This window comes from Haemaphysalis longicornis, unplaced genomic scaffold (assembly GCF_048455015.1).
Source record: "Haemaphysalis longicornis isolate Haplotype H1 unplaced genomic scaffold, Haemaphysalis longicornis Haplotype H1 scaffold_62, whole genome shotgun sequence".
NCBI lineage: Eukaryota > Metazoa > Arthropoda > Arachnida > Ixodida > Ixodidae > Haemaphysalis > Haemaphysalis longicornis.
In genome coordinates, this window is record NW_027526410.1 from 1,452,903 (window position 1) to 1,524,991 (window position 72,089).

The 72,089-nt window shown below is 47.4% G+C and overlaps 2 protein-coding genes across 2 annotated transcripts; both read left to right on the forward strand.

Annotated features, from left to right (window-relative positions):
• The first annotated feature begins 5,658 nt into the window (after positions 1-5,658).
• Positions 5,659-34,661, forward strand: LOC144144122 (uncharacterized). The gene is made up of 5 exons (XM_077675510.1): positions 5,659-5,861; positions 16,088-16,236; positions 29,510-29,568; positions 33,733-33,810; positions 34,285-34,661. Exons 1-5 carry the CDS (start codon positions 5,712-5,714, stop codon positions 34,416-34,418), a joined length of 570 nt encoding a protein of 189 aa, XP_077531636.1. The 5' UTR covers positions 5,659-5,711; the 3' UTR covers positions 34,419-34,661.
• An 11,032-nt stretch (positions 34,662-45,693) lies between these two features.
• On the forward strand, positions 45,694-56,466 carry LOC144144114 (uncharacterized). The gene is made up of 5 exons (XM_077675504.1): positions 45,694-46,200; positions 48,724-48,872; positions 51,800-51,858; positions 53,342-53,419; positions 56,239-56,466. Exons 1-5 carry the CDS (start codon positions 46,078-46,080, stop codon positions 56,370-56,372), a joined length of 543 nt encoding a protein of 180 aa, XP_077531630.1. The 5' UTR covers positions 45,694-46,077; the 3' UTR covers positions 56,373-56,466.
• The last annotated feature ends 15,623 nt before the right edge of the window (positions 56,467-72,089 follow it).

The following is a 72,089-nucleotide window of genomic DNA, read 5'->3' on the forward strand; positions in this document are numbered from 1 at the left end:
TTCAACACTATCATGTCGGTGTATGCGGAGAAGCATCGGCTGCTCCTCTGCTGGGTCCCAGGACACGCTGGGATCGCTGGGAACGAGTTGACAGACGAGAGGGCCGGTGCTGCTGCACTCAGGAACACTGTAGACATAACAAGCGTACCATATACAGACCTCAAGCCACACATAAGACAACATCTGCGCAGAACATGGCAAACACACTGGAACGAACAGACAGACAACAAACTACATGTAATAAAGCCACACTTGGGACGGTACACAGCTGACTCACACAACACAAACAGAGAAGTCGCTTTGGCTAGGCTACGGATGGGGAACACGCATGCAACTCACTCGTATCTGCTGACGGGATCTCCTAGACCCCAGTGCGGCAGGTGCGGAGAGGCCCTATCTGTAGTGCACATACTAATAACATGCAAGGCACTTCACACCACACGACGCAAACACTTTCCAGAAATCTACAGACAACAAATCCCACTCCACCCATCGCACTTCTTAAGCGATGAACCAATGTTTGCTATCAAACGTGTTTTTAATTATCTATCAGAAGTTAAATTTCTGAATCTCATATCGTATCATGCATAATCACAACCTGGCCCTCTACACCAGCCATCCTCATTGTCTTTATTTGTTTTTACTTCTGGTGCTATTCACTTCTAGTATTGACTTTAATATGTGGTAGCTAACCATCTTTTTTTTGGCGCTCTTTGCCCCAGTTGGCCTTGCGCCATTAAAATGCAACCATCATCATCAAGAGTTGGTTGGGCACTTTCAAAGGTTCACGTCCAAGAAAATGGCGTGCCGCAAGGTGGCGTGTTGAGTTGCACTCTCTTCATAGTAAAGATAAACTCTCTTGGAAAGGCACTGCCACCAACAATCTATTATTCTATGTATGTAGACGACGTGCAAATATCTTTTAAATCATGTAATATGTCAATATGCGAACGTCAAGTCCAGCTTGGTGTCAAGAAGCTTGCCGGCTGGGCAGACAAGAATGGGTTTTAATTGAATCCTGCAAAAAATTCCCCCGCATTTCCCCGAGGGGGAGAATGTGAAAGTGCGAATGCACGGTTGTCTGCCCGCTTGCGGCGCTTGCGCTCGGCCCCCGCAGCCCACCGCCTCGCCGCCTTCTCTTCCATCTCTTCCATCGGGTTTGTAGTATCACGTGTACACCACGCAGTTATCAAGCCGCTATAACGCCGCTGAGTCGCCAACGCACGCCGCTGACGACGTAGTTTGAATGCGTTAAAGATATAAGGCGCGTCACTAACACTGATATCACCGTCGCGTCCGTGGCTTGGTCGGTAGAGCGTCGCGCTGCGGCCGCAAAGTCCTCGGATCGAAACCTGGCGCCGGATGCTGTTTCTTTTTTAAATATAGAGGAGCACTGCGGACGCCGCCGCCGGGTGGATGGTTTGGGGTCGCTTATAAAGTGCATTCGCACTTAAAAGCTCCTGCGTTGTGTTCTCCAGGAAGCGCTAGATCCTTCCGGACCTAGACATTACTCTTAATGGCGTGTCGCTTCATGTGAACAAGCAGCACAAGTATTTAGGTGTTGTGTTTGACCAGAAACTCACATTTATTCCTGACATCAAGGAACTTAAACATAAAACAATGAATATTCCGAAGGTTCTCTCCCACCAATCGTGTGCTTCCGACGAAGAACTCCTAATACGGCTCTATACTGCTTTGGTTGGGTCTCGTTTGGACTATGGCAGTGTGGTATATGGGTCGGCGAGTAAAACAGCGTTCCGAATTCTTGACCCAGTGCTGCACTTGGGGCTTCGTCTTGCCTCGGGTGATTTTCGCACCAGCCCTGTCGAGAGTCTGTATGTCGAGTGTAATAAATTGAGTCTTCTGAATCAATGAACGTACATGGATTTGCTTTATGCTTTTAAGATTTCATCACTAAATAACCATCCTTTTTATCCTGTTTTTAACGATGCATCAACGTCTCTGCGCTTTGTAAATCGCCCATCCGTTCCTCTGCCGTTTTCACTTAGAGAGATAGCGAGCCTCGGATCTGAGCGCTTCGTTTTTAGATGTGTACAGATCATCCTTTTCAGACATTTTACCTCCTTGGAAAGCTCGTCCTGTGTCCTCCGACCTTTCTTTTATGAAACTTGACAAAACTCGGGTACCGCGAGCTGCAATACTGCAGCACTTTCTGTCTCTGCAGTTTAAATACACATGTGCAGAATTCTATAATGACGCTTCTAAAACCTCCACTACGGTGTCGTGCGCTGCTCATGGTCCAAATTTCAATGCAGCCAGAACTATGAGTGTGCACACAATTTTTTTAGCAGAAGCGTATGGAATTTTACTGATTGTACGACACATTCTTGAAAATCAAATTCCCAATTCCATCATCTATACAGATTCTTTGAGTGTTGTTCGCGCACTGTCCCCAAAAACCACAGAATTAATCTTGTATTTAACACTCATGTCTGTGTATGCACAAAAGCATGCATGAGCTGCTCCTCTGCTGGGTCCCACGAAACGCTGGGATCACTGGGAACGAATTGGCAGACGAGAGGGCCGCTGCTGCTGCATTCAGGAACACTGTAGACATAACAACCGTACCATATACAGACCTCAAGCCACACATAAGACAGCACTTGCGCACAACATAGCCAACACACTGGAACGAACAGACAGACAACAAACTACATGTAATAAAGCCACACTTGGGACGGTACACAGCTCACTCACCCAACAGACACACGGAAGTTGCCTTGGGTAGGCTGCGGATAGGGCACACCCATGCAACGCACTCTTATCTGCTGACGGGATCTTCTAGACCCCAGCGCAGCAGGTGCGGAGAAGCCCTATCCGTAGTGCACATACTAATCACATGCAAGGCACTTTACACAACACGACACAAACACTTCAGAGAACTCTACAGACAACATATCCCCCTACATCCATCGCTGTTTCTTGGTGACGATGCCAAGGTTTCCGTGAAACGTGTGTTTTGAGTATTTGTCAGGCGTCAAGTTTTTAAACCTCATTTCCTATCACGCATAATCAAATCTGGCCCTATACACCAGCCATCATCATTATCTTTAATTGATTTTACTATTTTCGGTTTAAACGTTTTTATACCTACCCTTTGTGTGGTAATCACTTCTGTTCATTAAATAACCTCTTCTCTGGCGCTTTTTGCCCTCGTTTGCCTTGCGCCATTGAACACTAACCATCATCATCATCATCGAAAGAATTACGAACGTGAGTGGTCCCTTTACCGACGAGCGGAGCCAGAACTTGGTGCAGGAACTTCGACAGGCTGTGCAGGGGAGAGGGAGTATAATCAACAAGGAGGCGCATTGGGACGTCCATCTTTTGGATTTTTGGCAGTCCATAAAGTGCAGGTGCGGATCCATTGTGGCTGAGCAGCTTGTAGTAGAGTGCTTTGTGGTTCGGGGAAACGGTGAGGAATACGTCGCCCAGCAGCTTTTGGAATTCTCTTTCCACCTTGAGCGTCGGATCCTTCTTGAGGCATATATACGTGTCACTGTCATCAAGCGGAAAACGCATCTTCTCGTAGTCGGCCCTATCAAGAAGAACGGTAGCATTGCCTTTGTCGGCTGGCAGGGTCGCGATGTCATCGTTTTCACGAAGACTCTTGATTGCATCACGTTCCACGCGTGTCAACGCTGAACGGGCATGTCCCCGCTGAGCAATGTTAAGGACGCCAACCACTCGGGTGCGGGTATCTTCGCGACGAGTGTTTTCGACATGCGTGATAGCGTTCTCCACCGCGCACACTAGTTTCTTCTTGTCCGGTGCAGGTCCTATATTGAAATTCAATGCTAGGCCGAGAACACTTTCCTCGTCGGGGCTTGGCCTGTATGACGAAAAGTTATGCACAGTCGCTTTAGAAGGCGTCTTCGTTGTGAACGACTGCTCGGCGAGAAGGCTGGTCAGCTTATCGTCGTGGACGAGCTCGCATCTCAGACGCTGATGCTCCGTCTTTTGATTAGTGTGCAGTTGGATGCTGGGGAACTCGATGGGGCACTGGTGTTCCAGGCAGCGACGAGCCATTAAGAAATCGTTCTCCAGTGCGCGAATTTTCTCTTTGCAGTCCAGGATCCTGGCTTGCAATAGCAGCCTCTCCGCTTTGCCGTTCCTAATGTACCCTCCCGGCTAGACGGGATTCCGTCATGCTCTAGATTTCATTACACTGCTTGCGTGCCTTTGTCAGACCTTTGTTTTGTGTTTGGAGCAGCTCTAGTTGTAGTGTTAGCTCCTATCTTGCCTCTTTTGCACGATGTGGTCCAGTGCGGTTTGCCTTTTTGTTCTTATGACAAACAATGTAATTTGTATTCCTAATTACCCGCCGTGGTGGCTCAGTGGCTAAGGCGTTGTTCTGCTGAGCACGAGGTCGCGGGTTCGATTCCCGGCCGCGGCGGCCGCTTTTCTGATGGAGGCGAAAAGCAAAAACGCCCGTGTGTACGAGATTTCGGCGCACGTTAAAGATCCCCGGGTGGTCAAATTTAATCCGGAGCCCTCCACTACGGCGTGCCTCATCGCCAGCGTTGCGTCGGCGCGTTAAACCCTACAATCAATCAAATCAATTGTATTCCAAATTCAACGAAAACTGGTGCTTTCGGTTACGTACTTATACTTCCCTTCTTATATGTCTGTTTCTGTTGTGCTTAAAGGAGCCATGAAGAGAAAATACAACTTTGTTTAATTTGAAAGAAAGGATTCAGTACCACACTCAGCTCCATTACAGCCACGAAACATGTTTTTTTTAACGAAAAAAAAAACAAGAAGTATTTAGAAGCTTTCAAATTTTGCGCGACAGTGACGTGTTATAAGCAAGAATGGCGTCATACGGGCCAATAATAAAACATAATTTTCAGTGCTTTAACTGCACGTTAGCATTCAAGTGATGCGGTCAAATGGAACTAGAGGCCCCATTACAGACGTCCAGTCATGTGTCGTCGCGACAGGTCAGCTAGGCGGCCGCCAATCGCACAAACAAGGTTCCATTACGTCATAGAAAAGTTGCGGGAAATAGGCTAGGGGGTCGTGACTGCTCTACACGTTGTCTTTCATATCTCCGTTATTTGTTCGAAGATTGCGATGATATTGATATCATTGTTATAGGGACTAAGGAGTCTTTCTAATAAACCCAACTTGTATTTTGTCTTCATGGCTCCTCTTATGATAACGGGTTTGATCCGTGGCAGAACTTATTTTTCGATCGCATCGCTCTGAGTAAACGCAGAATCGAAAAACATCTCGTGTTGTTTGCCACGTGCGCGCCTGAAATAAAGCGGCACGTGTGGTGTACCGCAAAGCAGTTTTGTTATAGTGTTTTTGTCGATTTTCGTAATGTGGAGGTCATGTGTAACTAAGCCATGGCGACTGTCTGTTAAACTGTGTTGCCCTAAACCCACTTATTCAAGCTGAAAGCTTGCCGTGGCTTATTGTTTTCCCACAGGTGGAGTTCTGCTGCGCCTGCTTTTTGCTGGGTACAGTAGGAGCAGAGAAACTATTTTTATGAAGTCTAATCCTTGATCTGAATCTGTTTTTCGTTTCACGATCTGGTTAGCCTTGGAAACTTTGCTTTGGTGTGCTTTGGATGTAGGTATTTCTAAAAAACAAAACATGCAGCCCAGCCATTCGGCCACCAATTGCGGGGCATATAAGATATGCGCCATACAGATAGAAGCCAGTATTTCTGATCCAGCGACATGGCTCTGCGTGCTAAAGGAAACACCCTTCGCGATATTGGGACGAGTTTCATCGTTTTGGCCAGTACCTACGTCGCTTTTGCAACAGCGTCGGCAACTTACGATAAGGCGTGCAGCGTCACACCTCTGACAGCATTTAACCTCGATAAGGTATCTATCTTTCCGAAACTTCCTGCAGAACTTGGAAAATTTTTTACTCTGTTACTTTGTTCGTGGCAGTCCAGATGGCGGATGGGATTTTTTTGTCTTCTTGAATGTAGAATTGGAGCTGATATTTAATCACGAGAAGCACAATATTGATGTGTGCTGACAGAAACTGTTTATGGCAAGCATATTACAATAGGGAATCGATACAGAGAACACTCACATAGCGAATTCTCAGCCTTAGTGGACTACATACGAAATTTGGCTGGTCAAGCTTTATTTCAGTGACTTATTCTTTTTACAAAGAAACCAAAACTAAAAGAGCTGGGAGTTTTAAGCTGCAGCGAAAAAATCTCTCTGCTCGCGTGAGGTTAAAAGCAAAATAATAAAAAATGGACTCAAAATACGGCCATCTCTTAATTGTTTAAAAAAACTACGGAAAGTTTGGTCGTCCAGCACAAATGGGCGCTTGACTGGTTTCATTTCACGTTCACATTTTCCGGTATATTTACTTTTAAATGCCACGAGGAGACAGGTGAGGTTTACCTGCTTCATAGCAAGTTCGAAGCCAATAATAATGCATTTTTGTGTCTAGGATTCCTGCATTATGATGGAGGCGAAAAGCAAAAACGCCCGTGTATACGCGATTTCGGCGCACGTTAAAGATCCCCAAGTGGTCAAAATTAATACGGAGCCCTCCACTACGGCGCGCCTCATCGCCTGCGTTGCGTCGGCGCTTAAACCCTGCAATCGATCGATTCCTGCACGAGCCCAATTGTAAATTAGTAACTCCATTGCAACAACGAAAATAAGTAACTAAATAATTTGCTGCACTAATACTGCTTCGGTATAACGAGGTTAGATTGACCAGATAAAAACGCTGGCTGCACACGAAACTGTGTATCTAGAGTGTGTAAGAAACACCGTGGCAATCCATCGCAACCGTATGAAAGCAAGACGTGATGTGGACTCAGTGGTTTTCACGTCCACGTTTTGAAGACCGGAAGGAGGGGGGTCGAACAGCGTGGCCCGTTGTGCCTTTGCGGGCGCTCTAGATACTTTGACTGTGATTTTCATGTTCATATAATCTTAAACAGCAAGTAGTGGGAATCGTCGGTGTACGTTTCTTTTCCCCAATTAACGGAACCTATCGGCCTACTGCTATTATGAAAAGACAGTCTTCGGTAAATACAGAGACCGAGCACTGTATGGGATGCAACAAGTGTCGAATTCTACCTGGAAACAACCACTGCAAGCAGCAAAAGTGCACCGCCCGCGCCATACTTTATAAGGCATTTTCTTAGAACGTAGTGTCAAGCAAGGTGTCAGTGTTGTTTATTGTGTGGAATTGTGAAACCGCCCTAAATCTTGCACACTCCCAAGCAGATTACTTTCGGCGTTTCAGATTACTTTCAAGAACCAAGAAATTAAAGTAGACGTCACCCTCGAAGATTGACTTAACCCTAACCCACACTCAAAACCTGTCGCCCAGCTGTCCGTACGTGAAGAGCTGTATAGGCCTATGTGTACTTCCGCTAAGTCTGCCAGAAACATGGCCATTTCTGCAGCGCCTGCTAAATAGTGAGCAATTCGCCGTCCCAACAAATTCTTCAAAAGAAAGCTGTGATTCCTGCGTTCGCAAGAAGTGCCGTACGCAATACTGATGTATGTATGTGTTAAGAAACACCTCACTATGTTGCGACTGGTGCTATTTTTCTGGCCAATTGCATTTGTTCCATGTAGCGTCCCGTTCGCGAGCGACTTCGCGCGGTGTATTACCAGTTCGTTGCCTTTGCGCCCGGCATGTGGCTCGTGACAGTCGTTTTCAGAGGTCTGCTGCTGGTAACTGCGAATACGATCAGCCGTTTGCCTGAAAAATGCCCCTTTTCATGTTCGAGGCCGGTTTGGGAAGATCAATTGGTTTTTAATAGCCAGTTTAGAACTGGGTGCAAAAGGCCCGTTCCTTAGCCACGCTCGTAGGCGTCGCTGCAAGTTATTCTTTGTTCGTATTCGCAACAATATGGTTCGTTGTGCTGCGCAACAATAGGGAGAACCCTTCCGCTGGACGATGGTGGGTGGCAATTTTATAGTAGAAATAGTATGTGTCGTTTGCTGAGGCGGACTTAGCCTTGGATTCAACTTCCGGCAATTGCTCCACATAATCGATACCACGTCGTATCAAGCACAGGGAAAGCTACCACTCATCACTTAGTCCCGTAGACCGGAGAAAAGCAAGCAGGCGGCGAGACACGTCTCTTCGAGTCTCTTACTCGCCTATCCATTTTTAGGAAGCGATATCGACGTGAAACAGGCTGCGCATACGCCGCGAGTTTGTTGCACCAAGTAGTGGCTCAATTGCTCCTTTGGGTGCGGGAGAACCCGTGTTGACGTACCCGCATTAGATATACTTAAGCCGGGCGGAGAAAATATCAACTGTAAGACCCTTGCGTTGAGAAATTGATTTTTCATATGCAAGGTTCAGGTGTACAAATCTTATCAATGGTGTACCGAGGGCGGGAGAATTTTGAATTTATTTTTGCCTCAGAAGCAAACAATGCTTCCCTCGCACTCCTGAATGAAAAAAGTGGTATTGGCACCGCCAACGCAAGCTGTTGTAGATCAGCAGGAGCTATCGTAATACTAACTGCTACTGGTATTCCCAGCTTTGCGCTACCTGCATCTACTGTAACTTGTTTGGCCAAGTTACCGTAGCTTGTTGCTGCATAGTTTGATAGCTATTGCTATCGGGCAGAGTGGGAAATTGTTTTATTAGACTGGTTTTTAACAATTAGGCCAGTTGAAGCAGAGCCAGTTGAAGCCAGTTGAAGCTACCCAACTGCTCACGGCGCACATCCTCGACGCCGCCGAAAAGTCCATTCCCCACGTCTCTGGTGCCCCGCGCAACCAGCGGAGGCCGTGGTGGAATGAGGACTGTAGGCGGGCGCGAGAGGCCCAGAACAAGGCGTGGGGTATCCTTCGTCGGTACCCCACGTCGGGAAACCTCCTCTTGTTCAAACGGGCCAAGGCATTAGGAAAACGTGTGCGCCGTGAGGCAAAACGAGAGAGTTGGCGTACATGCATAACATCAATAAACTCGTACACAGACACACGGAAAGTATGGACACGTATACGCAAACTCAAAGGACAACAGACACACAGCCTGCCCCTCGTCAGTACAACAGGGGACACTCTGGAAGACCAGGCTGACACCCTCGCACAACACTTCCAACACGTGTCCAGTTCCGCACACTACACAAACACTTTCATGAAACACAAACAAACGGCCGAAAAGAAGCCTATACTAGATAACAATAGGTCAACATCTTCTTATAACTCAGAGTTTTCATTGCATGAGCTGAGGGCTGCTTTGAGCACGTGTAAACCCTCAGCTCCAGGCCCAGACAACATCACATACACAATGATACAACACCTGCACGCAGACACTCTTCTAACACTCTTACACCTATATAACAAGATATGGCTTTCGGGGCACATTCCAAACTCTTGGAAGGAGGCTATAGTTGTAGCTTTCCTGAAGGAGGGAAAGGACCCGTCATCCCCCTCAAGTTACCGTCCTATTGCCCTGACGAGCTGCCTGTGCAAGCTCTTCGAGAAGATGATAAATTCGCGGCTCGTGTACTTCCTTGAGTACAACGGTCTTCTCGAGAGCTGCCAGGCAGGCTTCAGGGTGGGGCGATCGACGAACGATCAACTGTTAGCTCTTGACTCGTACATCAAGGATGCCTTCGCGCACAAGCAGTATTCTTTAACTGTGTTTTTCGACCTTGAGAAGGCATACGACACCGCTTGGCGTTATGAAATCCTTAGGGACCTCAAGTCATTCGGTGTTTCGGGTAACATGTTGAACGCTCTTGTCAGTTACTTGTCGGACAGGACGTTCCGAGTAAGAGTCGTTGGTGCACTCTCAAAGGTTCACGTGCAAGAAAATGGCGTGCCACAGGGTGGCGTGTTGAGCTGCACTCTCTTCATAGTAAAAATGAACTCTCTTGGTAAGGCACTGCCACCTACAATCTCTTATTCCATGTATGTAGATGACGTCCAGATATCCTATAAATCATGCAATATGTCAATCTGCGAACGTCAAGTCCAGCCTGGTGTAAAGAAACTTGCCGGCTGGGCAGACAAGAATGGTTTTAAATTGAATCCAGTAAAAAGCTCCTGCGTTGTGTTCTCCAGGAAGCGCGGTGTCCATCCGGACCCAGACATTCATCTTAATGGCGTGTCGCTTCCTGTGAACAAGGAGCACAAGTTCTTAGGTGTTGTGTTTGATCACAAACTCACATTCATTCCCCACATCAAGGAACTTAAAAATAAATGTCTCAAAACAATGAATATACTTAAGGTTCTCTCCCACCAATCCTACGGTTCCGACAAAGAACTCCTGCTTCGCTTGTATACTGCATTGGTTGGGTCTCGTTTAGACTATGGCAGTGTGGTATATGGGTCGGCGACTAAAACAGCGTTGCGAATGCTTGACCCAGTGCTACACTTGGGGCTTCGTCTCGCGTCGGGTGCTTTTCGCACTAGCCCTGTCGAGAGTCTGTATGTCGAGTGTGATAAGTGGAGCCTTTAGAACCAACGAACGTACATGGACTTGCTATATGCTTTTAAAATTTGATCACTGAATAATCATCCTTTTTATCCTGTCTTTAACGATACATCAACATCTCTGCTCTTTGCAAATCGCCCATCCGTTCCTCTGCCCTTTTCACTTAGAGTGAGAGAGCGAGCCTCGGATCTAAGTGCTTCGTTTTTAGATGTGTAAAGGTCATCCTTTTGTAACAGTTTACCGCCTTGGCAAGTTCGCCCGGTGTCGTGCGACCTTTCTTTTATGAGACTTCACAAAAATCGTGTACCACGAGCTGCAATAGTGCAGCACTTTCTGTCTTTGCAGTTTAAATACACATGTGCAGAATTTTATAGTGACGCTTCTAAATCCTCCAGTATGGTGTCGTGCGCTGCTCATGGTCCTAATTTCAATGCAGCCAGAACCATGAGCGTGCACACATCAATTTTTTCAGCAGAAGCGTATGGGATTTTACTGATTGTACGACACATTCTTGAAACTCAAATTCCCAATTCCATCATCTATACAGATTCTTTGAGTGTTGTTCGCGGACTGTCATCGCACAAGCCCCCCAAAAACCACATAGTTAATCTTGTATTCAGCACTATCATGTCCGTGTATGCACAAAAGCATGAGCTGGTCCTCTGCTGGGTCCCAGGACATGCAGGGATCGCTGGGAACGAGTTGGCAGACGAGAGGGCCGGTGCTGCTGCACTCAGGAACACTGTGGACATTACAACGGTACCCTACACAGACCTCAAGCCACACATAAGACAACACCTGCGCAGAACATGGCAAACACACTGGGACGAACAGACAGACAACAAACTACATGTAATAAAGCCACACTTGGGACGGTACACATCTGACTCACACAACAGACACACTGAAGTCGCCTTGGGTAGGCTGCGGATAGGGCACACCCATGCGACGCACTCGTATCTGCTGACGGGATCTTCTAGACCCCAGTGCAGCAGGTGCGGAGAGGCCCTATCCGTAGTGCACATACTAATCACATGCAAGGCACTTCACACAACACGACACAAACACTTCAGAGAACTCTACAGACAACATATTTCCCTACATCCATTGTTTTTCCTAGCTGATGATGCCATTGTTTCCGTGAAACGTGTGTTTGAGTATTTGTCCGACGTCAAGTTTTTAAACCTCATTTCCTATCACGCATCATGAAATCTGGCCCTATACACCAGCCATGCTCATTGTCGTGTTGTGATTTTACTTTTGTTTTTGCTGATTTTACTTAGTGTTTAAGGTTCCACCCCTATCATCGACTATTGTTTTGGCGCTCTTTGCCCCAGTTGGCCTTGCGCCATAAACATCCAACGATCATCAGTTGAAGCAGAGGCGGTGTTTCTGGCTAGAGTATTATTATTATATGGTTGTCGAAAGAACCTGTGGTTGTCTATTACTGGCGGAAGTTAATTTTCATAATACGCCGATATCGCCTTTCGGAATACCATTTTGAGCGTTCACAGAATATTTCAAGTCTCCAATATGGTCATGGTATCTTTTGAAAAGTAAGTTCATTCTTTTTGTTATTAAGCTCGTAAAAATGTAGGGTAACCCGCGCTTTCTTTGTTTTTCTTGCCTTCTTTTAAAATAAAGCAGGGATAAAGGCAATGTTATAGTACTGGAAAACTTCCCAGAAATCAGGGTGTCCAAGTCTTCAGAAATAACAGTCGCCAGGAAATAACGGAAAGTTTGACGATAATGCTTTGAGTTTAACGGCGTAAATCAACTAGGGCAAAGATCGCCGAAGACAAAGGTATTTTATTACACATGTAAATTTGAATACTAATTTATCTTTCAAAACAGAAGTGAAGCAGATTAAGCCTCATAAAAATGGCTGGTGTAAGATGGCCAGGATGATTATGTATTACATTAAAGGAAGGCGGCGGTACCAACTATCGAAGCCTCGGCATCATTAGTACAGAGGGTTGCTAAGACCTCATAAAGAAAAGCCACCGGAAAATTGCCTGAACTAGCCAAAAAAGTCGCCACATTAAAGTGAGTATTTGAAAAAGAGCCAGAACAGTCGCCATTTTTGGCCAGGCGATGCAAGTGACTATTTTTCGATTACCCTCGCGGAAAAACTGCAGAAATTCCGTGAAGCAGAAAATTGTATTACCAATTTTATTTGTTTGCGGTGGTCCGGGAGAGCAACAGTGGTTGACTACTGTCCGCAAAAAGCTAAAATATGCAGGTTTAGGTAAAGCATTGGAAGCATTCCCTGTCTGTTTACATTCCGGTGTCTACTATGTATCATTATAATTCCCACCGCTCTTCATGAGATCTCAAGGTCGCATAAACTAGTGAAGCATTTCACTTTAAAGCGATAGCTTTGCTTGAAGAATTTGGCGCTACTCATACATCAGATGCACGGTATGAAAATGAACAAGGCAAATTTCGATTTGTGATAGCTTGTAAGCAGGGCTGTACACTGGTGTGTTTGAGGGACTGATTTGGTGGGACCTATTCTAGACTTTGCCATAAACCCTTCATCTGCCCAAAAGTTCGTCGTCTTGCGATCATTCAGTTTGTCTCAACGGCTGAAATCCACTAACACGTCATCCTTTTTATGGAAATTGGGGCATCGGAAAGGACCGGAAAGATATAAAATCAATGCTAAAAGGAGCCAGAAAGTGGGCAAGTCGCCACACTGAATTTTTAGTCACCACTGGTCTCCAAAAGACTGTGAATTGCAGCATTTTTTACCGTTCAAGCATATGGGATATTTCTTGTTTTAAATCACATTATCAAACATAATATCGCTAAGTCTATAATTTTCACAGATTCACTTAGCGTCGTGCGTGCGTACTTGCGACAAGATGAATGGGCGTGAAACATGTAGCATAGTAAAACTAACGCTCTAAAATTTTCTGTGAGAGATCAGCACAAACGTTTAGTTCTGCTAGTTCGCTTTCCTTGGCCTTTATCAGCCATAGCGCGCTTTTTTTCATTGCAGTGATGCTATCACAAAAGCGTATATCGTCTGCGTACTCGGTCAGTTCGGCGCGCTTTGTTAGCAACACTGCTTTCACCGTAAGCCACGAAATCCTTATTAGTCTGATCGGCCCATTGTTTAGGCCTAGCAGGAGGCGATGCACGCGCCGTCACTGTGGGAGAATAGCGTAATGTCGATTTTCTGAGAAAGGCGGTTGTTTTTCCCAGACAGCTTTTTTTTTGCGAATGGCAAGTCATGAACCTCAGTGTTCTCGTGTCTTGTGCATTCTTGAAAATTGTCTAGCCTTGTGAGAGTTTTAGAACAGTTTGCTCAGCTCCGATATATTTATTAGTTATCAACCTTCAACGAATCAGTCCAATATCAAGCTGATAATTGGTTGAGCTGACCATTGGCCCCTTAAACATGTACGAGCTATATTGAACAGAGGTCTCTATCTCACACAGCGCCCGTGTTAAGAATCGGCGAGAATTTCTAAATGTTTCGTTTTTTGCTTGACTTGCTTAGTATGTAAACGTGTGCAATACCGGTAATTTAATTCTGGCCATTAGCGTTTTTCGAAAAACGGCATATAATGTACCTTATCTGTTTCTTATCTTCATCATGTTTGGTTGTGTAAACGTGTTCGAGCAAGGCTGCAAGTAGCATTGAGACGAGCATCAGGCATCACAACGTCTTCACCCTCATAAAAACCCTCACAAGAGGGTGTAGGTTTCGGATGCCGTCCAGATTATCACTAATAGCGCTTTCCATTGGGCGAACAGGAGCACTTCTAACTGCACCCAAAGTGCTCTCGCGAGTTCTGGCATCTTCCAGTGGTCGGGAAGGAGCAGGGGCGTTGTGTTGCATTGGTCGATGAGGAGCACTTTTTTGGCGCCGAGAGCAGCCGAGAGCAGTTCTCGGTGCTCCGTCGCCAGCGGCGGAGTAACAGGGAACGCCGAGGAAGTCACACGACCTCTTTTGCGTCACTTCTGGTTTTATCCCCGGGTGGCGGAGAAAAAATGGCGGAATCCAGCAGCCGTGGTAGTCGCTCAGTGCGTACGGTAGCAGCTAAGCGCGGCCGTCTGGACAAGGAATCGCTGCTACTTTTAGATGATGGAAGCACCACAGATTCAAGCGCAAGCTCATAATCGGACAGCAGCAGCAGCGACGATTTGACGACAATTTGACATTGCATGAGTTTATATTCGAGCACCTGTTCACCCCGCCGGAGCAGCGACCGAAGGTAGAGTCGTACCTGGAAAAGACGGTGGACGCTGTTATCGTTCGCAGCTAATTTTTGGGAGACACGATGGTGACCCCTTTATCATGAACATGAACATCCGCTCGGCTTCTTCATTCGTCGCCATGCGGAAGGCAGACACAAAACCACCGGCACGTATCTGGCAAAACTGGCGAGGAATAACTGCGTGCGGACATCGCGAGCGCGCGAAATGCTCCGGGAAGCGAGCGCGAGAAACGTTTGGTCACATGACTCTTGACATCTCGCCCTCCCCCTCTTTTCACTCCTCCCGGAGCAGCGCGAATGTTTCATTCGCGGAACGAAAGCACACGTCCCCGTTACTCCCGTGTGCTGCTCTGGCTGCTCGCTCCACTTGCTCCTGTTCGCCCAATGGAATTCGCCATAATACACGGTGCAGTGCCAGAAAATGACAATGACACCGTGGTGTCATGGACAAATTAAATGAGAATACGAAATATTGTTACGTGGCGATGGAACAGATGAAGCGAGCCATGGTTGACGATGAAGCGATGAATTTAGAAGAAGAGATGGTCTATGTCATTAGGAGACCATGACAGAGCGTCCACACAGGCTCCTCGCTCCACACATTCTGTGGTCATCGTCGTCGGTGGAGGGCCATGGCGACACCGAGATTGCTCGCCACGTCCCGTGGCAACATGAACCAGAACACGTAAAACCCAATATGGATAGTAGGGATTAAATAACGGCCCGCAATTGGTACATTTGGGAAGACACATCTCCAAAATTTGTTACTGTAATAAAGCCGCGCGGCAATTACACTTGCATGCAAAGAAATCCCTCTTTTTATGTGTTTTTGTTCATGTTTTCGGGATCGCTTTTCGTTTGTCCGTGACTACGCCAACACTTTGTACCGACCTCCAGACATCGTACGAAGTAAGCGTTGCCGGTTAGGGCGTGCTGCTGCCACTCTCTCCTACGAAGTGCGGGGCTGTGCACGACAATGTAGGCCTGAGATGTCAGGTTGCGGTGTAGTTAACCTCTGGTTACGTCGCCACAGGCTATCAGCGATGATTCGCAACGCCGGAGACTTGTGGGCTGGGACGGCTTGCAGAATATAGTATGGTACGAATATGATGCATGCGCAAAACAAAATCTTCGTGGTCTGTTGAGAATGACAGCCACTTTCGATCCGCCATAAAGAGGATTATGAAGTAGCATTGCAGCTGGAAGCATATTGTGTGTGGAAGGCAAGTTTACCTAATCATTTTGAAACCTTTTGTACTGCGTACCCAGCTTTGTTACGTATGAAACCTGTTTCGTACCAATTTTGAAAAATGCTATAATGATTTTATCTAGCATTTTACCAAGGCTTTCATGCTCCTATCGGTGTTCGGCATTTTTACCTTGTTTACTCCGAAGGCCTAGAAGTTTCTTATTTTGCTTCTCATGCTTTTCAGATTCTCAGCTGTGGCCTAAATTCTGATGCTTACGCAGTCTGGATTCCACCTAAGGGATGCCCTTATTGCAAACTTGACAGCATTGACAGAGGAATTGCAAACAATTTGGTTTGCTATGACGTGAACAGAGCTCAGTGCAGCCGCATACCGTAAGTATATTATGGCATCGTGTGGAAACCTGTGTTCGTGTAATCGCCTTCTTTCATCCTTCATGACAGTCTTTTTAAAACTTATCTCATATCGAGCGTTACCTCATGCCACCTCGGGAGCAAAGGCGGGGTACTGAGGGCCCCCTTTTGCGAGCCAAGCCCTCACAGCCCTTGTCTGAACAAGGGACGTCTGTGGAGGACACCCTGCTGCCTGTTATGCTTTACCATCAATATTTGCAGCTCTCATGGCGACCGTGTTCACGCTTTACATCCAGGGCCCTTCACACCCATACAATCACAGTTTTAATGTACTTCATTCACATCCATTTGTTTTGTTTTTAGCGAACGCACTGACAGATCATACAGAACAGACATGGCGCTCTTTGTCCACAGACGGCTTTGCGCCATTAAAACACACTAGGCATAAAAAAACAAAACTGGAAACCCCGCACGGGGCACCTTTTCTATGTAAGGCGATGGTAGAGGTGACTACGCAGACCCAGCGCCCCGCACTCACGCTGTGACCAATCGTTGAAAGGAGTTTTAGAGTGAAGGGTAGAAGCCTCGAACGGTGGCCATCAGAGCCCTGGTCAAGCTCCGGCCACAGTGCCGCTGCTTCATTTGTAAGCGGTTTGAGCACGGTACGAACTCTGGGCGCGGTATAACAACCTGCGCGAAATGTGCCGCACAGGACCACCAAACCCACAACTGTGACTCCGAGAGCTTGAGCTAATTCCCGGAAACTGCATCCGGCGTAGTCTCGTACCTGCTAGAAATGTAAGATGAAAAAGGAAAGAATCAATATCAAATAATAACAAATCATCTCCTTCACAGAGGCGCGAAGAGGTCATCTCTTTCCCTCTAGAGTAGGCTGAGGCAACTCGCTAAGGAGAGCGCAGGGAGGCGTCTGGTATCGGTGGCGACGCTGTTCAGCTCAGCTCACTTTGGCACCAGCCCGCCGCGCACTGTATTGCTCTCGGCAGCCCAACCCATCGCCACGTAGCATGCAGGGCCTCCGACAGTTGCGGTGGTCTCTGAGAGCGAGGGCGCTCCTTCCGTCTCCGCTCCGCCACCTGCCACTACACGTGAGGGCACCGAGGAGATGGGCACGAGGGGGAGGGACGCCCAGAAGCTCCCTCCCACCTTCGCCACACCGCTAGCGCCACTCATGGCGCCCTTGACTGATATGAATAATATGTAGGATATGCTATAACGACTTGACATTTGACTTCTGAAGAACATGTCCAACACGTCAGAAACAACCCCCAAATTTTACAGAAGATTACAGAATTCGGTCTCAAAACAGGTCTCTATAAAGTAGTATGATGGCGGATCGTTCACCCTCTCTCTAGATGTACCCCCAAACACCCCTTGTGGCTCCTGAACGGCTCCTTTTGGATACCCCAATCATGGTCGTAGTAGAGTGCCCTCGTCACAACTTCACCTGTGCATATCGTGCTAAGTGAACGCTCACAGTGTAGTGCAGACTTTATATGAACAATCTTCCCCTCCCCTTTTCTCCGTGCCCCACACCAGGGCATATTGGCCTCCTCCTGTAATAAAGTCATCCATTCCATTCCCATTTTTACGAAGGTAATAACTGAATTAGCAGTAGAACCTAAACGCGATCATTTCTATCCGGCAATTAAACATACTTTAGTGTGCATTAGATTTAAGAAACTTGGAATTATTGGAGAATTATCCTAGCAGACAGAAAAGTGGATGCTACAAACCAATTTGCACTGTGGTTTGGCCGCACCTGGTGATTATGCTCGAACGAATTCTGAAGCGGCCCCTTCATGTCATCGTATTAAAACTGCGATAATTATCTAGGGCGCCTACTAAGGTAAGGCTTTCGACGATTGAGTAGTCGCTGAAGTAGTCAAACTTCGTGTAATTTAATTTGCAATGGTTTTTGAAGAATGCAAATTACGAGTTTGAACTGCTCACTGGAATTGTAGGCGTTTCTGCATTCACAGCCGGTGATATTACCGAACGTTTGCAAGTCCAGCGTTAACTAACTAGCAGTACGTGAAACTCGCAAAGTGGTCTTTCATGTCAAATATAGTGACTTGTTTTCCGAGATATCCGCATTGAAAGGCAAGTTATAGAGCTCAATTTATAATGCTCAATTTACATTCGTCCTGATCATGCACTTTCCAACTCTGACTTCGAGGCGCTGGTCGACCAGATACCCGAACCGTACATCCTAACAGGCGACCTTAATGCACACAAGTCTCTTTGGGGCTCCTCCAGAACGGATGCCCGAGGTCGCCTGATAGAGAAATTTCTTACATCTTCAGAAGCATGCCTTTTCAACAAAAAGCAGCCTACATACCATAACTTAGGACATAATACATACTCACAACTCGACTTGGCTATTGGTTCTGCAATTCTCTTTCCATGTCTTGAGTGGGGCGTGGGCACCATTTCCCCACTCTCCTAACATATATAGGTGAACGCCCATGCAGTCCATCTTCCCATAACAGGTTTAATGAATCAAAAGCAAACTGGAGTATATTCACAGAAACATCTAAACTACACCACACAACCATAGAACACCTACACGTGGAGGAAGCATCCCAGCTCATCACGGCACACATCCGCGACGCTGCCGAAAAGTGCATTCCCCACGCCTCCAGCGCTCCGCGCAACCAAAGGAGGCCGTGGTGGAATGAGGACTGTAGGCGGGCGCGAGAGGCCCAGAACAAGGCGTGGGGTGTCCTTCGCCGGTACCACACATCAGATAATCTCATTTCGCTTAAACGGGCCAAGGCTTTTGGGAAGCGAGTGTGCCGTGAGGCGAAAAGGAAGAGTTGGCGCACCTTCCTCACTTCCATCAACTCGTACACTGATACGCAAAAAGTATGGACACGAATACATAAACTAAAAGGACAGCAGACACACAGCCTGCCCCTGGTTAGTACAAGAGCGGACACACTGGAAGACCAAGCTAACACACTCGCACAACACTTCCAACATGTGTCCAGTTCAGCGCACTACACCAACGCTTTCATAAAACACAAAACATCCTGTGAGAAGAAGTCCTTGCGAGACAGTAATAAGTCGACCTCATCTTATAACACCCCCTTCTCACTGCATGAGCTGAAGATTGCACTTAGTACTTGTAAACCTTCAGCTCCAGGCGCAGACAACATTACATACACTATGATTCAACACTTGCACACAGACACACTTGAAACCCTCCTTCACCTCTACAACAAAATATTTCTTTCGGGGAACCTCCCAGGGTCATGGAGGGATGCTATCGTAGTGGCCTTTCTGAAAGAAGGGAAGGACCCCTCCTCTCCCGCAAGTTATCGTCCCATCGCCCTCACAAGCTGCCTGTGTAAGCTGTTCGAGAAGATGATCAATAGGAGACTCGTGTACTTCTTAGAGTACAATGGTCTTCTCGACAGCTGCCAGGCTGGCTTCAGGGCTGGGAGATCCACCAATGATCAACTGGTTGCATTGGAAACATATCTAAAAGATGCCTTTATTCATAAACAGTATTATATAACAGTCTTCTTCGATATGGAGAAGGCCTGTGACACGGCCTGGCGGTACGACATCTTGTGTGACCTCAAGTCGTTTGGTGTTTCCGGCAACATGCTGAACACGCTCAGTAGCTACATGTCGGAAAGGACCTTTCCAGTGAGGGTTGGCAGTGCTTTTTCGAATGTATACGTGCAGGAAAATGGCGTCCCTCAAGGCGGTGTCTTGAGCTGCACACTCTTTATTGTTAAGATGAAGTCATTTCAGAAGGCATTGCCACCAACCATTTCCTGTTCTATATATGTAGATGACGTTCAAATATCTTTTAGGTTCTGTAACTTTTCAGTTTTTGAACGCCAAGTCCAGCTTGGGGTGAACCAACTTGCTGGCTGGGCGGACAAAAACCGTTTTAAACTGAACCCTGGAAAGAGTACTTGTGTTGTGTTCTCCCGCAAGCGCGGGATTAAGGCAGACCTTGAGATTACCCTTCATCGTGCTTCTATCCCTGTAAAAAGGAGCACAAGTTTTTAGGTGTCATATTTGATGAAAAACTCACGTTCATTCCACACATCAAACTACTTAAACATAAATGCCTGAAAACACTAAACATTCTCAAGGTCCTCTCCCACCAGTCCTATGGTGCAGACAAAGAACTCCTTCTTCGCGTTTTTACCGCCTCAGTCGGGTCTCGGCTAGACTACGGTAGTGTTGTGTATGGGTCGGCATCAAAAACAGCACTAAAAATGCTTGACCCAGTTCTCCATTTGGGCCTGCGCCTTGCGTGTGGTGCGTTCCGCACTAGCCCGGCCCAGAGTCTGTATACTGAAAGTAACAAATAGTGCCTGGAACATCAACGAATGTACATAGATTTATTATATGCTTTTAAGGTCTCATCATTCAATAACCATCCTTTTAAACCTGTCCTCAACGATACATGTACAACCCAGCTATTCTCAAATCGTCCATCTGTTCCTTTGCCCTACTCTCCGAGGGTGAGAGAGGAAGTTTCAGGTATTTCCGTTGGGATTTTAGATGTCTGTACATCATCATCATTTTCTGACGTTATACCACCATGGCAACTGCAGCCTGTTTGTTGTGATGTTTCTTTTATGAAAATAGGTAAAAACAGGGTTCCGAAAGCTGCAATTCTGCAGCATTTCTTGTCGCTTCAGGATAAATATAAATGTGCCGAATTTTATAGCGATGCCTCGAAAACGTCAACTACAGTGTCGTGCGCCGCTCATGGTCCCAACTTTATTGCTTGCAGAACCATGAGTGTACACACCACTATTTTCTCTGCACAAGCATATGGCATTTTACTCATCGTTCAGCACATTCTTAAAAAAACAAATTCCTAAGTCCGTCATCTTCACAGACTCTTTGAGCGTTGTGCGTGCATTGTCTTCACACAGACCCAGGAAAAACCACATTGTCAATCTTGTCTTTAATTTCATAATGTCTATATATGCAAATAATTTTCAACTAATCCTGTGCTGGGTTCCAGGCCATGCTGGAATCGCGGGGAATGGGACCGCAGATGAAATGGCCGCCACTGCTGCACTTGCAAACACAGTGGACATAACAACAATACCCTACACTAACCTCAAGCCACACATCCGACAACACCTTCGCAAAACATGGCAACCCGACTGGAATACACAGACAGACAAGTTACACATAATAAAGCCACACTTAGGACAATACACTAGTGACTCACACAAAAGATTCATCGAAGTTGCCCTAGCTAGATTACGGATAGGCCACACACACGCGACACACTCCCATCTGCTCACTGGATCTCCAAGACCCCTGTGTAGCAGGTGTGGGGAGGGCCTATCCGTACTTCACATCCTCATTACATGCTAAGCACTCCAGACAGGACGCAAGCACTTCCCTCAACTCTACAGACAACACATTCCACTACACCCAGCACTCTTTCTAGCGGATGATCCCGTGATTCCTGTGCAACGCACTTTAAAGTTTCCCAGTGACATCAAGTTTTTACATCTCATTTCCTATCACGCGTAGTTTTTTAAAGCCTTATTTCATGCCACGCACCATCACAACCTGGCCTTTTACACCAGCCATCCTCACTGTCTTTTATTGATTTGACTTTTGTTCTTGCTTACTGATTTGAGTGTCTACGTTCTCACCTCTCATATTTAACCACTGTTTAGGCGCTCTTTACCCCAGTTGGCCTTGCGCCATTAACATCCAACCATCATCATTAAAGTTGCCTTGGCAGCAATGCGTGTTATGGCTGACGGACGACTACTACGGGAAGGATTCCATGTGGGGTACCACTAAAGCTTCGCTGTAAGGTGAAGTTTGTTTCATTAAGGCGAGACCTCGCTCATTTTTTAATGAGGTGCTGCAGTGACTAGAGCCATACTTCCCGATGTGATAAGTTCTATTTTTTTGACAAGCATGTCATTATGCCCCAGCACACCGCCGATGGTCAAGCGCATGCAGCGTGTAAATTCATCGGCCTTTTCGAGTAGTTATCGCAAAGCGGGGGACGCAGTAGGTAATGTATTGTTCTCCCTTTGATGGTGGTAATTTTAACAGTGAAGCTGTTTATAAAATCGTAATTTAAAATCGTAATATAAAATCGTAACTACCAAGAAATTTCCAAGCGCCCGCACATGAGCGCGGGCCTCATGGCGAGGGCCCGGCAATTAACAAAGCCAACAAATGTCGAGCGCTCGTGTATGCGTGCCTCGCAACGACCGCTCAGCGTTCTCTGCGCACGTTTGTCAAGCCAAGGACACCCACCCACATCTCTCACCATCGGCACCCACTAACCTGCTGAGGCGGAAGAGGGGGCAATAGCGCTAGCCCTTTCTCAGAGCCCTACCCCAAAAGTCATGTTGTCCGATTGTCAATCTGCTACATGAAACTTTGCCCGAAGGCATATACTAGCCAAAGCTCTCAAGATTCTGCGCAAGCATCCCGACACGTCCGTAAAGGTGGTGTGAGCACCTGCCCACACCGGCTTAGGGTGTATTGAGGTGGCCCACACAGCAGCTCGAAATATAACTGTCCGAGCAGGCCCTTTTGTTACCCCTAACCACGGAGCGCAATCTATTAGGAATAGTGTTTTTACGTACGTGGCTATCATTACGCACTACCGGCTCCTTCGCCAGAAATACCCCACAGCCCAACCCCCACTTTCTACAACGGAAGAACGATTGTGGCGGCTCCTTCAAACTAATATGCTTCCGTGTCGCACATACATTTGTCGTATATACCCTGACCAGTATACATCACCCCTATGCCCCCTTTGTGGAGATGTCAACGCCATCTGCATCAATATGTGGGCGTGCCCCCCCCCCCCCAAACACTTTACTCTAATACCACTGTTGATGAATTGGAGGCGGTGTTGGGCTGCTCTGATCCTCGGGTCCAAAAAGCCCTGGGGAACGCGCTGACGAAGTCACCACTGGGTTACGCCCAGTGGCCACCGAGCCGTAAATTGCATACTGCATCCTCGTGCTACTCCCATTTAAGGAGAATGGCCAAGATTGCGGAGACCGCCCGACAGCTAAAAAAACCAAGGAAATGCCGAGCGCTTGTGTGTGCGTGCCTCACAGCGGCTGCCCAGCGTCCACAGCGCAGGTTTGTCAAGCCAAGTATACCCACCTAGGGAGATTGGTCAAGATCGGCAAAAAGACAACAACTCAAGCGTTCGCCGTAATCGTGGCAACAGTTGGTCGGAACGAGGAAGACACGTCAAAGCGTACGTCTCTTCAACGTGATGTTCAGTGACTACCACTTCCAAAAAATGAAACAAGCTATAGCAACAATGATCCAGTAAATCTCGTTGTGGCAGCATAGAAGCAGCAAATCGGCTTCAATCCTGGTCAGCAACCTTCGTGATGGTCGTGAAGGTTGCGTACAGCTTCGCTACCTTCAAGCCTTACGCGTTAGCGTGAGCTTCCTTCATCTTTTTAAAGTGATGGAACGCTCCATCGCTGCAACCCAGTGATATAGCTTTCTGTCGTCTGACTGAACAGAAATATGCATATAAGGGAACCGCTGAGTGCCGGTGGAATACCTGTTTTACTTCACAAAGCTTGCGGCAGATGATGTTCCCGAACGCGAAATCTGCCACCTCATTACGAGGTCGAGAACTGCGGTGAACCGTATGATTGAGGCTTTTGGTGATGAAGGTGGACGGGTGGAAGATGCAGACGTCGTTGTCTTTGTGGCCGATCAGCGGCTTGTAGTGTCACTTAAGTGATGTCCCCCTCACTCTCTGTTGTGACGTCCTTTTGGTAGACGAGACTTTTGTAATGAACGGAAGTGTTTAGCATTATGAAGCAGGTGGTTGGAGCCCGCAGGTGGGTGCTAAGCCCGACCTCTGATTTTCTACTCCAGTTGTACTCGGCCGTTAGCGTGCCCGGGACGCCTTCTGGGACTGCAAAAGTGATGGGGGGCCATACGCCGAAACAAAGCGATACGTGTCGTATTGTCAGACAACCCTTGCAGCCGAAGTCGCTCGTACACATATTTGCATGCCCGCCTTTTGTTTGTGTGGCTTTTTTTGCGCAAAGGAAACGTTGTGAAATAAAGCCACCTTTAAAGTTTGTGCTATGCGGCGCAGCTGTTTCAGCGTGTCATGCGGCAAAGCACATTTTTGAGTTCGCGGCTAGGTTTGAAAAAAAAAAAGAAATTTGGGAGTGCCGCGGAGGGACCACGGACACCCCGAAGTCCCCTCGCGGACTCCTTTTGGCCTGCGCACCCACAACTGAGAACCGTTGTCCTATGCAATGCTTTGTAAACAATACGTGTGAATCAATTGGGATTTATGGGGGTATACCGTCATTTGCCGGATGTCGTCGACAATAAGCTACTCATCTTTTATCTTCAATAATCGACTGACCGATCCCGTTTTGGATCACATCCTTCAATTTCAATTCCTGTCACTAAAAGTGCACAGGAAGTGCCACTATTGTTTTCAAGTGCAAATAAATTTATTTCATGAATGTAGTTTGCACGCATTTCGGTATTCGCTGGACATCCAAAACCCACTTCAATGGTATCTCATATCGCAATGGAGTTTTTGAACACCAAGTGTGTGGGTGGCTGCGGAAAGAATTACGAAGCTGGATTTTCCCGAGCAGTTGCGAACTGGCATAGGTGCTTCATACGAGAAACGAAGTTTAATAAATAAATGCAATACATACCTAAACAGTAAAGTATCTATTAAAGCGCTAACGAATGAGGTTGGGAAGAATATTTTTTCTAATTCGCTTGCGTTCACTTAGCGCTATAAATTTGCAACTATGGTCAAACCCAAAGATGGTGTTTTGTCTTTTCTTCAGCTGCGCAGTGAATATTTTCTGTTTGAATCTTTGATGCGGATGAGCGGGAAAAAACCTATAATCACAAGATAATCACACACACTAGCGCCAACTCTGCCAGCGGAGTAGCGTTGCCGCGATTGAGGAAGCATGCCGTTTCCATAGATGTGGTGACTAGCTGCCTGCAAAAGGCCAGCGAGGTTCACATGGCGCAATTTATCAGAGAGGCAATCGCGAAAAATCGAGTGATAGCGGCATGTATGCTGTAAAGTTAGGCCGCGCGTGTGCTTTGCGCGGTCCCGACAGCAGGTGTCGCTCAACCAGGCGGCGCAGCGGTTGAGCGCCCCATAATCCGTAATAATCCATAATCCGTACTCCCGTAGTCCGTAAACTTAAACTTATTACGGTACATACAGGCAATGAAGGAAGACTACAATTTTTCATATGCATAATCATCATAGCCCTAAACACCGGCAATCATCATGGATTTTAAATTCCTTCACTTCTGTTCTTACTAAGATAATTTAGTATTGAATTGTACATTTGAGTCGCCATCAAAGAACCTTGTTTTTGGCGCTCTTTGCCCTAGTTGGCCTTCCACCATTAAACCCAAACCATCATCACACAGGGTGTTGTCCTTCCGTTACATTATTTATTTCCAAACAATTTCGGAAGTAGAACATGCTTCATCAGGGCCTGTGTTAGGATAAATTCAAAACTTCTACACACCCGTTGCGTACGAGGGGCTGCTTTACTTCTCACCCTCGTCAAGGAAGGAGTCCCTCGTATGCAACAGGTGTATAAAAGTTTTGTGTTCATTCGTGCATTATCCTTGATGAAGGAAGTTTCACCACTTCCAGAATAGTTGGGAATTAAATAAGGTAACCGAAGGACAACACGCTATCGTCTCCCTTACTATATATATATATATATATATATATATATATATATATATATATATATATATATATATATATATATATATATATATATTGAAGCGTGGTTTATTGGACCACTAACGAGCAGTTAGAGCTGCGGAGAAGCCGAGGTTCTTTGTGCTCAGCAAGCTATGTCCGACGCGATCCTCGATCGGCCCGTGCCCAAGCGATGCTTCTGCCTCCTCGTCGTCGGGCGTGCACCGCGCCGAATATCCCCAACGGGGAATTGTCCTTGCATGGTTGCCTCTGACAATTACATCAATCGCGTCCATAATCAACGCTACAATATATATATATATATACAGTGTAGCCCATTTATAACGAACCCACTTACAGCGATATAGCGGTTATAGCGAAGAAATTTCAGATTCCCGCTTACTTCGTTATAACCGGGCTACACTGTATATATATTGTATTGCGAAAGACGAGCAAGTGGCGCGCAGCCACCATGCGAGCACTAACGAACAACTGATTTGCTACGCGGCCACAACAGTCAGCATTGTCCTTGTGATTGGCGTATGCCCGCTCAAGGGGATTGACGACCTGGTTTGTACAGACGACGACGAGGCAAAAAGGTCAGCCACCGCAGCGGCATCGTCATCGGCATGAAGCTCGTGGAGTGCTCGAGACATTCTGCCGGCTGGGCCACCGATCCGTTTGCCACTTCTGAGTGCCCCTCCTTCCTTCCGCTGTCAAGGCAATAAACCCGCCTTACATTTTGGTGGAGGTGCGGGGTACGACTCCGGAGCTCCAGGCTTGCGGGTGCACTTGCGGGGTGAAGCTGAGGAGCAGGACGAGGACGGAATCCGCACACTCCACCAAAATGTAAGGCGACCAGGCGAGGCGACGAGATGGCTGCACAAATGAACGGTTCCCTGTACATAATGTAAATATATTGGCTTTTCCCAGACGACGGCCTCCTCCATTGCCTCCCTGGACGTTCCTCCACATGGTGCTGAGACTGCCGCGCTACCGGCTGCAACAGCGCGCGAAGTTGCAACCTTCATTTTGCACCATTTCATCCTGCGTCATGGCGCACCACGGGAACTTCTCAGTGACCGGGGCCGTGTCTTTTTGTCAGAAGTGGTCGAGGCTCTTCTCAAAGAATGCAACGTCACCCACCGCAGCACTACAGCCTACCATCCCTAGACTAATGGGTTGACGGAGAGATTTAACCGCACCCTTGGCGATATGCTCGCCAAGTGTGTGTCTGCTGACCACTCCGATTGGGATGCGATTCTCCCCTTCGTGACTTACGCGTACAACACCGCGACGCAGACTACTACAGGGTTCTCGCCTTACTTTCTCCTCTATGGCCGGGAAGCATCCTGCCCTCTTGACACCATTCTACCCTACTGACCCGACGCTTCCGAATACACGCCTGTTTCTCAACTCTGCTGCCACGCTGAGGAGTGTCGTCAGCTTGCTCGCAGTTTTACCTCCGAAGACCAATTCCACCAAAAACATCGGCGTGACGGTGACAACCCACAAGTGACTTTCTCTCCCGGCTCTCTCGTATGGCTTTGGGTACCCTCCACTACACCTGGACTTTCTAGCAAGCTCCTTTCCAAGTTCCATGGACCGTACCGCGTACTCGAACGAACCTCCTCCGTTAATTACGTTGTGGAGCCGCTCACCCCGTCGCCTGACCTGCGCTGCCGCGGACGCGAAACGGTACACGTGCATCCCCTCAAGCCGTACTACGACCCTTCCGTCGTGACGTGCCCTTAGGTCGCCAGGGTGGCTCCCTTCGTCGTGGGGGTAATTGTAGTGCGAAAGACGAGCAAGTGGCGCGCAGCCACCATGCGAGCACTAACGAACAACTGATTTGCTACGCGGCCACAACAGTCAGCATTGTCCTTGTGATTGGCGTATGCCCGCTCAAGGGGATTGACGACCTGGTTTGTACAGACGACGACGAGGCAACAAGGTCAGCCACCGCAGCGGCATCGTCATCGGCATGAAGCTCGTGGAGTGCTCGAGACATTCTACCGGCTGGGCCACCGATCCGTTTGCCACTTCTGAGTGCCCCTCCTTCCTTCCGCTGTCAAGGCAATAAACCCGCCTTACAATATATATATATATATATATATATATATATATATATATATATATATATATATTTCTGGCGAAGGAGCCGGAATATAAATATATATATATATGTATATAGCGAATCAGAATAGGAAATGAGGGGCTCGTAGAAATAACACAGAAATAAGGGTTGGCAGCCAAGAAAACCTCGGAAAGCAAAGGGGAGGTTGTGGTAGGTCATTGAAACAGATAAAGAATTTGGAAAGAAAGAAAGAAAGAAAGAAAGCAAAGAAAAAATGCCCGCCAGGTGGGATCCGAACCCACGACCTCCAGAATACCGGTCTGGTGCAATAACCACTACGCTACCGGCGGGGCGATTCCCCCCCCCCCCCCGCTTTCTGGGGTATTTATGTCAACGTAATTTTTTTGACATTGACATAAATACCCCAAAAAGCGGGGGGGGGGGGGAATCGCCCCGCGGGTAGCGTAGTGGTTATCGCACCAGACCTGTATTCTGGAGGTCGTGGGTTCAAATCCCCCCTGGCGGGCATTTTTTCTTCGCTTTCTTTCTTTCTTTCCAAATTCTTTATCTGTTTCAATGACCTACCACAACCTCCCCTTTGCTTTCCGAGGTTTTCTTGGCTGCCAACCCTTATTTCTGTGTAATTTCTACGAGCCCCTCATTTCCTATTCTGATTCGCTACATGCATAGCGAGGGCCTCTGTTCTGGCAGTTTTGGTGCAATATGGAGCTTAAGAGGGTTTAACGCTGGTTGACCACTCTCGACATGTCGTAGACACTCGAGTCACGGCCCGGGGGTTAAAAAGAAGGTCCCCTTCACCCCGAGAAGTCAGAGTGGCGCTGGCTACCACCCCCAAGCACAGGAAAAAATTACATTGACATAAATACCCCAGAAAGCGGGGGAGGGGGGGAATCGCCCAGCCGGTAGCGTAGTGGTTATCGCAGCAGACGGGTATTCTGGAGGTCGTGGGTAGGAATCCCACCTGGCGGGCATTTTTACTTCGCTTTCTTTCTTCCCAAATTCTTTGTCTGTTTCAATGACCTACCACAACCTCCCCTTTGCTTTCCGAGGTTTTCTTGGCTGCCAACCCTTATTTCTGTGTTATATATATATATATATATATATATATATATATATATATAAATATATAGCGAATCAGAATAGGAAATGAGGGGCTCGTTGAAAATAACACAGAAATAAGGGTTGGCAGTCGAGAAAACCTCGGAAAGCAAAGGGGAGGATGTGGTAGATCATTGAAACAGATTAAGAATTTGGAAAGAAAGAAAGAAAGTGAAGAAAAAATGCCCACCAGGTGGGATCCGAACCCACGACCTCCAGAATACCGGTCTATATATATATATATAATGTAATGTGCGTGTGTGTGTGCGTCTACGTGTATTTGAATACAGATTTGTATGCAGTGAAATAGCCAATTTTGGTATTTTGTCTAGTAGTTATAGATCAATTTGCTTCTCTTTCAGCTATATATACTACCCTGCGCAAGGGCAAGCGTACTTGGAAAGAGACCTTGGAAACGGGAGTAAGTCTGTGTACATGCACTACGTTTGAATGTTGGCGTCAAGCATTATGGCTGTGCATCTTCTTTGGTAGATAGGAAGAGACGGAGCATAAAAAAGCAAAGCGCCCATCTCCCCGCGAGGTGGGCTCGAGTAAATGCGTCGCATAGGGGGTGGGTGTATTGCGTTAACGTTTAGTGTTTGGGGAGTTGGTGGTAGTGAATGCGTTGTATCAGCAGCTTCTTGACGTAGTTTGAATGAGTCAAGGATATAAGGCGCGTTCGTAGCCTCCCATTCTGTGTCGGCTTTGTTGCGCAGTGGGTAGAGCACCATGTACCTCGCGTTCCGCCCACAGGTAGTGAATGCGTTGTATCAGCAGCTTCTTGACGTAGTTTGAATGAGTGAAGAATATATGGCGCGTTCGTAGCCTTTCATTCCGAGTTGGCTTTGAGGCGCAGTGGGTAGAGCACCATGTACCTTGCGTTCCGCCCTCAGGGTCGTCGGATCGAAACCAGGCGCCGGTAAGTATTATTTTTTATATAGTGTAGGGGGAGGGGTGCGGACCTGTTGTTGAGAGCGAGGAGGGTAGCGTGATGCGGGAGAGGACGAGTGGGGGAGAGGGCGCACCTGGAACGGCTGTTGCGGACGCCGAGGCACGCCGACAACGCCGGGTGACATCGTGAGTTAAAGAAATGCTCTGCATTTAAAAATGAGGCTCAGAAAAAACTAGTTAAATCCCCCACACAGGAGCACCGACAAGTGGACAAGTTGGTATGGAGACATACTAAATAAAAGCGCAGAAAAACGCTGGACAAAGAGAAGAACTACACAGGACGAGCGCTTACTAACAACTGAGTTGAATGAAACCAAAAACGAAAAATCTCGACACAGCGCACCCTTGTGGCGCATCATACACACAAGACTGACGTAATTTAACAGCAATAGGGAAGAAATCAGCATACCCATGCGCCGCAACAAATTGCCCGATGATCCGCACGAATGTTAACAGATCGATAACATGAGCACGCGAGGTGGCAGAGGCTTACTTTATCTTTTTGTGAAATAAGAATGGAACTTGTGTAAGCGCCCTATCTGTCGCCCTCCTTAATGAGGAAATCGCCTATCTTGAAGATAGCGTCCAGTGAAAAGGCAGTAAATTTCTCGGATTCGCAATGTTCGGTGCTGATGTTATCGATCTGTTAACATTCGCATGGATCATCGTGCAATTTGTTGCAACGCTTGGCTTTTCTGATTTCTTCCCGATTTCTGTTGAATTACGTCAGTTTTGTGTGTATGATGCGCCACAAGGGTGCGCTGTGTCGAGATTTGTCGGTTTTGATTTCATTAAACTCAGTTGTTAGGAAGCGCTCGTCCTGTGTAGTTCTTCTCTTTGTCCCGCGTTTTTCTGCGCTTTTATTTAGCATGTCACCCACGCAGGTAACAACGTGAAAATTTGGTGGCGGTGGGTGGCGACACCGCATAAATTCAAAACTCACACAACGTTTTGTGTATGCTGAAAACCAAAAACGGTGTCAAACGTGATTACGGTTGGGTCACTGCCGATTAGTTTGTCATAGGACTCACAGATGTAATCGCGTGAATGAAATCGAGGCGTGGTGGAGTCTAGGTGAATTGTCTTCTTAGCTAACTTTTTGGCATTAAAACAGTCTCAAAGGAATATTGGCGCCAAGAAAGGGGACTTCCGCCTATATGCCGCAACCGTTGCCATATTGTTCAGCAAGCGAGCAACACACTCGTATTTCTTGTGTTCGAGTCGCGCAAATCTGAAGTTTCATTTTCCACCAAATCTGCTTTGCTAATAATTGGAAGATTGATGTGTAGCAGCGGTGGGAAAGATAACTAAGGAAAGAAAGCCTGGTGAGGAGAATTCGTGTCGCATGTTTACTGACATTAGTTCGTTAACAATTTCGCTTGGAACTATCTATAAAACTAATTAGACTACTTTTACTCCTTTTGAACGCTGTCTCAGCGCTTGTTTGGGTTATAAGACCTGGTTTGTAAAAACAACTGATGGCAGCATGCTACTTAGTCATGGTTCGAAGGCTTTGAAATAGTAAAATACAAATAAGTAAAGCACACGATTTTCCTCGGCAGTGTCGCGTGGTACTCGCGGGCCTGAGCAGCACAAAACGCCAAGAAAAGCAATTTTACGGGGAAGCCGAATGAATCATACACAATTCATAATCATTGTTAAAGGGACCCCGAAAAGCTTTGTGAAGGTGGCAATCAAATGCATTCAGGTGGTAGAGCACATAATGGGGGATTTTTGTACCAAGTGTGAGCCCCATACGTTGCACAGATAATTTGTAAACAATTTTTGAAGATCGCCTTTCTCAGCCGATGAGCGCGACGCCGCAGCGAGCCGACCGCGGGTGACGCAACGGCGACCGCGGGTGACGCAACGGCGATCGCTGCTGACGCAACGGCGAAGGCGCCCCCTGATTCGCCCAATCGCCGGCAAGTTCGGCCGCCGGCGGCGTCACTGCCATTGGCTTCCGGCTGCTCTTCCTCCTTCCTGCGCGATCACGAGGCAAAGGCGGCAAAGGCGGGTCCGCAGTGATTGACGCGAGCCTAGGCGCAGGAATGTAGCTAGCTGCTTTGAAGGAGGCAGAGAGGGAGGAGGAGTCGATCGGCAAGTGGGGAGAGGTGCATTTAATTGCTTCTGGCGCAGCTAATACTGAATGTAGATCAATAATTCCAACGGCATTGCATCGCTATATTGGTGCTACGTGACAATACAGGCCTTTTGTAACTTTTACAGAAGGCTTTTCTGGGTCCCTTTAAGCATTTCATGTGGGAAATCTTCACGATAATACAGATGTTTTGGTATGCGGTGGGGCTGTACATCAGCTGCTTGAGGTAATACCGGTCACGGTGGTGTAATGTCGCATGAAGTAACCAAGGTCACACTGTTGTCTGCCTTCGCAACACTGTGGCGATACCTCCTTTTACAGCGTGACGATCGTAAGTCAGGTATTTGCAAGAAGTTCTAGGAACGTCCCAGCGAAGTTGCGATTAGGCGAATAAAATTTAGTTTTTACAGTTACGACAAGGTAAGGTAAATCCGCTAAGAAAATCGTAACAGGTTGAGCACGCGCATGAATGAATAGGACGAGAAAGTCTGCACAAGCGAAATATTCGTACTTCTTGTGCGGCAAACAAATTGCTATGCCGCAGTGATACTGTAGGGACTGGCATCCTCATTGCCATTGTGTAATGCACCGAACACAGACAGTTGCTAGAACTACATTGTCACGACATTCTAGTGCACCCAGTAGTTTCAAGCACTAACCAATATTTTGTACCAAAACGCATTAATTACTGTTTTGGTGATGTTAGGTCTTTTATTATCACTTCATGGGACTACTAATTCGAGATTTCTCTTCATCCACGATGACTCTGCGGAGGGGGGGGGGTAATATAATCCCCAGATCATCTGCATGTGGGTTCTTGTGTTAGCAAGTAATTCGCTCTGAAGGGCTTTCCTCACTCACCAATCAAGTTTTTCAATTTTATGCAGGCGCACTTGAATTCTACTGCATCTATTTAATCAAAAACGCTGCATTCATTTTTTCTTCAGAGTTCCACCCAACCGCGCACATTCCTCTAAAGTAGACAAACGAACTTTGAAAACACTATAATGGCTTTTTTTGGCCAAGGTGACCTGGGGCTAGTAACAAGCACAACTGTGCTTGAAAAGGTCCCTGCCGCAAAAGATGACCTTGTGATGACGCGACTGTTACGTTGAGAACATCTTTATGAGATCCCGCGAGCCGAATAATATGAACAAGCTGAATGAACAGGTGCAGGTGGAAGTAAGTCCACGTTCCATATTTAGATGCACCACTCAATAGCGAAATATGACCTGAAAGAAGGCACAGAACACGCGGCGACTAAAGCAATACCTTGTCTATGTTGGCCGAGCTAGGCATACAACACTGGTTCTGGGTGAATAGCGCATTGTGTTACTTTATAGGCATTTAACGTATGTTTTTAAATAATAAAACTCAAGACTACCAGAATATCTTTTAAGGAGGAAACTTCTGCGAACCAAAATAATGCGCACCTTCAGGCCTTTTATGAACGCTAACTACCTCCGTTGGTGTTTAAGGTAGACTTTCTATACCGTATATAGAAGGTAACGTTGTTTTCTTTTTTTTTTCAAGCCAAAACCAGGTCAATCATTCTTGACACCGACAACTGCAAATACTTCGTTCAAATTAAGTGCTACCCAGACGGATCAGGTGAGAACAAATAAACATGTTGCTCGTATTCTCACTGTGCTCAGAGATAACAGTTTTTCAACAATACCAAATTCCCAGCTTTTCTGCCGCACGGTAGAACTGAACAAACAAAGAGCTAGTGCTATAACTGCATGTGAAGGTTAGTGTAAGTGGCAGGTTATTTACAAACTGACGACGTACCGCTTACTACGTTTTGAACTATGTAACCTGCTTGCTTCGTTTTAAATTATCTGTGATGTTGAACATGTGCGAGCGTCGATGAAAATGCCGGTTCGCTATGCTCTGTATAGGATGGGGCTGGCAAGAGACATTTTCGCAGCTCATTGCTCGTTCGAAGACTGTTTCACCTGCATTTACTACGAAGGGGGGGGGGGGGGCACGCCGATGTCATGAAGTTGTTTCAGTGACCCTTTTGGAATCACCGAATTTGAGGGAGGAATAAAATCTCAAATATAATTCTTGTTTTTCTTTCAGTGTGGCGTTACGTGACATACAAAAACTCGTGGACCCAGTCAGAGATCGAAGCATTCAAGAAAAAGATTCAGAAGGAAAATTCTCTGAAGTTTCTATCATGTCTGACGTTTAACTGCGCCAAAGGTGCTCCGTAACCGACCGTAATGGGGTGGAATGCAGTACGTGGCAATGACAAATCTGCTATTTTGTTCGCCGGCAATCTCAAACAAAGAAACTTGGAACAAAGAAAACTAGTTTGTAAAATACGTCTCGCCTAACGACCGTTGTTGCTTTTCTGACACCGCTTACGAGGAGTTCTTCAATGGTATAAGCAGGTTTTGTATCATGCCTGAAAGTTGTACTGATGATAGTGATTAAGCACTTTTACGAATAAACGGATGGCAAATGTACATAGTGTGCGTGTATTCTTAGCCTTATCGCGCTCAAATATGGTGCTCCTGCCTGCTTACCGACGTATTGCTCGCGTTCTTCTTTTTATCACTTTGTATCAGCAAGCAGGTGAAATACATTTGGACGTGCGCTTGAATCTAGAAAGACGGTGGGTTTAGGCTGGTTCATTTTGCTCCTTGCAGAACCTATGGGGCACAAAGTATAAGTGACGAAGATGACGCAGTTTACGTGATGGATTATTAGAAGAGGAGGAGGAGGCAAAATGTTTTTGAGCAAAACAAGAAAATACAGTGGGTCCCCTTTTCAGTTCAGGAGGTCTCGTGTCGCCGCTCCTCGTGTGGCTGACTGGATGAAGGAAAGACATTAAGAGGCTTACAGTGATACTTATGCCACTCCGCTTTTTCTCGTCCTTGCATGCGAGCGAGACTCCTAAGAAGTCTGGGATCGTTGGGCCTTCGAGCAGTGGGACTGCCTTTGGCTTATACTATCTGCTTTCGTCTGGGCGTCTTGCTTTGAACGCATGGTTCGTGCAGATATTTCTTCACACGCATCCAAAATTCACCCATCACCAGCTCTCTTTTTGCCACATTTTTTTCTCTTCACACTTGCCGAAGTCGACTCGCTAATTAGGTCATCCGCCGCACGTAGCGCAGCCAGTCTTCTACCGACGAGAAAACACACTGGACGGAGTATTTGACTCCCGTATGTCGTGAAACACGAAGGTCAGAGGGTGGGAGTTAACGATCGTCTCGACCTCCGAAGTATCTTGGACAGTTCTGCAGCGTCAACTAGTAGTCCCAACATTTTCTTCGACGTCGACTTGATGGAGCGCGCCAGCGGTTCATAGAAACCACCCCACTATGGAGCTCCCTCTACGATGAATTTCTAGGAAATAGATGAAGCTGCAAACTACGCTTGAACGACTGCACGCCTTATTGTTATCCACAACCCACCAAGTTTTTTCGATGTCCTCTTGAAAGTCAGTGCGATTTTTGTGAGTGTGGCCTGCCCGTCGTCGACGCAACCGGCGGAGTCCGGTTCATGCGTGTATTACGTTCTCTGTATAACGTGGCGCCTTCGCCAGTGAGATTTAGACGGTGAACGTTTCGCTTTACATACCGTATTTCTCGCCGCACTTGCCACTGTTCACCATTCGGAAATATTGGTGACTACGACAAGCATAACAACAGTAGAAAAAAATGGCCGTGTATCTACTCCCTTGCAAATTCCGACGCAAGACTATAGTCGACTGGCATCTCTGGCAAGTAAATGCATCCCTTTTATTTCCCGCTCACCTCTCATGCTGTTCTTCTCCCGTCTCGTTTCTTCCAAGATAACATGCTACAGGCCTGCTCAAGTCAATTTAAATATACCGCGTTCCACTGCTCAAAGTCGGGTTCCTCGATGCCAGCGCTACCGTACGGCGGATACGCGCGTGAATCGAGGCACCCTACTACAACATTTATAGAACCACGGTGCCCTACTGCACGACTGTTTTAAGTGCAACGTGGATCCCATCTAGTGTACCTTTCGCTGCTATTGCCGTAGTTTTTTTAAATAAAGGAACACTGCAAATATAACTTATGTACTGATTTTCTGCTTCCCATTTGCGTAATGTCTTGTTCTTGTTTAACAATGTTGAAAAGTATGAACATCAACACCGGACTTCGACGTTGAGCGTTGGCTGTCAGTATATGACACTACTGCGCAGATAATGTTTCACATTACCGGGCTGGCTGAATCGAGTGACAGACTAAAATTTTCCCGTTCAACTAGCCCAAGAAAGACTATAGTCTTTAAAAGACACACGCCAGCTCATCTAAACGTAGCTATGCCACGATGAAAGCTTCAGATTGCGTCGACTCCTACGTATGCGTGGAATCCGCGCGCCTATTTTTATCTTTATTAGTACGGCAATACGCGCTGCACCGGCCACGAAAAGCTCGACCTCTCGCTTCTTTGCGGCGGTCGCTGCCCCTGGTTTCTCTTCAAAGATGTCGGAGCCGAACGGGGCTTGAGGACCTTCGTTTTTTGACGCTTACTCACAAACAGCGCTGTCGTGAACTTGCGCGGTTCCTTTGGCCGCAGGGATTTGTTGCTGTCCTTGCACGAAAAGCAGCCGGGGCTCGAGCAATTTTTTGGGTTTACGTCATAGCGCCGGTGACGTCATAGTTCTGAATCCGGGGTATAGGCAGCCAGGCTTGCCAGTGCATAAAGGACCCGCTAAAGGAGCACCCCGATTCCCTCAAAGTGGGGACACAACACAGAATTCACACTCCCTGGATTTACTGTGACTTCTTCGCCGCATTAAATCGCAAGAAGTCGCAAAATGTTATCGGAAGATACTAGGAAGAAAAGGGGACAGAACTGCATGCGATACTGAGAGAAAGAACTAGCTTGCGGAAGCGTATGTTTTATAGATTTGGAAAAAAATGTTAATCACCCAAAAGTAGTACCTTTTAAAGGAAACAATTCACTTCACTTTCTACGGCGGTGTAATTCGTGAATCGCCTTTTATATTTTACGCTTAGAAGTGAGGAAATATTTAGCAGTTAGCCGAGAATCGTTGTGGCTCTCACTTTATCTGATTTCTTCGATGCTTTTCGCAATCAAGGCAAGCAATAATAAGAAACTGTTAATAATAAACAATAACAATAAACAATAAACTGTTACAAGCAATAATAAACGACAGATGTGGTTAGTTATCTTTCCGTGATAACGCAATTTCAGTCACGTTTAGACGCAAGTATTACTGAATCAGGAACAATAGGATGTTTGCATTTATTTCGGCTGCACTTGCAACACCGCCACTAAACGTAGCTTCCCGTAAATGTTCGAAGGGAAAACACATTTATTGTCTCCTTTGGGGGCTACATGGTGATGTTGATGGTTGGGTTTTTTTTTTGGCGCAAGGCCAGCTGGGGCAAAGAGCGCCAAACAAAATTATACGAGAGAAAACAGTGGCTACTAAAATGTGTAAGCCAGAATAACAGCAAAATCAAATAAAACCAATGGAGATGGCTGGAGTATAGGGCCAGTGTTGACTACGCATGATAGGATATGAGGTTTAAAAAGTTAACATCAGACAAATATTTAAAAACGCGTTGCACAGAGACGATGGCATTGTCACCGAAAAACAAGGAAGTGTGTAGCGGAATGTGTTGTCTGTATAGTTCCTTGAAGTGTCTGTGTCTTGTTGTGTCGAGTGCCTTGCATGTAATTAAGATGTGGACTACGGATAGGCCGTCCCCACACCTGCTACACATGGGTCTTGGAGAGCCAGTGAGCAGGTGTGAGTGTGTTACATGTGTATGGCCTATCCGCAGCCTAGCTAAGGAAACTTCAATGTGTCTGTTGTGTGAGTCAGTAGTGTATGCTCCCAAGTGTGGTTTTATTACGTGTAACCCCCGCACGGGGCACCTTGAGTAATCTTGGTGACGGTACTGGCGATACCGCGGACCCCGAGCCCCCAAACATAAGCTGGATCCAACCGTGGCGATGTGTTTATAGGTGGAGGGTTAGAAACCACGAACGGTGGCCGTCGGAGCCCAGGTCAAGCTCCGGCGGATGGGCTCCCTGTCTGTTCACCAGGCAGGGGGCTCCAGGACCTCCTTGACTACCAGGGTAAGGTCAAGGAAGAAAGTACCCCCGTCTCCCTGCTTTTTCCTATGCCATATGGATAAATCAAACCCCCCCCAGACGTGATCGGCCCCCTAAAAGGGGCCGCACCGAAGTATCTTTTCCTTCTTTGCCTTCTATCTCGCTCCCAAAGCCAGATAACTACCCTCGTTTTTTGATCATGGAATCTGTGGACAAATCGAAGCCGGTTTCCTCTCAATCGGTATTTCTTGTTTCTAAATACCTTGAAGGTATCATCGGCAAAACATATGACGCCAAAAAACTCAGAACTGGTGAAGTGCTAGTTGAAGTTAAAACTAAGCAGCAATCTACAATCCTCCTGAAACAAACCCGCATGGCAGATCTGGAGATCAGGGTCACACCCCACCGCAGCCTCAACAGTTGTCAAGGTGTGATCTCTGAGGCAGATCTCCTAACCGAGACAGAGACTGATCTGCTCGAAGGCCTAAAAGAACAAGGCGTGACAGCAGTAAGGCGCATCGTCATCAGGAGAGAGAACAAAGAAATAGCCACCAAACATCTGATCCTGACTTTTGACCGCTGCACACTGCCCGAGCATGTCAACGCAGGTTTCATCCGTTGTTCTGTCCGGCCGTACATCCCGAACCCGAGGCGCTGTTTCAAGTGCCAGAGGTTCGGGCATGGTACCAACTCCTGTCGAGGCAGAACAACATGTGCCAAATGCGCCCAGCATGATCATCTATCTGACAACTGCACTGCAACCAACTTCACCTGCCCGAATTGCCAGGGTCCACACGCAGCATACTCTCGCGCTTGTGAAAAGTTTCATCTTGAAAAAAAAAATCATTAACCTTAAGATAACCGAAAACATCACCTTCCCAGAGGCGCGAAAGAGGTTCGCCTCCTTCCCTCTGGGCAGGTACGCCGACGCAGCTCGCCGGGGGGCGGAGCGGCGTTTGGTTTCGGCGGGGACCCAGTACCGCGAGTCGGACTTGGTCCCGCCCCCGCCCCCCCCTGGGTTGCCTATGGCAGCCCAACCCACCTCCGCACCGCCCGCTCACCCAGCAGCGGCTGTGGTGGCAACAACGTCTGTTGGGGATGCCGCTGCATCCACTGCTTCCTCTCCACCGGCCCAAAGCACACGCAAGGGCACGGAGATGGAGACGGAGGCAGTCGCAGCGACCCCCTCCCCCGCCTCACTGCCTGTGCCACCTGTGGTGCTCCCCACGCCTTCGGCACTGGCAGCGCAGGCAAAGAACACCCGAAAGGGTACCACGTCAAGGGGGCCCAGTCCGCTGGCCACCCCCTTGCCATCAGATGACGACATGGACGTCGAGCCCTTCCGGCTTTCATCGCAGCGGAAGGAACGGGCTGCGACGTCCAGGTCAGTAGAGAAGGTCAGAAAACCCCTTCCAAGAGTGCAAGCCCCGAAAGACCCTACATAAATAATCACACTCCAGTAGCTCTAACACATCATAATGGGAAGAGAAAACATTGTTCAATGGAACTGCAGAGGCCTTCTGAATAATCTTGACGACGTGCATGAGATTCTGCATGCCAATCAGCCAGGTTTAATGTGTGTCCAGAAAACACATCTTAATTCCAAACACACAAATTTCTTGAATAGTTACCTGGTATACAGGAAAGACAGGGATGGCTGCACAGTCTTCTGGCGGTGTGGCCATAATTGCCCGCAAATCCTTAGCATGCCACCCTGTCACCCTGAACACTGTCCTTGAGGCTGTAGCAATTCGAACAATAATATTTGATAGGTTGATAACGGTATGCTCCATATACATTCCTCCTGATGTCTCACTCTCGAGCTCTGACTTCGAGGCGCTGGTTGACCAACTGCCCGAACCATACATCCTTACAGGCGACCTTAATGCTCACAACTCTCTTTGGGGCTCTTCCAGAACGGATGCCCGAGGTCGCCTGATAGAGAAATTCCTTACATCTTCTGGAGCATGCCTTTTCAACAATAAACAGCCTACATACCATAACATAGGACATAACACATACTCATGTCTTGACTTGGCTATAGGTTCTGCAATTCTCTTTCCATGTCTTGAATGGGGCGTGGGCACAGACCCATATGGTAGTGACCATTTCCCCACTTCATTAACGCATATAGGTACAGGCCCGAGCAGTCCATCTTCCCATAAAAGGTTTAATGAAGCAAGAGCTAACTGGAATACATTTACAGAGACATCCAAACTACACCACACATCCATAGGACACCTACACGTTGAAGAAGCTACCCAACTGCTCACGGCGCACATCCTCGACGCCGCCGAAAGGTCCATTCCCCACACCTCTGGTGCCCCGCGCAACCAGCGGAGGCCGTGGTGGAATGAGAACTGTAGGCGGGCGCGAGAGGCCCAGAACAAGGCGTGGGGTATCCTTCGTCGGTACCCCACGTCGGGTAACCTCATTTTGTTCAAACGGGCCAAGGCGTTCGGAAAACGTGTGCGCCGTGAGGCAAAACGCGATAGTTGGCGTACATTCATAACATCAATTAACTCCTACACAGACACACGGAAAGTATGGACGAGAATACGTAAACTCAAAGGACAACAAACACACAGCCTGCCTCTGGTCAGCACAACAGGGGACACACTCGTAGACCAGGCTGACACACTCGCACAACACTTCCAACACGTGTCCAGTTCAGCACACTACACAAACACTTTCATGAAACACAAACAAACGGCCGAAAAGAAGCCTATACTAGATAACAATAGGTCAACATCTTCTTATAACTCAGAGTTCTCACTGTATGAGCTGAGGGCTGCTCTGAGCACGTGTTAACCCTCAGCTCCAGGCCCAGACAACATCACATATACAATGATACAATACCTGCACGCAGACACTCTTCTAACACTCTTACACGTATATAACAAGATATGGCTTTCGGGGCACATTCCAAACTCTTGGAAGGAGGCTATAGTTGTAGCTTTCCTGAAGGAGGGAAAGGACCCGTCGTCTCCCTCAAGTTACCGTCCTATTGCCCTGACGAGCTGCCTGTGCAAGCTTCTCGAGAAGATGATCAATCGCAGGCTCGTGTACTTCCTCGAGTACAATGGTCTTCTCGAGAGCTGCCAGGCAGGCTTCAGGGCGGGGTGATCCACGAACGATCAACTCGTATCTCTTGAATCCTATATAAAGGATGCCTTCGTTCATAAACAGTATTGTGTAACGGTGTTTTTCGACCTCGAGAAGGCCTACGACACCGCTTGGTGGTACGGGATCCTCAGTGACCTAAAGTCATTCGGTGTCTCGGGTAACATGTTAAACACTCTTGTCAGTTACCTGTCAGAAAGAACGTTTCGAGTGAGAGTCGGTGGTGCACTCTCAAGGGTTCACGTGCAAGAAAATGGCGTGCCACAAGGTGGTGTGTTAAGCTGCACTCTTTTCATAGTAAAAATGAACTCTCTTGGTAAGGCACTGCCACCCACAATCTCTTATTCCATGTATGTAGATGACGTCCAGATATCCTATAAATCATGTAATATGTCAATCTGCGAACGTCAAGTCCAGCTTGGTGTAAAGAAACTTGCCGGCTGGGCAGACAAGAATGGTTTTAAATTGAATCCTGCAAAAAGCTCCTGCGTTGTGTACTCCAGGAAGCGCTGGGTCCATCCGGACCCAGACATTACTCTTAATGGCGTGTCGCTTCCTGTGAATAAGGAGCACAAGTTCTTAGGTGTGGTGTTTGATCACAAACTCACATTCATTCCCCACATCAAGGAACTCAAAAATAAATGTCTCAAAACAATGAATATACTTAAGGTTCTCTCCCACCAATCCTATGGTTCCGACAAAGAACTCTTGCTTCGCTTGTATACTGCTTTGGTTGGGTCTCGTTTGGACTATGGCAGTGTGGTGTATGGGTCGGCGACTAAGACAGCCTTGCGAATTCTTGACCCAGTGCTACACTTGGGCCTTCGTCTTTCGTCGGGTGCTTACCGCACTTACCGCACCTGCTGAGAGTCTGTATGCCGAGTGTAATAAGTGGAGCCTTGAGAACCAACGGACGTACATGGACTTACTTTATGCTTTTAAAATTTCATCGCTGAATAATCATCCTTTTTATCCTGTCTTTAACGATACATCCACATCTCTGCTCTTTGTAAATCGCCCATCCGTTCCTCTGCCCTTTTCACTTAGAGTGAAAGAGCGAGCCTCGGATCTGAGCGCTTCGTTTTTAGACGTGTACAGGTCATCCTCTTTAAACATTTTACCGCCTTGGCAAGTTCGCCCTGTGTCCTGTGACCTTTCTTTTAAGAAACTTGACAAAAATCGGGTACCGCGAGCTGCAATACTTCAGCACTTTCTTTCTTTGCAGTTCAAATACCCACGTGCTGAATTCTACAGTGACGCTTCTAAAACCTCTACTATGGTGTCGTGCGCTGCTCATGGTCCGGATTTCAGTGCATCCAGAACCATGAGCGTGCACACAACAATTTTTTCAGCAGAAGCGTACGGAATTTTACTGATTGTACGACATATCCTTGAAAATCAAATTCCCAATTCTATCATCTGCACAGATTCCTTGAGTGTTGTTCGCGCACTGTCATCGCATACACCCCCCAAAAACCACATAGTTAATCTTGTATTTAAATCTATCATGTCTGTGTATGCGCAGAAGCATCAGCTGCTCCTCTGCTGGGTCCCAGGACACGCTGGGATCGCTGGAAACGAGTTGGCAGACGAGAGGGCAGCTGCTGCTGCACTCAGGAACACTGTAGACATAACAACCGTACCATATACAGACCTCAAGCCACACATAAGACAACACTTGCGTAGAACATGGCAAACACACTGGAGTGAACAGACAGATAACAAGTTACACGCTATAAAACCATGCTTGGGACCATACACCACTGACACACGCAACAGACACACAGAAGTCGCCTTGGGTAGGCTGCGGATAGGGCACACCCATGCAACTCACTCGTATCTGCTGACGGGATCTTCTAGACCCAGTGCGGCAGGTGCGGAGAGGCCCTATCCGTAGTGCACATACTAATCACATGCAAGGCACTTCACACAACACGACACAAACACTTCAGAGAACTCTACGGACAACATATTCCCCTACATCCATCGTTTTTCCTAGGTTATGATGCCATTGTTTCCGTGAAACGTGTGTTTGAGTATTTGTCCGACGTCAAGTTTTTAAACCTCATTTCCTATCACGCATCATGAAATCTGGCCCTATACACCAGCCATGCTCATTGTAGTTTTGTGACTTTACTTTTGTTTTTGCTGATTTTACTTAGTGTTTAAGGTTTCACCCCTATCATCGACTATTGTTTTGGCGCTCTTTGCCCCAGTTGGCCTTGCGCCATAAACATCCAACGATCATCATCATCATTTATTACGTGTAACTTGTTATCTGTCTGTTCACTCCAGTGTGTTTGCCATGCGTTGCGAAGTTGGTGTCTAATGTGTGGCTGCATGTCTGTTTACGGCACTGTTGCTATGTCCACTGTATTCAAGAGTGTACCAGCAGTGGCCATTTGATCTGCGGTTTCATTCCCGGCTATTCCACATTGGCCAGGAACCCAACATATTGTTATTCCAAGACTTGAGGCGTATGCCGACATAAGGGCCTTAAAAACAAGATTGATTACATAATATTTTGAGTGTTTTCTTGACAAAAGTGCACGTACAACACTAAGAGAATCTGTAAACACTATGGACTTTGAAATTTCATGTTGAACGATGTAATGTAAAACAAGTAAAATGCCGTGTGCTTCAGCCGTAAAAATGCTGTTGTGGGAGTTCATTCTTTTACACACGTTGAGGTTCGGCCCATGCGCAGCACAAGACACAGCCGTAGCTGTCTTTGATGCGTCGCAGCAATACTCTGCGCATTGATACTTCTCCTTCAGGAAGAGGAAATGGTGAATAATGGCTACCCTTGGTGCCCTGTTTTTGTCAAATTGCAGAAAGGACGAGTCACAACAAACTGCCCGGAGTTGCCACGGCGCAATAAAATCAGTAATGGGTGTTTTATGGATTTGTGAAAATGACACAGCCAGCTCGGAAGCTTCTGCTCTCACTCTGAGAGGGAACGGCACGGAAAAAGATGGACGATTTGCAAAGAGCTGCTCTGATGACGCATCATGAATGGTTGAATTAAAAGGATGATTTGTCATAGACATGATTTTAGAGGCATACAACAAGTTACTGTATGTCCTATGGTAATACAGGGACCATTTGTGACACTCTGCATAGATGCTTTCAACGGGGCTAGTGCGAAAGGAACCACAGGTAAGACGAAGCCCCAAATGAAGCACCCGGTCAAGCATTTTTAGCGCCGTCTTCGTCGCGAACCCATAAACAACACTGCCATAATCCAAGCGAGATCCTACCACTGCAGTATAAAGCCGCAGGAGGAGCTGCTTGTCAGCACCATAAGATTGCTGTGACAGGACTTTAAAAAAAGTGTTCATTGTTTTTAGGCATTTGTGTTTAAGGTGTTTCAAGTGAGGGATACATGGTGATGTTGTTTTTGGTTATTTTGTTGCGCTTGCAGCCAGAGCCTGCATATATTTACGTTTACTTCGAAGCCTAATTGTCAGTTGCATCAGCATGTTTCAACAAATTGAGCTCACATTACACCAGTCCGCTAGTAAACCACAGATTAAAAATAGCTTAATACCCAACAACCAGGCTCTATTTGGCTACAAATATTTTGTGGCGCTCGAATTGCCCATGGGTTTTTCGCGCACATGGCTTTCGGTGTCGCTACAAATTTGACAGAAGCGTTTGTACAGTACTAATTACTAACAACAAAAATTTAAAACAAGTTCGAGATACAGCGGCTTTCTTTTCTGTATGCCGGAGCCTCTGTGCATACTATTAAGCAAAAACGTCGCCACTGAAGTCTGAAGCACTATTAATTTTTGTGGTTTCCTACATGCGCATCTGTAGCTGCGTCATCGCCTGCGCGAGACGACATCCCATTTACTTCCCTTCTATTGCAGCTCGACAAGCGGATACCTGGAGGGCACACGTACAGAAGCACGTGTAGCTCTGGTTCTCTGCGCTCAAGCTGGAGCTGTTGCGCGCGTTCGGGTAAATCACTACATTTAACGGAAATGCGATTTTTCACTTCTAGACGGATATGGTTGACAGTGTGCGGCTGCGCCATTCAAGGCTAGGCGACTGCAGCCCATTTTCTTTCTCTTCTCACTGAGAAAGTGCACAGGTATCAGAGGTTTCTATACGGGTGCTTCATCTACACGTGCAGTTTTAGAGCTCTGCGCGGAGCAGTACACCAGAGCTAGTAGCATGTGGTACGAACTGAGGAAACGAATATATCAAGGGGAAATGTTGTTTTTATCTCATTGCTGGTATGAGTAGTCAGCTCATAGCTGCAGCCTCGCGTTCGCCACACAACGGCCCATTTTTCTTTCCATCTGAACTCAGCAAACAGAGTTCGAACACTCCAACCCGAGGACTTACGAAAAAAATACACATGTACCTGTTGACCTCGGAGCAAAGCAGTGAACCAGAGTTGCGAGCGGTTGAGGCCCGAAAGGGTGTATTAAGTTCATCGAGCGGAAATGTCATATTTCTTTGCCTGCCTCGGTCACCCACGTGATTAGGATATCGCATTGAGGTTACACATGTTTATGTTTTTTACAATAGAGCAATGGCTGAAAAAGGCGAGGTATAACCTATTGGCATCCTGTGTTTTCTATTTAAAAAGACCAGTAAGCAGTTCAGGACAGAGACGCTTGCAGCCGTGTCAAGAGTACCGCAGCCTGAAGTGGAGGAGACCTTAATATGGCCGAAATTATGAAAGTAGTTGGCCTACTTGTTGCCACGTGTTTCTTCGGAGCAACGTCTTCGGCAACTTACCACCCGATCTGCGACGAAACTCCGCTGAACACTTTCGACATAAACAAGGTACATAGATTTTTGCTATGCGTTTGGTCCTTGACTGAAGCAGTGTTCTCTCGCGCAACAGCAGCCAAGAGCTACCAAAGGGTAGATTCACTTTACCGCGCGGAATAACGCTTGGTAGAAAATTTGAAAACAAGAAATTTTCAACACAAAGTTGTTTCACAAAATTCGTCTACCGTTGTGCTCAACTGCAAGGAAAGAAATTATTCTCACTGGTTCGTATTGAGAAGGCATAACAAAAAATGATTTATTGCGCCGTACATGTGGTTTCTGTTCCCACGGCAATGTTTTGGTACCACAAGAAAGAAAAGGACCTCGTGCCGCCATCCGATTATAGGGTTTCTGCGCTGGAGTTTTGGTAAGGCCCAGTTTTGGCGGCATTCTTCCCCCTCTCGTGTGCTACAGGTCTGGGTAGTACAAAAGCAGACGACCGTGGCCACCCTCCATGTGTTTTCGATTACAAGCCAGAGCGAAAGTTGGTTGTACTTAGTTCAATCACGCTGTGGTGGTGCGTTTAAATGACTGCATACTGAATAAAATAGCCGTTAAAGCAGCTGCAAAGGCTAAACAAAATAATGTCCGTTACAACAAGCCGATTTATCGGCTGTCTTTTGAGCGAGCTGTCGCGGTCGTCGCGGCGTGGGAGAGTATCGCCAGGTCGGGTGGTCTAACTTGCTTACGATATTTACCATTCTTTCTTCTTGCGCAAGGTCAACAAATGAACAGTTCGCAAGTAGCATAAACACAAAACGCTGCGCATCCTGTAGCCTGAGGTAACTGTAAATGGTTGATCTAGCGGGAGCACGCGGACTCGAGAAATGCAGCCGACTCAACTGACACTGCTGGTACAGCCGTGCAAGCCTGGCACCGCCTTGAAAACGAGTGGAGATTGTGTTTTGTATTTTCGCAAGCTAAATGATTCTTGCTTATCATTGCACGCCGCACGATTTACGAACGGCAGGGTACGTGTATACCAGGGAGTAGGCGAGGCAGTAGCGTAAAAAAAAACAAAAAAACTTAAGCGCAAAGGACACAAAACAAGCGCCAAAGAGATGTGTACTTCTATATTTAGATGATTTTTAACACATCCGCAAACACGGTGCGCGGCACAAATTTTTACTTCGGATCGTCACTGTGTTGGTTATCTTCCACTGCAGGGGTCGGCAACCTACAGCCCGCGGGCCGACCGTGGCCCGCGGGGCTGGATTATGCGGCCGCCAGCACGTCGTCAGAACCAACAATCTGAATGCCGACACCAGTTTTGAACTCGAATGGTGTTAGACGGAGAGACAAGGACAGAGAATTGATCGCTTCCATTAGCATTGTCCCCCATCTTCACACTGAGCCAGAGTATTATGAAATACCGTATTTACTCGCGTAATGATCGCACTTTTTTTTCAAAAACATTTGATGTAAATTGAGGGGGGCGTTCATTACGGCGGGTAAATTTTTCTAAGAACGTTTTTGAGCACAGAAAACGGAAGCGAATAGTGGGTAAACATTTTGACGATAGGTCTCATGAACATAATAAAAATAATAAATAAAAATATAATAAAAACTCTGCACACCGCCTCCAGCCTGCTTTGCGAAAAATGTCGTGTTTTCAGGAATAACCGAACGCGCCGGTACGAGTTTGCTGGGAGGTGACAACAGTTCGACGAATAAGTGGCTGCCTCTGTTACAGTGCGGGACATCAAAACAGTCATGGGGGCCGACTCATCAACCTGAGCGCGTTTTTTTTCTTTGTCGTGTGTGTATAGTATCTGCATTTAGTGACAGTTTCTTCCTCATCAATATTGAATGCATGGTTGCCGATATCGGCAAGTCTGCCGCATTGACGTATCCATGCCCTCTTCGAAAGGGAAGAATACAGAGGTACGGACGATCATCATCAGATAGACTTTGCACACATACGACACATTGGTGCGGCTAGTTCAGGGTGCGTTCATTGCGCGGGAAATAAAAAAAATCTAACTTTGGCGACATACTTCAGGGGTGCGATTATTACGTAAGTGCGATCATTATGGGAGTAAATACGGCGCCTACCCTGATTCTATTGTGTTAAGCGGGAACGGGGAATATATGATGAAAGAGTGCAATCAAAGTGAACGGCCAATCAGTTCGCCCGACCACTTTTGTTTTACGGCCACTACGTTCGGAATCACAAAACAGGTTGCACGCTTCTGACGCTTGCTACATTTTGTCACTGATTTAACAATGGGGGGGGGGGGGGGGTACGGGCGAGTTGGTAATGAGTAACCAAGCGTACAATACAAGCGTACCATTGCCCCAGCACCCCTTCAGTTACACCAACAACGCTACAGTTGGTGCGTTTTCCCCAAATCCTATACTGTCGTTCGTGTGCTTTATAATTAAAATATCCAATGTTTGTCGCTTTTTAATACTAACATACCGTGTACTTATTTAATAGTAAATGGTTTTTGGAAGAGTACAGATAGCGGACACGGCTGCTGCAGTGCCTTTCGGGTCTTTGCGTAATGTACATCGTCGGTTACACTCTTGCAGATGCTGACCTGCGGCTTCAATGCTGATGCATGGTCGCTGTGGATACCGATGGAGGGGTCGGCGTTCTGTGAACGTGACAGCATTGATGTATCAGACAAAGGCGACTACGTCTGCTACGCAGTCAACTCGAGTGACTGCACGCGGTCACCGTAAGTCTCACCTACACTCACAATCGCCGAGACCGACTGTTCGCTACTTATGAAATTTTGCCCCTGAGAATGATTTGTATTGTTGACAGGCCTATTAACCAGCGCTTGTAGGTTGAATGGTTTAAAGCGCATCTTTATAATTGCAACGTTCCTTTAACGTATTTGTTTAGTACACGTGCCCGAAACTACCTCATTTCGCCGGATGACATATAAACGCATGGAACCTGCCCTGTCGGTAGCAAGGATTACTGCGCTTGGCACTATACCATGGGAAGCGTTAGTTGGTTGTGACTTTTTGGAAACATTCCTAGTTTCTCTTTGCGTGTTAAGTGCATTTGGGATGGTTACACCATGCAAAAAAGTTCGAGGGCACGTGGTTCCACGGACATCTAGACGTGCCGTATGGCGGCACTGGACGGAAGTGTATTTTTACCTGCACTAAATGTCCGGCTACTTCAGCAGAAAACATTTGCAACATGTATATTTCATACTGCTATTGATTATAAATTCATGGTTATAGTCAATGATCCTTCGCGTCGTCTGGGCCTCTGTGATCGGCACTCGGTTCATCCGGTTTATTCGGTTTTGCTTAATCATTTTTGCTTGTAGACACCTTGGTGTGTCAGTAATACCAGAGTCCCTCAATGTTTTCCGCTGTAACGCTATGGGAGAGCTTTGTGCTTTCCCGAATGAGGCCGCACCACGGCGCTGGAGTTGGTCAAAGGGCTGCGTGGGAAAGGGTAGGAGGGCGTTCGGCAAGGAACGGACGTTCGCCGCGGTATTAGCAGTGCGGGTTCTCTTGTCTTATCGTGGGCCCCTAAAATGGACTTGGCATTTTGTAGATCCCGGAAAATTTCGTGTGAATGGTCGTGTTCGTGCCTGCAAATCTGGTTACCGAGGAAACGGCGACAAAGCGTCGCTATTTCGCGCCCCTCCTGACGACAAGCTGCGCGCGACATACAAGATCTACCAGTCTCCGAAAAAAAATATGGCCTGACCTTTTATTTACGGGATGTCCGCGTATTTAAAAAAACAATTTCACACCGGCTTGTAGAATGCTTCGTGAGTGGAGATAAAGAGTGCGTCAATGTGTCGCAGATATTGAAAAGAGCACAGTCCCCGGCAACTGAACGACCAGATTCCCGGCCGCGGTGGCTGCTTTTCTGATGGAGGCGAAAAGCAAAAACGCCTGAGTGTTCGAGATTTCGGTGCAGCTTAAAAATCCCCATTTGGTCAAAATTAATTTACAGCACTCAACCACGGCGCTCCTCATCGCCTTTCAAGCGTCGGCGCGTTATACCCCACAATCAATCAATAAATCAACTGAACGACTGCTGCAGTTGTCCGGTAAACGTTGCATTTTGTGGACACAACAGCAGGAAAGGACCACTTTTTTAAAGTGCCTCCTGCATTTTTTCACTCGCAAAAGAAATAAGGCTTCGAGAACAGCGGTTCGCTCATAACGCCCGGTGAGCGGAAGTGAAACCTAGCCAGTGAAAGCAGCTGTGGAGATTTTTTTCTCGGCATTATCTTCTCTTTGTTTTCTTTTCCTTGGGGGAGGTGAAGAGGGGGGACGTGTTGGTTGCTTTGTAATCAGGCACGTTTTCGGTCTGTGAAAGGAGTTCTTAAAACCACCGCCTTTTTGCTTTGCGAACATTTTTCTTTTTTAACACCAGGACGACGTTAATTACGATTAAGTGCGCCCTCATTTGACTCGCACTGACTGTTTCAAATACATGGGAGTAACATTTGCTATCAATTTTAGAATAGCATGTACAAGTAAACAATATATGCACTAGGCATGCAGTAAATTGGAAATTTAGCGACCAAAATTAACGGCGGCCCTTCAGAAATTGAAACAGCGTATTTAACTCTCGTACGTCCCCTTCTGAAATATGCTGGTGTAGTATAGATAACCCACCAACCATTCCTTGTCGATAAGTTAGAATATATGGAAAATGTATCACTCCACTTCATTTACTCGAAGTATACACGGCACCATAGCGTAAACGCACCAGGTTTCCAAGCTAGCATACCAACACTAACATGCCGTCGACTCGTTGCATCGTTAGTTTTTTTTTTGGCTTCATCACGGCAGCGTCGACGTTGATAAAGAAGTCTACCTCCGGCATCCTTTTCATCATTCGCGAAGAAGCAACCATAGCTGTCATATCACGCCTTTCGTTCGTCGCTTTTAAACTTTCAAGGTTTCTTTCTTTTTACTAACTATAGAAACATAGATTCATTAACCAAGTGGTCGAAGCGTGTTCTGCTGACATGCCTGTTGCTTAAACCGAGACACTGTATAATTCTGACCATTATTCAAAGCGTGCTAACTGGCGAAATAAAAGTGTACTCTGTGGTTGTTGATGCTATTACGTTAAATACACTTATAGAGCTGTGTTTTGAAACTGTGAGCCCTTTAAAAAAATTCACTGTTCCACTCGTTTCTGAACCATGAATTACGCTACAGGGTAAACAGTATGAGTGAATAAAAATACAATGAAGGAAGAAACAGAAATAATACACCGTTTTTGCAGAAAACTCAGCCTAACAAAAGGCATACAGTTATCTTCAAAGTTTCGCTGGCCTGCTTGCTTTATTCTGCTATTGAAGGAGGGAATAGTAACCTAAGTTTTTCTTCGCGTTAATTTTGCTCTTTTCGAGGCGTCCTTTACCACGCCGATAGACCAAAAAAACCGACTTGGGCAACTCATTTGGGGCGATTGTTGGGTCGATACGCTACAGTCGGTGTTCCTGCTCCCTGCGAAAATTCGTGCGGAAAGGGTGGTCTCAGCTACCACTGGGTAGACGCTGCTGGAAATCTTTGGAGAGGCCTTCATCTTGCAGTGTACGCAACCAGGCTGATAATGATGATGATGATGATGATTACCTGCTCCCTTCTAAGCGGCGTTTCTCTCTTTCAGTTACATGTTTACTACCGTGCCTGGCGAAACTTACATGGAGAGAGATCTCGGAAATGGGGGTAAGAAAAGCGTATTGTGTAAAAATGAGTGAAACAACTCGGAATCTCCTACCTTTAGCGAAATGCAATGGTTTATATCAGGGCGTCGAACCGTAGCTGAACTCGATCCGATAAGCGTAAGAAAGCTAATATTTTTGCCGTAACTCAACCCGAACCGTTATACGGGAAACGAGAGCTGCAAGTGCGTAAACGTTATGTAAGTGTTCAAGTGCTGTGGGCAAACAAGACGGGAGGCGCAACTGAAGCTCAAAGTTTTGATTCTTGCTTGTCGTCGGCAGCCAATCGCATATGTCCCTGGAATGTTGTGCAAGCTGGGCAATAAGGTGGCTGGTGAATTGCAGCACCTTCATCTATTTTCCCGGTTATTTATCTTAATCGTTCAAAGTTAGTCTTAAAGTTGGCATTACCGTTATTGGGACATTCTTTCGAATGAACCAAGCTTGTATTTTTCGCTCACGCTTCCTTTGAAATACAAAACTTAAATGTTTTCGCAATTAGGTATAATTCAATTTACCGAACCGGTTCAATGGTTAGAAACCCGTTTGCGAGCCTGTTTAGCGGGGGATTTAGTGAAATCGGCACTAAAGCGCGACGACATTGATTCACGTGAACCCGAACCAGAAATGAACTGGTATTTTTAGGGCGCAACCCTTTGTTGGCCGCCTATGGGCTGAGCGGCATTGTCGACGTAACCGAGCGAACGGTGGCAAGACCGACGAGTGAAAGAAAAAGCGAACGATGAAAGAAAGCAAAGGAGAGTTCCGCGAAATTTGGAGGAGAGGGCGGTTCGCCGTGACGGCGGGAGCCAGCGCTCTCCGAAAGTGTGCGGTGGGGGAGCGCGCAGTATGCTGTGCCCGCACGAGGCGCTCGACTGCGAGACGCTTCGCGTTCGCTTAAGACGCAGCTCGCGGTCTCTTCCTGAGACGCAGTTCGCGTCGCCGACGTAGAGGCTCATCATCGCTGCCGTCGAGAGAACCCACGACTCGAGTGAGTGCGGCTTCAGCGCACTGCTGCTGCGCCAGAATATCGCATTAGGGAGTATCGTAATCGCCAGCCATTTTTTTTTCTTTTTGAAACCCTCTTTTATTCATACGAAATTTCAGTGACACTGACAGAGAAGTCGACGTTACTAACACAACCTTGTCCTGCTGGCGCGTACTGACTTGCGTTCCAAGTTTTTGTGGACGTTTATCTTCCAGAATTCCAAGCTAACGAAGGTTCCCCGCGAGACGTTTATTTGCGCAAAAAAGTTGTGTAAATGTATCGTGAAATTATTACGACATGCAGATTTTTGACAACCTCGACAAATGGTTACAGTTTTATTGGAAAGTGTAACGGCACGGCCCACATCTGAGGAGGTGTATTGCGCGGAAAGCAGAATTTTGACGTGTTAAAAAATTGAAGCGTTTTGTAAGCTTTAACTATATACGTTTTGCGAGAAATGCTACCGCTACCATAACTGGTTTGTTTCGTCTTCTTTCAGAAAAAACAAAATCTCTCGTTTTGGACACAGATAATTGCAAGTATTTGTTTCAGTTCGAGTGCTTCCCCGATGGAACAGGTAATTTCAATAAAACTCTGTATGTCACCTGCCGAAACATTTAAAGGTTTAACTCAACGTCCGACCTTGCGAATTCCTCCTTAATATTTAGGGGTTAACGAAAGAGACTATTTAGAATGATCGACAACCACGCTCCGAACGTGTGAAATTTGCCTGAATTTTTGCGTAATAAGTGTTCACAAGAAACACCGACTTGCGCCCCTCTGGAATGTTTTACATTGAGTGTCCTCATGTCAGCGGCCTGAGTTTTATAATATGAAACAGAAAAACCTGCTGTATAACCCCTGCCTTTTTTTTATGCCAACGTCAGGTAGTATCAACAAAATTGGTCCGTAAATAAGCGAAACGCCTGTAAAACCACAATTTTGGCAAATAAGTGTTCATTAAATTAGTATCATTCATAAACCTACCAGTCAGAAGTCGGTGCCGCGATCGCGGAATTTGTATTTATAATTTTTCAGGTCTTCCCCTCGGTCCTCCATAGAAGCATGTCCATAAGCATTGCCCTCGCTTTTATAATTGTGTCGGCATTCTACGGTTTGAAGAGTGCACGTCAAAGTTCAGGTCGGTTTGTTCGGTGCTGGTGCTGTATTTTTGCGAGAACTCTAGTTTTCTCATTGTGAGAAAGCCCCGCCGTCTGCAGAAAGCTGTGTCCGGCAAATAGCTGACCGAAATTCCCATTGAGGTCGACGCGTTCCTTAGTCCCTGACTCAAAAAACTTAAAACACGAGCAGGAGCGCGCTGTGCTCGCAACGCCTGGTCATGCGCGTAGCCATGTGAAAATGCGGAAAGAGCCGCGGCAGCAGCTGTGCGGCAGTGCAAGTTGGCTGCTGACGAAGCACGAAACCTGCGAAGCGACCAGCTGCAACGACACAGCGCTTATCTACCGCACCGCGACGCTAAGCTCGGCGAGAAATACTGCCATCTCCTTTACACATCATGCCCCCTTAGTTATTTCCAGTAGAAGAGATAAGCAAACAAACAAGAAAGTCGTCTGTAGGGGCTCCACGCGCACCACTTTCGGAATGTTCAGGAAACATTGACTTTTATTCTTAAACTCTCATCTTGAGTGAATAATTAAGCTTCATCATCTTATTTGAAGATTTCAGGTCAACAAATGGAGTTAATGGAGTTGTCTCCAGTTGAGTAGTAGTGGTTTGGATGGGCTCGGTAATTAAAGCAGCCGTGCAGGCACAATACTAGTTTGTTTTATTCGAAAGATTTTGTGTTTTATAGTGCCGCCAGCGCTTTTTTGACAGCAAGTCATGCTTTATTCACTAAGAAACGAATAAGTTCAGCTTAAAATTTTGATTCACCCGCAAAATGGAGTGTTTTCGTTACTTCTGCAATGACATTACGGGAATGGCTCTGCAGCCTGTAGATGCGTAGTCGTGCAGCCTGCAGATGCAGCCTGCAGATGCGTAATGACATTACGGGAATGGCTCTGCAGCCTGCAGATGCGTAGTCGTGCTGCTGACCGCTGTGCTTGTTCGCCCCGCGCAAAAAAGTGCTTCCCGCACCCTAGTTTTACGCTGTACGGTAAAAGTATCAGTTGATTTTATTTCCTTAGTACCTATATTGACTTCGCTGACTCTTCTAACCCTTCAAGAGGCCTTATATGTTCCTACTGGCGGACCAGTCAGCGAAGCGTCACATGTGCGCTTGTGCAGCGCTTGTGTGAAGCGACCTTGACTTGGAGCTAGATACAGAGTACAAACTAACGAAGTAAAGAAAGGCACATTCTTCCAGTCACAAACGTGTTGTGGCTTAGTTTCAACTGATCGAGTGAATTGCCATGGCCCGTCGGCGGCCGGTGGACTAAACGTTGGGCCGACTGACTCGGTCGCGGAAGGTCGGCGAGCCGTGCTGTAGCGCAGCCAATTGCCAGCTCCTCTCCTGCTGACGTCACACGAAAACGCCAAAGAAAATGGGCGAGAGGGCAGAGAGGAGGACAGCATTTTCTAATGGATTTTTCTGCTAAATAAGTTCGCGTAAATGCACTCAGAGTGGTCGAAACAGGGCCTAGGTACTCCGGACTACAATTTGCGCTCGTAATCCCGCATTGTTTACAAATAACTTCAGTGTCTCTTTAAGCGCGAACCGACCGCGGCGAGAGAGCGCTATGCGAGCGCTATTGCAGAGCCTTGTTTAGCGTTAATCAACCTAGACGGCGCCACCATACCGCGAAGGGCCGTTTTATGCATTTGGTTTATTTTTACGGTATTTGTACGTGGCTTGTTTTTGTATAGATAGAAAATAATCGTTTCGTGAAACATGGTGTTCGCTCGACAAAAATGGTCACGTAAGACACCGTCGCTTGCGCCATTCGGCCATTGTCGTCAGAAACAAACCCAAAGCGCCGCAGTGCTTTGCAGTTAAAACAAGCATAGTCCGTGCAGTACGAACAGTAGTACGCATCGGTTCTTCTATGTTTACGTGTGCTTTCGTAACTTAGTTTACCCCACCAGTCTTACTGCTGTAAAAAGCATATTCCCTTCATTTAAGTGGGAACAGCTCGTTCGGCAAGCTTATAGGCCCTGCTGAATTGGCGTTTGCTTTTGGCGGCCCCAGCCAATCGCAAAGCTGCCCCATATGACATCATAGGTTCTGTTGCGGGAAGTGCGCGAATGCGTCGCGTGGCCATTTCGTTTTTTCCTTATTATATAGCTTATTTGAGCAAAGTGTATGTTAACAGTGGTGTCAGTATGATTCTAACGAAGCAATCTTTCGAATAAACCAAACTTGTGTTTTGTCTGCATGGTCCATTTAGGTTTGAACATTTTTACCGCAATAAAGGCGTTTACGTTCTTTCTTTCCAGTCTGGCGGTACCTGACGTACAAAAGCACATGGACTGATTCCGAAAAACAAGCTTTTAAGGAAAGGGTTGCAGACCACCCATACACGCAATGCTTGAAGCCATATACATTCAAGTGCGCGGAGGGTGAGCTGTAGGCAACCCCGTCGTGAAGATTACAAGAATGTTACCAGACGTCAAACTGGGCCAAATGTTCCAACATAAGTTCGTAATAAAACATTTTTTCCCGCACGGGCCACCTTGAGTAATCTTCGTGTCGGTATACGCCTGGAGCTTCGCGATCGCTGCGCCGCCTGCCGCCGCTTCTCCGCGGCGCTTACGGGATGTCCGCAGCGCAGCTGATAGCGGCTCGTGCAGTGTTTTGGTTCCGATTCGCTTCTTTTTGCCTTTCCGCGCCCTAAACATCTTTTTATTGTGAAGTCTGTAAGGAAATTGTACGTTTAGGGCATTTTAAAAACCGCTGCGTCCTGATTGGAGTTGTTCAGTGCTCGAACGCCAATGAGAGCTAACCGGGGACGCGGTACTGCGCGCTTCTTCGCGTCGGCGACGGCAGCGGCATATCACCACTGTCACCTCCGAATATTTCAGGCGCAAGTGAATTCTATTGACGCCTTGTTTAGACCTGATATTGGCACAGTGAGAGGTAGGTTTCGTTTTTCAGCGGGGACAACGAATTCGGCCTTGTTTTGAATGTACACGTCGTCCAAAAATATCATTCGGGGAGGTGATTACCTAATATACCTGGCAATAACTTGTGTCTTTTAAAGAAATTGAGGCCACGCGAACATGTTAAGTATATTCCAAGTCTATGGGTCGTTAAATATGTGCCCACTCCCGCCTGATAGAACGGACCAAGGAGAGTTAATGAAACCACGGGAAAATATATGTTCTGCCAAGTCCGGAAGCAATGTAATAGTTCGTGCGAGAATGAAAAAAAAACGGTAACAAAATAGCCCGAACGTGCACTCTGCAAGGTTATCATCCACATGGTAAAGCGAAAAGACTGCAGTGACGCAGCCTTTTTCCCCATTGCAATAAATTTAAGGGAACCTAGGAGAGCGGTGGCATAAAAAAACATCCCCCTCGCGAGGGGCACGATCAAATGCAGAGCATTTCCGCGGGGGGCGCGCCTGCAAGTCGTATGGATTACGTATTTGTTGTTGTTGTTGTAATTGTTGTCTTCCAGCGTAGACATTGTCGATGAAGTCGATGGTGAAACGTGCCGTGAACCCCCTGCCGCGGCTATGACGCAACGTGGCGCGGCTATGACGCAACACAATCCAACACAATCCACTTTAATCCAATTCAATCCAAATCCAAACCAAGCCAATCGAATCCAATCCAATGCCCCTCGCGAGAGAGTGTCATAGCGCCGAAATCGCGCCACCACACGAACGCGTGATGTTGACGTCACGATCACGCCACAGATGTTAACGACCGGAGCGCGCGCGAACGACATATGTGGTTTAAAGGGACACTGAAGTGAATTTTTCAAGCTCCCGTTTTTGCTTGCACTGCGTAGACTGGCTCAAACTAGCACACTTTTTCATCGTTTATCCGGTTGACAAATCGGTAATTATTTTACAAAGCACGAAAGAAGAAAAACTACCATGCGCGATTTGCGGCCGCCGCACCAACTAAGCTGTGACGTTGGGAGGAGGGGGCACCGTGATTGGACGATGCCCGAGGTTAGCAATCAAACAAGTTTCGGTTTCGGTTTCGGTTCTGTAATACATGTTTGACATTCGATGGCGTCGTTGGATGGGCATTCTCAATATCCCAGTAATCGTATTACCGCGCTTCTGCCATGTTGTCGGCTGTAAAATGCATAATATAAGCCTCCCAGGACGGCTTGGAATCGTAGCATTCACTAGCCGAGGCCTAGGCAGCCGAACCCCGCAGACGCACAAATGCATGCGCTTTTCCCCCATATTTGGAGCTTGCCTCACTCATGCCTGTATCGTTAAAAGCGTGTTCGCACCAGGCCAAGGGTCTGTTCCTGTGCCCACTGCCCGCAAGCAGTCGGTGCTTATGGCAAGAGCACGCCAACGAGAACTCGCTAGCGCGCCAGTGCCAGGCTGCGCGAGTTCTGCGGACTAGTTCGTGGAGCAGTGAACGTTGCGGCTCATAAAAAGGTGAACTCAGTATAGAAAACATCGGCGAAAAACAAAAAAGTTACCCTATAACAAAAAAAGCTTGAACCCGCGTGGATTTGAACTTGTGACGGGAGAAACACTTGCGACGATATATCTAGCGCTCCAGACCACACGGCCACGAGCGAGAGCGCTGCCTGTCATGGAAATATAAGGTATAGAATGTATAACCAGTTTACACTTTTATTTAGTTTTAGTATTTTAAGCAGCTTAGGTGACTATTTGTTGTATTGCGCTCGTGCAGTAAGCGTCCCCCGAGTTTCCGCAATAGCTCACGTCGAGCAATTGCATTTCTTAGACGGAAAAGCGTTCGCAGATGCGTAGTCGTGCTGCTGACCGCTGTGCTTGTTCGCCCCGCGCAAAAAAGTGCTTCCCGCACCCTAGTTTTACGCTGTACGGTAAAAGTATCAGTTGATTTTATTTCCTTAGTACCTATATTGACTTCGCTGACTCTTCTAACCCTTCAAGAGGCCTTATATGTTCCTACTGGCGGACCAGTCAGCGAAGCGTCACATGTGCGCTTGTGCAGCGCTTGTGTGAAGCGACCTTGACTTGGAGCTAGATACAGAGTACAAACTAACGAAGTAAAGAAAGGCACATTCTTCCAGACACAAACGTGTTGTGGCTTAGTTTCAACTGATCGAGTGAATTGCCATGGCCCGTCGGCGGCCGGTGGACTAAACGTTGGGCCGACTGACTCGGTCGCGGAAGGTCGGCGAGCCGTGCAGTAGCGCAGCCAATTGCCAGCTCCTCTCCTGCTGACGTCACACGAAAACGCCAAAGAAAATGGGCGAGAGGGCAGAGAGGAGGACAGCATTTTCTAATGGATTTTTCTGCTAAATAAATTCGCGTAAATGCACTCAGAGTGGTCGAAACAGGGCCTAGGTACTCCGGACTACAATTTGCGCTCGTAATCCCGCATTGTTTACAAATAACTTCAGTGTCTCTTTAAGCGCGAACCGACCGCGGCGAGAGAGCGCTATGCGAGCGCCCCCCACCTGTTCTTGCGCGCGAACCGACTGTTGCTCAGCGCGAACCCAACGCGGCGAGAGAGGGTGTTGCGCACGTCCCCACCTGTTGTGCGCCCGAACCGAACGCGGCGAGAGAGGGTGTTGCGAGCGGAGAGGAGGCGAGGAGGACGCGGGGGAGGGGGCGCACCTGTGGCCGACGGTTGAATGAGTCAAGGATATAAGGCGCGTTTGTAACCTTACATTCGTTGTCGGCTTTGTTGCGCAGTGGGTAGAGCACCATGTATCTTGCGTTGCGCCCGCAGATTCGTGGGATCGAAACCTGGCGCCGGTAAGTATCATTTTTTTATATAGTGTAGGGGGAGCGATGCGGACTACGACTACGGACGTAAACACGGGTGACATCGTGAGTTACTGAAATGCTCTGCATTTAAAAAAGCAGTGCAGCTTCGCAAATCCTAGAGACGTTCGTGTTACCTTAAACACGGTTAAACTCACTAGACCAACTAGATGCGAAATGCACTGTTTTCCAATACAGGGAGGAGGCGGAGGGGGCGCTTAACTATCGTTATGTACAAATGCGGAACGAAATCAAGGAAAGGCCATTTTAGTAAACCGCACACAAGCTGCGCGTTCGCCGTTATTTTGTTTTTCGAGTCACGGCCGCGGATATAAGCGGAGGGTGTATGTAACCGATGACTGTTTGGGTGAGCTCACCTCGCGACAAGACGACCGAGCCGTAAATTCTTTGTGCTGACTCCCGCATGTAATTTTGCATTATCAATATTACTTATTGCGTAGAATGTCCGCGATATTTATGCCACATTGGCTTGTTCAGGGTAGTGATCAATATCCGAGATATGAAGCGTAACTGGCGGGCTGTCGTGCTTCGCAAGAATATGAAACCACATGAAACCGATTTACATCGCATTGTATAGGTGTAGAATGAGCATCTGAACGAACGCTGCTTAAGGAGTGACTGTTAGTAAATTTCAGGGCAGTGAAATTACAATCAGATCCATGCATATATGCGGGTTTCGTGACGCCGGCTTGTGACACACACCCGGCGCTTATGCGAACCGAATCTACCACACTAAGATCGCGTCAGAAGCATTTACACTCTCGTAAATGCACCACGTTTGCGAACCGAGTGACTGCTCCACATAAATATGTATTTCCAACGCATACAAATGGAAAATATCAGTCGTGAACGTGCCTCAAAAGCAATGGCAACAGTGGTGAGCGGGCCGGAAACTCCCGCGACTGCTTTCGAAACGGGCCGCTAGGGGGATTTCAGTGGCGCCTTTACAGGCAACGCTCGAGGCGTATTGGCGACACCGCGGACGGAGATCCCCCAAACATAAGCTGTAACCTACCGTGGTGATGTGTTTTTAAGGTGAAAGGTAGAAACCTTAAACGGTGGCTGTCGGAGTCCAGGTCAAGTTCCGGCGGATGGGCTCCCTATCTGTTTACCAGGCTGGGAGCTGCGGGACCTCTTCAGCTATCAGGGTAAGGCTGACGAAGAAAGTACCCCCGTTTCCTGCTTTTTGCTATGCCATATGGACAATTTACCCCCCCCCTCGCCCCCCCCCCCCCCCCCCCCAGAAAAACAAAAACGTGATCGGTTCCTGAAAAGGGGCTGCACCGACGTCTCCTTGCGTCCGTTGCCTGAGCTGACATTTCGAAAACCCCACAATTTCACCAGCTTTCTAATACAGTCGAACACGGATATATCGAACTCCAAGGGGATCGCGAAATAGTTCGATATATGAAAAATTCGATATAAAAAATATGGGCTCTGAGACCTCACCTATGGCGGACGATCACTTGCCGATCGTCGCATTCAAGAATGACAACTAATTCCGCACTCAGGACGCAACAGGACGCTTTATTTCCGTGAAAAAAAAATCGCCTGCTTCTTCGTCCTGGAAATGAAATTAAAGACGCTGGTCTCGATCTTCTCGAGGCTGCACAACTAGAAAATTCCACCAGTACGCTGCGCCTTCGCACACCACGCACAACACGCACGCAAAAGAAGAACAGCGCGCACGTACCACAAGAACTTTGAAGGTAACAATTCCAAGCGCTCGCGATGGTCATCTCCGAGAGAAACAGTGATCTCCAAAAGATGTGGGACAACTCGCCAAACAGCAGGAACAGCAGCAAAATGCAAAAGAAGGAGGAGGCCGCCAGCGCCTTCGTTCCCTCTTCCGTTTCCCGAGACGACATCGGGGGAAGACAGACCCAGAGAGAGACAAAACAAAACTCTTTTTCGGCAAGCCGGGGAACGTACGCAGCCGCAAAAAAGAAAAAAAAAAGAAAAAGGATGTGCGCATTCGGGGCATCCCTACCTCGCACAGTCACATTTTCCGAGCGTTCGGGCTTGTGTGCCTAGAGAGATTTAGCATACCGGGCTCCGTCCGCTAACGCAACGGCGGCCGGCAGCGAGGCCCGACTGGGCAAGCGCAAATTCGTTCCGGTAGGGGGGTTAGTTTTGCGAGCCAGCCTTCGCCATGCCCGCGCATTCCTCTATATCCTCCTCAACCTCAATCGGGGGTGCAGCGACCACCGAAGAGCACCTTCCAGCTCGCGCGGCGTTCGATATAACCAATGTCGGGAAAAATGCGGTTCGATATAGAAGTAAGAATTCCTATACGTTTACACAGAATTTTCAAGGGGATAATTTGTGAGTTCGATATAGACAATAATTCGATATACCCGTGTTCGATATATCCGTGTTCGACTGTAATGGAATCTCTTGACCAATCAACCCCCCCCCCTCCCCGCACGGGGCACCTTGTGTAATCTTGGTGACGGTATTGCCGACACCGCGGACCCCGAGCCCCCATACTCATGCTGTATCCTACCGCGGCTAGGAGTTTTAACGTTTTTAAGAGTTTTAAAGTACCCCGCCCGGTGCTTTATACTATTGTATATACCCCTCCAAACGTGATCGGTCCATGAAGAGGGGCGTCACCGAAGTTTCTTTTCCTCCTCTGCCTTTGATCTCGCTTCTAATGCCCGATAATTTCTCGCGCTTTTTGTTTATGGTATCCATGGATAAATGAAAACCCATCACTTCCCAGTCTGTCTTTCTAATTTACAAGTTTCTCGAAAGCGTTATCGGCAAGTCGGAGAAAGCTCAGAAACTCACAATAATAGAAGTCCTGATTGAAGTAGAAGACAATGAACAATCCTCTGACCTCCTCGCGCAATCGCGCATGGTCGATGTTGACATCAAGATCATGCCCCCATCGCAGCCTTAGTAGCTGCCAGGGGGTGATGTCTGATCAGGACAGGACCTTAAAAGGGGCTTAAACAGGGTCCCAAAGGTCGCTATTTTACGTGCGCAATCGTTGGAGTACTAACCAAAGAACGTCCTGCCGCAAAAATGGTTTAAAAGCGTTCAGTATTGGCCGAGTTGTCGTTCATTAAAAAGGAGGCCGCAACAAGGCCTGGCGCATTTCCTCTTTCACTGCGCCCATGGAGGAAGTAAAAGTTGAAAGACGGCATGACGTCACGCAGCTAGCCTTCGCAAGCCCACCTCTGTTGAAGCAGCTCCCTCCGCCGTTTCCCTTTCTCAAGCTGCCGGAGTCGGCCCAGCACGTGACCTCCACGGTCGCCTGGGCCGGCGGCGGCCTCCGACTCCACCGCATCTCTCGTGTTTGGTTGGCGGTAGCTTTTCCCCGTCCTTCCTGTATACGTCTGCTCGGCGATCTCATGCCCGCGTGCGTGAGGGCGGGAATGCCGCGTACGTGCGAAATACCAAAGCCGTGGAAAAAAAACCATCATATAGCTGGCTTCGCGACAACGGGCCGCAGAGTATACTTTCGAGCAGACGAAATTGAGAGCGCGAACCCCACCGCGCGCTCTCATACGGCGGCGCGCGGCGGCATGGTGGGGTCACGTGGTGCAGTGACGCCCTGGGCCGACTTCGATTTTACTTTTTATGCTTAGGCTTCACGTTTCTCCGGTGGCGCCGTCTCCTAACTTTTTTCGTCCTCCATGACCGCGCACCTCCAAAGCACTGTGGAAGCGGTAACGTCACCGACCAGGCGCAAGACCCCTAGACAAACAGGGTCGGTTCGAGAAGCACGCAGCCATTGGCTCCGCTCGGTGGTACGTCACGCTTCTTTTTTAGCAGACGACGGCCAAGCTCCGCCTACTACATCCGCTACCGCTCAGCGGGGTCGGTCGGTGGTCGGCCCGCATCGAACGGCTTCTCGCGCCGGCCGTGTCCGCGTCGGCGGAAGCGAGCGGAAACGAGCGTTTGAAGGCAAGATAGCGGGTACTTGACACACACGAGCGCTGAACCAACCGCGGGTGTGTCAAGTACTCTTCCTTGTGTCCGTGTGTAAACCGCGCTGTCTTCTCCTAATCATGTTGAACCAACACGCCCAGATAGCCACGTTAGTGCATTTCATCGCTAACGACAATAACTGAAAATTGCCCACAACGACTATAGCGGCTCGCTAGCGTTTCGGCATGCGGCGCTGTCGCGGTCTGGGAAAAGGCTTAGCATCGCCGCAGTTATCCAGACACTGCTTTGCGAGGCCGCAACGACGACGATCCCACGCGCAACCTTTCACTGCGCTATCACCCCCTTTCACGTATTTGCACTGATTTTCAGCAATAGTCCCGCTCTGGCCGGCGGTAACAAGCTGCTACGGTGTATGCCGTATCGTGCATACGCCGCACAGTGGGCTGATTGTCGAGCGTGCAGGCAGATGCTTGCCGCGGTCGCGCGTGCAGCGGGCGTTTGTGCCAACTGCCCGCAGAGATCCTCCATATTTTTCAGCGTCCCGAACGTGGGACAGGTGGCGCTGCTGACGCCGTTCAACAGCGCAACCCGCGGAAGAAAATCGCCAAAATGGTATGTACTTGCCCAGGCGTGTGAATGTGGAGCACGCATGTTTCCGTGTTGTTTAAAAGTGCAGCAGCTCGTTACCCTGATAATGTTAGTCATACGACACACACATTTTTTTGTCGGAAATTAGGTGCGGGCGACGCTTGCTCATTTTAATAATTACCTCATTCATGTTAATTACTGATTTAATAATTATACTATTGGGTTAAAAGTCAAATTAATATCACTAGAGCTTGTGAGGTATCAAATTAAAGGTCTCAATGAGGGGAATCACGTGAGAGCAATTAAAAGTTGCTTCCTGGGCGTAGTCATGATTTAGTCACGCGAGTCACAAACTGGGTAAAAGTCAAAGTGATGCCACCAAGGCTTGTGAGGTATGAAATTAAAGGTCTCGATGAGGGGATTCACGGGGGACGAATTAAAAATTGCTTTATGGGCATAGTCATGAGACAATCATGTGAGTCATAGATTGGGATAAAAGTCAAAGTGATGCCACCAGGGCCATGCGGTAGCAAATTGAAGGTCTCGATGAGTGGAATCAGGGGCGACGAATTAAAAATTCCTTCCTAGTTATAGTCATGAGATAGTCACGTGAGTCATAGATTGGGATAAAAGTCAAAGCGATTCCACCAGGGCTAGTGAGGTATCCAATTAAAGGTCTCGATGAAGGGAATGACGTCGGACAAATTAAAAATTGCTTTTTGGTCATAGGCACGTGAGTCATAGATCGGCATAAAAGTCAAAGTGATGCCACTAGGGCTTGTGAGGTATCAAATTAAAGGTCTCGTTGAGGGGAATCACTGGGGACGAAAAAAATATCGCTTTCTGGTTATAGTCATGAGGTAGTCACGTGAGTCATGGATTCGGTTAAAAGTGAAAGTGGTGCCACTAGGGCTTGTGGGGTATCAAATTAAAGGTCTCATTGAGGGGAATCAGGGGGGACGAATTAAAAATTGCTTTCTGGTCATACTTATGAGACAGCCACGTGACTCATAGATTGGAATAAAAGTGAAACTCGTGCCACTAGGGCTTGTGGGGTATCAAATTAAAGGTCTCGATGAGGGGCATCACCTAGGACAAATTAAAGAGTGCTTTCTGCTCATTGTCATGAGACAGTCACGTGAGTCATAGATTGGGATAAAAGTCAAAGTGATGCCACCAGTCCTTGTGAGGTATCAAATTAAACGTCTCGATGAGGGGAATCAGGGGGGACGAATTAAAAATTGCTTTCTGGGCATAGTCATGAGACAGTCACGTGAGTCATAGATAAAAGTGATGCCACTAGGGCATGTGAGATATCAAATTAAAGGGCTCGATGAGGGGAATCAGGGGAGACACATTAAAAATTGCTTTCTGCTCATTGTCATGAGACAGTCACGTGATTCATAGATAGGGATAAATGTCAGTGATGTCAACAGGGCTTGCAAGGTATCAAATTAAAGGTCTCGATGAGGGGAATCACGGGGAAGAACTTAAAGATTGCTTTCTGGGCATAGTCACGAGACAGTTACGTGAGTCATAGATTGGGATAAAAGTCAAAGTGATGCCACCAGGGCTTATGGGGTGTGAAATTAAAGGTCTCGATGAGGAGAATCATGGGGGACGAATTAACAATTGCTTTCTGGGCATAGTCATGAGACAGTCATGTGTGTCATGGATTGGGATAAAAGTCAAAGTGATGCCACTAGGGCTTGTGAGGTATCAAATTAAAGGTCTCGATGAGGGGAATCATGGTGGACAAATTAATATTCGCATCCTGGTTATAGTCATGAGATGGTAACGTGAGTAATAGATTGGGATAAAAGTCAAAGTTGTGCCACCAGGGCTAATGGGGTGTCAAATTAAAGGTCTCGATGAGGGGAATCACGGGGGACGAATTAACAATTGCTTTCTCGGCATAGTCATGAGACAGCCATGTTAGTCATAGATTGCGATAAAAGTCAGTGATGCCACCAGGGCCTGTGAGGTATCAAATTAAAGGTGTCGATGAGTGGAATCAGGGGAGACGAATTAAAAATTCCTTCCTAGTTATAGTCATAAGATACTCACGTGAGTAGTCAAAGTGGTTTGCGCTGCTGAGGACGAGGACGCCGGTAGGATTGCCGGCTGCGGCGGCCACTTTTCTTATGGAGGCGAAAAGCAGAAACGTCCGTGTGTACGAGATTTCGGCGCAGGTCCCCGCCCCCCCAGGTGGTCAAAATGATTCCGGAGCACTCCACTGCGGCGCGCCTCATCGTGCGCACTGCGTCGGCACGTTATACCGTGCAATGAAGTCGACGTGACGGCACTAAGGCTTTCAAATCACGTCGTCCAAAAATGAAATCATAACGCTGAGTAACACTTAACTATTGAATGATGGCATAATGGAAAAACCCCACAGTACAAAGCCACGTGAACTTCAAAAGCTAGTTAAATAGGCTTCACATTGTGGCCCTGAAAGTCGAGCAACAATCCTGACTGGTCATGAAACAGGTGGCCTGTTTCTTTTGCTCTTTCTACAACGTCGCCTGTGTCTTCAAATCTTCAAATGACTGGTGTATAGGGGCCATCCACTTCTGTCAAACATCGTGTCCCGTAGTAGATTTAAAACTGAACTGCGCCTGGTAACTTTGGCTGCAGCCATACGTAAAATGTCATCCAAGTGGCCCCATTATCCACGGAATAACATAAGTGGCGAATAGAAAAATGCCGTAAAAAAAAGCTTGCGCATAGTTTGCGGACAGCAGACGTAGTTCTTTTTGCAGTCAGTTTTATTCCGACGCGTTTTGGGTGCCCGGTGCCATTACGTGGTCTGTTTTTTAACAGTGGCGGTAAAATTGCGAGCATTGATTACAATATAACGCACGCGACGTATTTCACATTGGCGCCAAGAAGTGCACATGTCTGCGCATCACAGCGCTGGTATGCAGCACACAGGCAAACGCAATGCATGAACGATGTGTACATTACGAGTTATCAGTGAACATGTTTGTATGTCATGGCTGTGGCGCAGTACGCGACGACGTAGTTTTGTTTGGAGAACACATGCATGGGTTTGCATCTGCGAGCGAGTGCTTTCCTTTTCGCGAATTGGTTGAGTGTGAGCTTAAGAATATGCAAGAAATAACGGTATACCGAACGGTAGGGCCAACAAAAAAAATCTTGGCCGTCTCCACTAAGGTGAAACCATGGGCGGGGCGAATCATTTTTTAGCGCCTGGGCGTTTGCGCACTCTATGTGAAACCGCTGGGGGGTAGAGGTATACAGCTTTACTGTAGGTCTCGTCGGAAGCCCGAAGCGTTCTAGCGCGATACGTTGGAAAACGAGCGTCCCGATGTCTTCTTTTAGTACGTGTTACGTTCTACCGCGAGGCCTTGGAAAACGAGTATCGCGTGTTTTAGTACCGTGACTGCATGATGCTACTACGACGACAACCACAGTAGACGCCGACACTCCGAGCTCCTGAGGGGCATCGCCCTAGAACACCCGCACAATCAAGGAGGGAGGTTGATTTACCTTAGCACGTTCTACGCTTTACACATGTCGGCAAGCTTCAGTTTTGGTATTCCCCTTAGGCCAACAACCAACACTGAAAACCAGAATGCCGGCGCACGCGCACAATGTGGTGCGTCTAATGATGATGATGATGGTTGGATGTTTATGGCGCAAGACCAACTGGGGCAAAGAGCGCCAAAAACAATAGTCATATATGAGGGGTGAAACCTTAAACACTAAGTAAAGTCAGCAAAAACACAAGTAAAATCACAAAACGAGAATGAGCATGGCTGGTGTATAGGGCCAGTTTTGATTATGCGTGATAAGAAATGAGGTTTAAAAACTTAATGCCTGACAAATACTCAGACACGTTTCACAGAAACCATGGCATCGTCACCAAGAAACAGCGATGCATGTAGGGGGATATGTTGTCTGTAGAGTTCTCTGAAGTGTTTGTGTCGTGTTGTGTGAAGTGCCTTGCATGTTATTAGTATGTGCACTACGGATAGGGGCTCTCCGCACCTGCTGCACTGGGGTCTAAGAGATACCGTCAGCAGATACGGGTGAGTTGCATGCGTGTGCCCTATTCGTAGCCTACCCACGGCGACTTCCGTGTGTCTATTGTGTGAGTCAGCTGTGTACCGTCCCAAGTGTGGCCTTCTTACATGTAGTTTGTTGGCTGTCTGTTCGTCCCAGTGTGTTTGCCATGTTCTGGGCAAGTGTTGTCTTATGTGTGGCTTGAGGTCTGTGTAGGGTATCGTTGTAATGTCTACAGTGTTCCTCAGTAAAGCAGCAGCGGCCCTCTCGTCTGCCAACTCGTTCCCAGCGATCCCAGCGTGTCTTGGGACCCAGCAGAGGACCAGCTCATGCTTTTGTGCATACACGGACATGATACTGTTGAATACAAGAATAACTATGTGGTTTTTGGGGGGGCTTGTGCGATGACAGTGCGCGAACAACACTCAAAGAATCTGTATAGATGATGGAATTGGGAATTTGATTTTCAAGAATGTGTCGTACAATCAGTAAAATTCTATACGCTTCTGCTGAAAAAATTGTTGTGTGGACGCTCATGGTTCTAGCTGCATTGAAATTAGGACCATGAGCAGCACACGACACCGTAGTGAAGGTTTTATAAGCGTCACTATAAAATTCTGCACATTTGTATTTAAACTGCAAAGACAGAAAGTGCTGCAGTATTGCAGCTCGTGGTACACGATTTTTTCAAGTCTCATAAAAGAAATGTCGCACGACACAGGGCCAACTTGCCAAGGCGGTAAACTGTTAGAAAAGGACGACCTGTACACATCTAAAAACGAAGCACTGAGATCCGAGGCTCGCTCTCTCACTCTAAGTCAAAAGGGCAGCGGAACGGATGGGCGATTTACAAAAAGCACAGATGTGGATGTGTCGTTAAAGACAGGATAAAAATGATGGTTACTCAGCGACGAAAATTTAAAAGCATAAAGTAAGTCCATGGACGTCCGTTGGTTCTCAAGGCTCCACTTATTACACTCGGCATATACTCTCGACAGGGCTAGTGCGAAAAGCACCCGACGCGAGCCGTAGCCCCAAGTGTAGCACTGGGTGAAGCATTCGCAACGCTGTTTTAGCCGCCAACCCATATACCACACTGCCATAGTCTAAACGAGACCCAACCAAAGCAGTATAGAGCCGTAGTAGGAGTTCTTTGTCGGAACCATACGATTGGTGGGAGAGAACCTCAAGTGTATTCATTGTTTTGAGACATTTATGTTTAAGTTCCTTGATGTGTGGAATGAATGTGAGGTTGTGGTCAAACACAACACCTAAAAACTTGTGCTCCTTGTTCATAGGAAGCGACACGCCATTAAGAGTAATGTCTGGGTCCGGATGGACCCCGCGCTTCCTAGAGATCACAACGCAGGCGCTTTTTACAGGATTCAATTTAAAACCATTCTTGTCTGCCCAGCTGGCAAAGTTTCTTGACGCCGAGCTGGACTTGAACATATTACCAGAAACACCGAATGACTTCAGATCAGTACGGATCCCATAACGCCAAGCGGTGTCATAGGCCTTTTCTAGGTCGAAAAACACAGTTAAACAGAACTGTTTGTGAATGAAGGCATCCTTAATATATGACTCTATTGCCACAAGTTGATCGTTTGTGGATCTCCCCGCCCTGAAGCCTGCCTGGCAGCTCTCGAGAAGACCGTTGTACTCCAAAAAGTACACAAGCCTCCGGTTTATCATCTTCTCGAGAAGCTTGCACAGGCAGCTGGTCAGGGCAATGGGTCGATAGCTAGCGGGAGAAGAAGGGTCCTTTCCTTCTTTCACGAATGCTATAACTATGGCATCCCTCCAAGACTTTGGAATGTGCCCCGAAAGCCATATCTTGTTGAAAAGGTGAAGAAGTGTTACAAGAGTGTCCGTGTGTAAGTTGTGTATCATTGTATATGTAATGTTGTCTGGGCCTGGAGCTGAGGGTCTACACGTGCTCAGAGCACCCCTCAGCTCATTAAGTGTGAACTCAGTTATAAGAAGTGGCTGACCTGTCATTTTCATGTAAAGGCTTCTTTTCGGCCACGAGTTTGTGTTTAATGAGACGGTTTGTGTAGTGTGCTGAACGGGAAACGTGTTGGAAGTGTTGTGCGAGTGTGTCAGAGCCTGGTCTTGGAGTGTATCCCCTGTTGTGCTGACCAGAGGCAGGCTGTGTGTTTGTTGTCCCTTGAGGTTGCGTATTCGTGTCCATACTTTCCGTGTGTCTGTGTAGGAGTTAATTGATGTTATGATGTACGCCAACTGTCGCATTTTGCCTCACGGCGCACACGTTTTCCAAACGCCTTGGCCCGTTTGAACAAGAGGAGGTTACTCGACGTGGGGTACCGATGAAGGATACCCCACGCCTTGGTCTGGGCCTCTCGCGCCCGCCTACAGTCCTCATTTCACCACGGCCTCCTCTGGTTGCACGGGGCAACAGAGGCGTGGGGAATGGACTTTTCGGCGGCGTCGAGGATGTGCGCCGTGAGTAGTTGGGTTGCCTGCTCAACGTGTAGTTGTGTTATGGACGTGTAGGGTAGTTTAGATGAATCTGTAAATATATTCCAGTTTGCTCTTGCTTCATTAAACCTGTTTTGGGAAGATGGACTGCTCGGGCCCTTACCTATATAGGTTAGTGAGCTGGGGAAGTGGTCACTACCATATGGATCAGTGCCCACACCCCACTCAAGACATGGAAAGAGAACTGCAGCTCCAATAGCCAAGTCAAGGTGTGAATAAGTGTTGTGTCCTATATTATAATATGTTGGCTTTTTTTGGTTAAAAAGACATGCTCCCGACGATGTTAACAATTTCTCAATTAGGCGACCTCGGGCATCCGTGCGAGCAGACCCCCAAAGAGAGTTATGTGCGTTGAGGTCGCCTAAAAGAATGAAAGGTTCGGGTAACTGATCTACCAGACCCTCGAAATCTGTGCTCGATAGTTGGAAGTCAGGAGGTATGTAAAGAGAACATAGTGTTATAAGCCTATTAAAATTATCGTTCGAATGGCAACAGCCTCTAGGATGGTATGTAGTTGGACAGTGTGGCACGCCAAGGTTTTCAGGGCAATGATGGCCACGCCGCCGGAGGATGTGCCACCACCATCTCTATCCCTCCTAAATACCATGTAACTATTCAAGAAATTTGTGTGCATGGAGTTTAAATGGGTCTCTTAGAGACCCATCACACTTGGCTGATTGGAATGCAGTAACTCATAGACATCATCAAGATTTTTAAGAAGGCCTCTGCAGTTCCATTGCATGATATTTTCTCTTCCCATTATTGAAGTATAGAGCTACTGGAGTATGTGTGTGTTCATGTGTCGGCTTTCGGGGATTGTACTCTTGGAAGGGGCTTTTTGATTCTCTCTACTGACCTGGACGCCGGAGCCCGTTCCTTCCGCTGTGGTGCATGCCGGAACGGCTCGACGTGTAGGTCGTCATCTGAAGGCAAGGGGGTGCCCAGCGGACTGGGGCCCCTAGACTTGGATTGGGCACCCTTTGCAGTGCCCTTCGTTTTGGCCGCGACCGCCTAGGGCGTCAGGAGCGCTCCGTGTGGCACAGGCGGTGCGGCGGAGGTGGGAACTGCTGCGGTTTCCTCCAGCTCCATCTCCTCCTGGCCCTCGCATGTGCTTCGGGCCGGTGGAGAGGAGGAGACAGTGGGTGCAGCAGCATCCCCACCAGACGTTGTTGCCACCACAGCCGCTGCTGGCTCAGCGAGCGGTGCGGAGGCGAGTTGGACCGCCGGAGGCAACCCACGGGGGGGGGGGGGGGGGGGCGTGGGCGGGACTAGGTCCGAATCGCGGTACTGGGTCCCCGCCGAAACAAGACGCCGCTCCGCCCCCCGGCGAGCTGCGTCGGCGTACCTCCCCAG

Bases quoted from the DNA above. Each gene is read 5' to 3' on its own strand.
- LOC144144114 (XM_077675504.1), top strand. From the start codon at position 46,078: ATGGCCGAAATTATGAAAGTAGTTGGCCTACTTGTTGCCACGTGTTTC. The intron at 46,201-48,723 runs GTACATAGATTT...ACACTCTTGCAG, and splicing joins ACACTTTCGACATAAACAAG to ATGCTGACCTGCGGCTTCAA. The intron at 48,873-51,799 runs GTAAGTCTCACC...TCTCTCTTTCAG, and splicing joins AGTGACTGCACGCGGTCACC to TTACATGTTTACTACCGTGC.
- LOC144144122 (XM_077675510.1), top strand. From the start codon at position 5,712: ATGGCTCTGCGTGCTAAAGGAAACACCCTTCGCGATATTGGGACGAGT. The intron at 29,569-33,732 runs GTAAGTCTGTGT...TTTTTTTTCAAG, and splicing joins AAGAGACCTTGGAAACGGGA to CCAAAACCAGGTCAATCATT. The intron at 33,811-34,284 runs GTGAGAACAAAT...TTTTTCTTTCAG, and splicing joins GTGCTACCCAGACGGATCAG to TGTGGCGTTACGTGACATAC.